Genomic DNA, 71,849 nt, shown 5'->3' with positions numbered 1-71,849 from the left:
GATTGATGACAGTACCGCAAAGGACTAATCGTGTGTGTTAAGATTTCAGATAACACATGTCAAAGGCACAAGACGACTCGCCCCCTCTTTCCATGGAACAGAAGCACGGTGTACTCTACGATTTTCCTTCTTTGAGTCATAGGAACGCCGTACTATTAAGAGGGGACCCGGAGTGGAGAGGTTTGGGTGGAATCAATTTTGCATGCACACACTTTATCTCCTTTCCCTTTACCTGCACTTTCGAGTGGCTCCCGCCTCTGTTTTTATCTCATCTAAGCAAAAGGTCTCTCAGCGGTAGTACCGCTGGCCTAGCGGTAGTACCGCTCGGCCTAGCGGTGGTACCGCTAGAACTGGCGGTGGTACCGCTGGAACTGGCGGTAGTACCGCTAGCCCTAGCGGTAGTACCGCTGTGCTGGCGGTAGTACCGCCCCTGGTCAGCGGTAGTACCGCTCCAGGAGCATAGTACCGCCTTCCTAGCGGCTGTACTTCGTCGGACCTTTTTGTGAAGACTTTCTTGCCGGTGGTTGGCCCGGTAGTGCTTCTCCATTACCATGGGCCCAGCGGTAGTACCGCTGCAGCCAGCGGTAATACCGCTGGAGTGCTAGCGGTAGTATCGCTAAAGCCAGCGGTAGTACCGCTAGGCTCGGGCTGTGAGTGGGAAAACGGTTGGATTCCCCCCACTATATAAGGGGTTCTTCTTGCTGTAGAACCCTACCTTTGACCCTCCCAAGCTCCACTGTTGCTCCCTAAGCTCAAAAGTGCCCGATCTCTCTCCCTAGCCAATCAAACTTGTTGATTCTTTAGGGATTGGTTGAGAAGGCCTAGATCTACACTTCCACCAAGAGAAAAGTTGATTCCCCCACCAATCCCTTGCGGATCTTGTTACTCTTGGGTGTTTGAGCACCCTAGACGGTTGAGGTCACCTCGGAGCCACATTCCATTGTGGTGAAGCTTCGTGGTCTTGTTGGGAGCCTCCAAGCTTTGTGTGGAGTTTGCCCCAACCTTGTTTGTAAAGGTTCGGTCGCCGCCTTCAAGGGAACCTATAGTGGAATCACGGTACCTTGCATCGTGTGAGGGCGTGAGGAGAATACGGTGGCCCTAGTGGCTTATTGGGGAGCATTGTGCCTCCACACCGCTCCAACGGAGACGTACTTCCTGTCAAAGGGAAGGAACTTCGGTAACACATCCTCGTCTTCATTGGTTCCACTTGTGGTTATTTCTAACCTTTACTTCGTGTATGCTTATGTTGTTGTCTATCTCTTACTTGTCTTAGTTGTTCTTGTTGTTAGCATCATATAGGTTCACCTCATTGTTGCTATTTTAGTGAACCCGTATGTTGCTTACCCTAACTTGTTAAGATTAATTAAAAAGTGGTCGTTGCCTATTCACCCCCCTCTAGTCAACCATATCGATCCTTTCAATTGGTATCAGAGCCACATCTCTTCATTAAGGGTTTAACCACCCAAAGAGTATGGAAGATGATGAGGGAGTCCCCGTGCACAAACCGAGGGCATGGACTTGACTTCGATCACAAGGGACGACTTGAATACGGCTATGGCCGCACTCAAGACGTCCATGACGAACGAGGTCAAGACCATGCTTAAAGAGTTAATTGAGGGAATTAAAAACTCTCCGGAAGCAGCATTGGTGGTTAAACCCACCAGCACAGATTCGGAGGCCAATTCCGTTAGGGAAACGGCTAAAGGTATGCATCCTTCCCATCCTCTCGAAAATGATGGGAATGGGACGTATGCATCTGTTCCACCACCCTTAGTCTATGGAGGACCGGTTCCCACACCGCGTCTTAATCATGTTGGTCCTCCTCCTAAGCTTGTAAAAGGTGATTTTGCTAACTGGGTATTTTCTATTAAGTCTCATTTGAATCACAACTCAACAAATTTGTGGAGAATCATCGAGCAAGGATATTATCTCCATGATCCAAACAAGCTCACTCCAAGAGAAGAAGCGGACAATCATTATAATCACTTTGCTTTGTTTATTCTCCAGTCCGCAGTGCCACCTGAAGATCTTCCTCACATGCGTCCCTTCACTTTGGCCAAGGACTGTTGGGAGCACATTATGGTGTTGTACAAGGGAAACTCAAGCATTCAACGGTCCAACTATGAAGTGGTACTTGATAAGGCCGATGAGTTTGTGATGAAGGAAGACGAGGACCCTCGTGATCTCTATCGGAGGGTGACTGCTATTGCTGTGGCACTCAAGGACCAGGGGAGCAAGGATGTGGATGATACATGGGTCAAGCGCAAGTTTCTCAAAGCCATCATGCCTTTCAATAAAGCCATGTCATCTGTCATTCGTCAGCGACCAGACTTCCACTCCTTGTCTTCCAGTGAGGTGTTGGATGAATTCATTGCAATGTCAATCATGAACGAGACAACTGACAATGCACTTGCTCATGTTCGCTCAAAGACAGCTTCACCCAACCTTGCGTTAAAGGAAAAAAGCAACTTTTGAAGAAGAAGAAGAGGATGAGGAAGAGGAGAGCTGCCCTGAAGACACAAAGTATGCTTATCATGAGCACATGGCTCTTGCGTCAAGGCAATTCTGGGGCAACAAGAGGAACTCAAGACCCACCTTCACCAAGAACAACTCAAGTGGGTTCAAACCCAAGCAACGAGTGAGGACATGCTATAACTGTGGTAACGTGAGTCACTTCGTGGCCGAATGTCCCTATGAGAAAAGGGAAGACAACGGGGGCAAGCTCATTCGCAAAGACAAAACCAAGTCATTCCCAATCAAGAACAACTTTGTGAAGAAACCCCACCCAAAGGGCATGGTGGTCCTTGAAGAGTACCCTTCCGATGATGATGATGATGATGATATGGTGGCAACGACAACTGTTGCTATTGCCACCCCCTCTCCCAAGAAGGTGTCTCTCTTCAATGCCCCCAACGAGAACCACATCGCCAAGTGCCTCATGGCAAAAGGTATCAATCAAGTAACCCCCATCATAAAGACCAACATCGCTACTGCTCCTTCATTGTTAAATTGTGTTGATGATAGTGATATTGGGGAACTTAATGAGCATGATCTTGACAAATTTCTGTGCACTATTAAGGGAGAATCCAAGAAGCACTTTGTTGCTCTCTTGGAACAACTGGGTGAGGCCAATGACCTCATCGAGTCTCATGAGGAGACCATCTCCGAGCTTCAGGGACATAGTCGTGACTATGCCGATGAAATTGCTGAATTATCTATTGCTCTAGAAAAGGAGCGCACTCTTCGTTTGGCTCTTGAGGAGTCATACAACGATGACTGCGCTAAAATGCAAAAGAAACTAGATCATGATACTGTTCTTACTCGTATGCTTAAGTCTGAAAAGTATGCTCTTGGGGTTGGCCATGACAGACTCAAAGTGGAGTTTGACACACTTGACAAGGCTCACAAGGTCTTGAAAGGTGTTCATTTCTCTCTGAAAGAGTCTCATGATCAACTCCAAGCAAAGCTTACCAAGGAGATCTCTACTTGTCCTCCCTTTGTGTTAATTGATAATGCGTGTACAACTAATCCTTGTTGTGAGCATGTACATCTTGTGGAGGAAAATGCCAAGTTAAAGGAGAAACTTGAGAAGGGCCTTGTGGCATGCATACAAGGTGAGCAGAGCCTGAACGACCTCTTGAGCAATCAAAAGGGTGTTGTAGGAAAGGAGGGACTTGGACTTACCTCCAGTCAAAAGGGAAAAGGAGGAACAGGAACAAACGATCCCCTACCCTCATGGACATCTTTGTCAAAGAGGGCGAAGGGACTCAGGAGGTGAACAGGAACAAGGTGGACGATGGTAACGTCAAGAAGGGCAAAACCATTCCTACTAACACAGCCGGCAAACTCAATCCTTCCTATGTCTTATGTCGTGCTGGTGATGGGCATGTTTATGCCAGATTTGTTGGTTCTTACTATGAGTCCATTGAATGGGCTATCTGGGTTCCTAAGACCCTTGTCTCTAACATCAAAGGACCCATTAAAAAATGGGTACCTAAAACCAAGCCTTGATCTATTGCAGGAGTTTGCTTCCGGTGGGGTGTCATGGTTGCTCGATAGTGGAGCAACAAATCATATGACCGGAAGCAAGGACTTAGTGGTGGATGTACATCCTTCTCCATCTATGCCCACCCATGTCCAATTCGCCGATGCATCCTCGTCAAAGGTATTGGGATTTGGTAAGGTGGTCATCTCTCAAGAGTTATCTATTGAGAAGGTCATGCTTGTTGAGTCTCTTGCCTACAATTTACTTTCGGTTCGTCAACTTGCAATTATGGTTTTTTCCACTTTCTTTAATCTTGATATTGTGGTCCTCCTGTGGAGCAAGACTCTTAAAGTAGCCTATGTTGGATATGTCGAAAATGGTCTTTATGTGGTGAACTTCTCAAAGCGACCCACTAAGACTGCGGCGTGTTTAATGGCTAAAGTTGATGTGGGCTCGCTTTGGCATCGCCGACTAGCTCATGTCAATATGAGATCTTTGCAAAGTCTTCTCAAAGGGGACCATATTCATGGACTAACAAATGTGAGTTTTGCTAGAGATCGTGCTTGCAGTGCCTGCATTGAAGGAAAGATTCATGAAACTGCTCATCGTCCAACGATGGTGATGTGTCCCATGATGTTCAAGCACTTACCAAAGGTTCCGAACTTGCTCAAGATCAAGATCAAGTGCAACCACAAGATCCAGACCAAATAGAAGCACAAGATCAAGATCAAGAGCAACCACAAGTACAAGGACAAACAAGTGAACCTGCTCAAGTCGAAAGTCAAGATGATCAGGATACTCTCTCGCAATTCCCTTTTGCAGCCAAGGGAGGTTCAAGACGCAAGGGCAAGCAAAGTAAACAAGTCGATGCTCCCCAGTTATCCAATGAAGAACTCTTGGAGCATCGAGCAGCCAAGATTGCGAACAAGCTGAGAGTCAAGTCACATCTTATGAAGAATGTACTTGGCAGTTTAAAAAAAGGGAGTATCCACCCGTCAACAGATTTGAAATTATTGTGAGCATCACGCGTTTGTTTCATATTGTGAACCTCAACAGGTACAGGAAGCACTCGATGATGAGGATTGGCTTATGGCCATGCATGAAGAACTCAAAAACTTCGAGCGTAATCAAGTTTGGGATTTAGTGCCAAGACCAAAGGAGGAACATAATGTCATCGGGACCAAATGGATTTTCAAAAACAAGCAAGATGCCAATGGGATTGTGATTCGAAACAAGGCAAGATTGGTGGCTCAAGGCTACTCCCAAGTCAAGGGTATCGACTACGGTGAAACCTTTGCCCCTGTTGCTTGTCTAGAATCTATTCGCATGCTGCTTGCATTTGCTTCTCATCATAATTTCAAATTACAGCAAATGGATGTGAAAAGTGCCTTTATTAATGGTCCTTTAAATGAGTTGGTCTATGTCAAACAACCCCCGGGATTCGAACATCCCAAGCTCCCCAATCATGTGTACAAACTTAATAAGGCACTCTATGGCCTTAAACAAGCCCCACGTGCGTGGTATGAGTATCTTACTGAGTTGTTACAAGATCGTGGGTTTGAAATTGGGAAGATAGATCCCACTCTTTTTACTAAGAGGGTTAAAGGGGATTTGTTCATATGCCAACTATATGTTGATGATATCATTTTTGGTTCTCCTAACATTTCCTTCAATGAAGAATTTGCTGCACTAATGACCGAGAAATTTGAGATGTCCATGATGGGAGAGTTGAAGTTCTTCCTCGGATTCGAGATTAAACAAGGCCTAGAAGGGACCTTTATCAAACAAGCCAAGTACACTCAAGACATGCTCAAAAGGTTCGAGCTCGAATATGTCAAACCGGTCAAGTTCCCCATGCCAACAAGATGCAAGCTTGATAGTGATCCCAATGGTAAAGCAGTGGATCAAAAGGTATATGGCTCCATGATTGGATCCCTCCTTTACCTTTGTGCATCTAGACCAGATATTATGTTGAGTGTAGGGATATGTGCACGGTTTCAATCCGCACCAAAAGAAAGTCATTACATGGCTGTTAAGTGAATCTTTCGATATTTGGCTCATACCCCAAACTTTGGTCTATGGTATCCCAAAGGAGAAAACTTCAACCTAGTGGGCTATTCTGACTCAGATTGGGCAGGAGATTGTGTGGAGAGGAAGTCAACTTCTGGAGGATGCCAATTCCTTGGTCGCTCACTGGTAAGTTGGTCTTCAAAGAAGCAGAATTGTGTCTCACTATCATCCACTGAAGCTGAGTATGTGGCAGCTGCAAGCTGTTGTGCACAATTGCTATGGATGAGGCAAACTTTGAAGGATTACGGTGTCACTTGTGACAAAGTGCCTCTTCTGTGTGACAATCAAAGTGCTATCAAGATTTTCCTCAACCCGGTGCAACATATCAAGACCAAGCATATTGATATTCGCCATCACTTCATTCGTAAACATATCAAACTTGGTGATATTGAGGTTCACTTCATCCACACTGAAGAGCAACTTGTAGACATTTTCACTAAACCCCTAGATGAAGCAAGGTTCCAGGAGTTAAGGCATGAGCTAAATATCATTGATTCAAGTAATGTGGATTGAAGCTAGGCACTTTGCACCTCACTATGCATTCGATCTTGTTCTAGATGTAGGCATGGACATAGTAGTGTTGTTCTCTCAATGAACTTTTTCCTCCCCCCATTATGCATAAATTGATCAAGTCTTTCACTTTAGCCATTACCAAATGGCACTTGTGCTTCAAAGACGAGCGTTGGTCATGAACCCAAGGATAATTCTTCGCGGTGTCATACCTTTGTCTCAAACATAGGTGGCCTCGGCCACCGCCCCCACCTTTCTCTCATATGGAAGAAATGATACAAAATGACGAGTCAGTATATCTTGCTGGTGCTATCTTCTTATTACACTGACTTGTCGTTTGCCCACGTCTTTATCATGCAATCATATGTCTCGTTGTGTAATTTTTAGCGGTACTACCGCCAGGACCCCAGCGGTACTATCGGTACTACCGCCAGGGGGGCGGTACTACCGCCAGGACCCCAGCGGTACTACCGCTACAGGCAGCGGTACTACCGCCAGGGGTAGCGGTACTACCGCCAGGACCCCAGCGGTACTACCGCTACAGGCAGCGGTACTACCAACAGGGGTAGCGGTACTACCGCTAGGACAACAGCGGTACTACCGCTGGCCCGTACCCCTTGGACTATATAAAGGAGGGGGAGCCCGTTTTTCCTGCCCTCTTTCTTCTTCCTTGTGGCTCTTCCTTCCCCAACCCCGAATTCCCCCTATTTGGATATCTATCTGTGGAGCCCCTTCTCTCCGTTGAGTTGGAGGGTTTCCTCCACTCCTCCTTCCTCCACCAAGTGCCATGGACTCCGGTAAAGCTCCTCCCTTTATTCTCTTGATTGATATTTTCTTGTTCTAGGGGTAGGAGCATTGGTGATTTGGATCCATGACTATGGTTTTGTGCTTCGTTCTTGGATGAAACGAAGGAGATATTCTAGGGGAGTGTAGGTCCTATGATTCATTGCGTTTATATTGACATGTTCAAGGTTCTTCCTGCTTTAGATCAAGCACTTTTTCTCTTATTTTGGATTAGATCTAAAACTTGGATCCTCTTGACTAGGTATGTCTTTATCTAGATGATTCTTGAGATCCTCATGTGTTTAGGGCTATGGTGGTTTTTGTAGTGATTCTATGCAGTACCCATGGCCCTCGTAAATCCAATCTAGCCGTTCCTATGGGTCTTTTCTATTCAGATCTAGAAGTCAACCCCCTAGCGGTACTACCGCCAGGGGTAGCGGTACTACCGCTAGGACCCCAGCGGTACTACCGCCAGGTGTAGTGGTACTACCGCCAGGAGGATATATTTCTTCTTTTCCATTTTCTTGGCAATGTGAGTTTACTTTTATGCCTCTTTTTGTTCATTACCTTGACTCCTCCTGTCGCTCTTTTTCGGTGTATGTCTTGTGTGTCACAGGTGGTGCTCGCCGCTCGAATCCCCCACGGGACACCCAGCCGAAGCAGTATCGCACTCCAGATGCTCCAAAGGGCTCCGCTACTTCCGGTCTGCATCCCGAAAAGAAGTCTTTCAAGAAAACAGCTCACAAGGGCAAGGGGATCAACGTTCGCACTATGCCTCTTAAGGAGTTTCTGCAGTTCTGCACTCGCAATCACTATCTAGAAGAGAAGGCTCAGATCAAGGATGTCGAGCATGTTTGGTCACGGGATCACTCCAGGATCTATCGCGACATCATCAATCACTTCAAGAAGATGTTTTTTCCAGTTCAGTGGATTGACTTGGCTCATCCTCAGCGGAACCCGGATTACTTTAGTGAGGCTCTCTCTTTGATTGACAAGCTTGGCATTAAGGAGATCATCACCTTCAAGCGCGACTTTGATCCAGATGTTGTGGCCCAATTCTATGTCACTATTCACTTCTCACCTGATGAAGAGCGCACCATGACTTGGATGACTGGTACTCAGAAGATGACAGGTTCCTGGTCAAAATTCATGAAGTTTCTCAAGGTCGACTTTCAGGGAGCTGACAATCCTCTTGGGTTGCGTCCTCATGCTCCATATTCATCTACTGTCACCCCCAAGGACAGGCTGCAACAACTTTATGTGAAGAAAGGTGTGCTCCCCAAGCATCTGGATATCATGCATCGAATCTTCCGCAACACTCTCTTTCCTCGCATTGGCAACTTTGACGAGGTGCATGGTTATCTAGCTGAGATGCTTCTGCTTTGTGAGGAGGCTAGGACTAAGGAATATGCCCCTCTCGATATTTCTGACGTGATGTTCAATGAGCTCTGGAACTGCATCATGAACCGCAAGGTTCCCATCTACGGGCCCTACTTGTTTGCCTATATTCGACAGAGGTGGCACGAAGTCTATTTGATTGACGAGTTCCACCTTCAGGCTGATTACTTTGTGCATGATTCTATCAGGCTCCGCATCAAGGACAAATGGGTCAACCCATCCACTTCGTCTCAGCACATGGACACTGACACAGAGACTGCTAGTGACAGAGGCCCCGCTTCTCAGTCCCACTCTTCTGCTATGTCATCTTGGGCAGTGAAACTGAAGGATAAAATGAAGGCTCTCTTCTGTATGTAGGCCAAGGGACAGTATCGGTCTCATGCGGCCCAGAAGGAGAACCGTCAGAGGCACAAGCGTGTCCTGAGGACACCTGATGTTGATATCTCCAGCGGCTCAGAGGACGACATCACTCCAGAGTCTGACTGGATGAGGGCTCAAGGTTATCAGTGGTCTGATGCAGAGGAGGGGCGTTTGAGGAGGACAATGAGGAGGAGCAGGACGATCCGGATGCCACGGACGAGTCTGGGGTTGATGAGGATGAGGAGTGACCACCTGTGTCATTAGGTGTGCCCCTTTTTGGTGTCTTGTGCCAAAGGGGAGAGAGTCTAGGAGCTGGATTTGAGATTTGAGCTTTGCTTATCTTATCGTGTTTTTCAACTTGGTTTGCTTTTATTTGCTATCTTTGCTTTGTGTGATCTGAGACTTGAACTAGTGTGAGATTTATTTCTATCATATGTTGTGATTCATATGCTCCTTAATTTTCTATACCACTATCTTTATGTTCACATGCTATTCACTGTGCAAATCCGGTATTGTCATCAATCCACCAAAAAGGGGGAGATTGTTATGGCATATTTTATGCCTAAGTAATTTTGGTGATTGATGACAGTACCGCAAAGGACTAATCGTGTGTGTTAAGATTTCAGATAACACATGTCAACGGCACAAGACGACTCGCCCCCTCTTTCCATGGAACAGAAGCACGGTGTACTCTACGATTCTCCTTCTTTGAGTCATAGGAACGTTGTACTATTAAGACGGGACCCATAGTGGAAAGGTTTGGGTGGAATCAATTTTGCACGCACAAACTTTATATCCTTTCCCTTTACCTGCACTTTGGAGTGGTTCCCGCCTCTGTTTTTATCTCATCTAAGCAAAAGGTCTCTCAGCGGTAGTACCGTTGTGCCTAGCGGTAGTACCGCTAGGCCTAGCGGTGGTACCGCTGGAACTGGCGGTAGTACCGCTCGCCCTAGCGGTAGTACCGCTAGTGCTGGCGGTAGTACCGCTAGTGCTGGCGGTAGTACCGTTGTGCTGGCGGTAGTACCGTCCCTAGTCAGCGGTAGTACCGCTCAGGAGCTTAGTACCGCCTTCCTAGCGGCTGTACTTCGTCGGACCTTTTTGCGAAGACTTTCTTGGTGGTGGTTGGCCCGGTAGTGCTTCTGCACTACCATGGGCCCAGCGATAGTACCGCTGGAGTGTCAGCGGTAGTACCGCTGCAGCCAGCGGTAGTACCGCTAGGCTCGGGCTATGAGTGAGAAAACGGTTGGATTTCCCCCCCACTATATAAGGGATTCTTCTTGTTGTAGAACCCTACCTTTGACCCTCCCAAGCTCCATTGTTGCTCCCTAAGCTCAAAAGTGCCCGATCTCTCTCCCTAGCCAATCAAACTTGTTGATTCTTTAGGGATTGGTTGAGAAGGCCTAGATCTACACTTCCACCAAGAGAAAAGTTGATTCCCCCATCAATCCCTTGCGGATCTTGTTACTCTTGGGTGTCTGAGCACCCTAGACGGTTGAGGTCACCTCGGAGCCACATTCCATTATGGTGAAGCTTCGTGGTCTTGTTGGGAGCCTCCAAGCTTTGTGTGGAGTTTGCCCAAACCTTGTTTGCAAAGGTTCGGTCGCCGCCTTCAAGGGCACCTATAGTGGAATCACGGTACCTTGCATCGTGTGAGGGCGTGAGGAGAATACGGTGGCCCTAGTGGCTTATTGGGGAGCATCGTGCCTCCACACCGCTCCAACGGAGACGTACTTCCTGTCAAAGGGAAGGAACTTCGGTAACACATCCTCGTCTTCATTGGTTCCACTTGTGGTTATTTCTAACCTTTACTTCGTGTATGCTTATGTTGTTGTCTATCTCTTACTTGTCTTAGTTGTTCTTATTGTTAGCATCATATAGGTTCACCTCATTGTTGCTATTTTAGTGAACCCGTATGTTGCTTACCCTAACTTGTTAAGATTAATTAAAAAGTGGTCGTTGCCTATTCACCCCCTCCCCCCTCTAGTCAACCATATCGATCCTTTTAAAAAGGTCCCTGTAAACAAACACCCCCTAATTATCTGCAAAACTATTTTGAGTATTGATGGCGTATACCGCTACCCCACCTGGTTTTTATCCCCTGTAATAAAGAAACGGATGGCTAGGATTCTTTGGGGTGAAGATCAAACACCCAATTATGAGAAGGCTAATGCACCCCACTCCCTTGCGATCAACAACACAAGACCAAAACCACCATTACACTGAGCCACTGCTCCGGCTTTCGCTCATGGGCAAACAACTCATGCATACATCTGCGACTGCGAGATCATTCAGGACATGCAACCAAATTACCTGTAGAACCTTTTTAAGTAGGGTTTGTATCGTTGCCCCCACCTGTTTTTATCCCCTACATTAAAGAATTAAAGAGAAGGGTCCCCCCCCCCCCCCGCCCCACATCACACACAATATTGATGAATATTAGGAGGACTGCATATTGCTTGAAGCGACGAGACATGACTTTAGTTCTCTTTTGCGGATTTGCTAGATCTCATCTAGCTGAGTTTTAGTTATGTGTCACTCATCTTTAAAACCACTGAATGTAATACTATAAGATGCGTGTGCGTTGATATGGGTTGTAGTACTACTTTGTATTTGTTCTTGTTTCTTAGATGAATGAGACCAAATTATATTTCATCTAGATAAGTTTTATGCACTCCTTTTCTTTTGTGGTATGCATATGGCGACAACAAATCAATGTCTACGACTAATTACACCTCAAATTCAAAGTCAACACAGTCACTCTCCAGGGCAACTTATTTGTGCACGACACGCACCAATTCTCTTAGCATTATCTTTCCGAACAAACCCAAAAAACATGCCGCGTATCTTTGTTCCCGTGTATACATCTCGCTGTTTCAAGATCGACCAGAGATATGTGCACAGGGAAGCTGACACTAGTAAATAATACAGTACGCAACTAACAATAATTTGGACAGCATGTATTCGGGTTAGAATCTCGAATAAATCACCGCGCACCGTATTCCCTCATGCAAACATATATGCTTGATTGATCGATCCACTTATCACGTACACGATACGTCTCTCTCTCCCCCGCCTCACGTACGTACGTAGGCCCCCAGCAGGAGATGATAGGTGGCTAGCGGTGCACTTTTGATGCTACCATGTACTCCCTCTGTTTCTAAATATAAATCTTTTAAGCGATTTCACTAAGGATCTACATACGAAGCAAAATGATTGAATCTATACTCTAAAGTATGTCTATATACATCCGTATGTAGTTCACTAGTGAAATCTCTACAAAGACTTATATTTAGGAACGGAGGGAGTATGAGACCACTAGCATGTATGAGTATGAGTGGTACTCTTTCCGGTCCTTTTTAGTCTGCATATTAGCTTTGTCCGAAGTCAAAGCATCTCTACTTTGATCAAATTTATAGAAACATGAATCAACATTCGTAATGTCAAATTAATATTGTTAGATTCATTACGAAAGGTAGTTTCATGACAATGTATATTTGGTATTGTAGATGTTGATATTTTTAAATATATATTTGGTCAAACTTTATAAAGTTTGACTTGATCCAAATCTAATATGCGGAGTAAAAGCGACCGGAGGGAGTATCATGCTAGCATTTCACCCTCCATTCTCTTTCAACGCTTTACAAGTAGTTATGGATCGTGTTTTTTTTTCCGGGTGGATGAACAAATGTATCGTCATCTAGCTTGCTAGTTGCGCAAGTGCTTAGTATTCCGAGTTTTTTATTGCATCCATCGATCGAGAATATATCAATTTTACATGTACGCATGCTCCGTAAATTTCTGTTTACTCTGCATATTGGTTTTGATCCAAATCAAACTTTATAATGTTTGATCAAATTTACAAAAAATAATATAACCTTTTACAATAAAAATATATATACGACGTAACTAATATATTCAATTACGATTCCGTGGTACTGATTTAGTATTGTGGATGTCAATAATGTATTTAATAAACATAATCAAAATTTACAAAGTTTGAGGTGAGACAAAGGTGTTACGCAATCCCGGGTCCGCTAACATCAGCGTTTTCGACCCACCTGCGTTCACCGGGCCCAACCGGAGAGTAACACCAACTTATGAGAGGCCTTGGGCCTTCTCCCCCCAAAAGACTAGCCCTGTTAGGAGGGAACACCCTCACCCTTATAAGTCGTGTTATGTCTCCTCCCACAACCGATGTGGGACTAAACCCAACAATCTCCCCCTCACACTCGGTCACCCATGGGCCCGCTAACACCAGCGTTCCAGCCCACCTACCATGACCGACCACCCTTGAGTTCACCAAGATTTATTTTGGGCACCTGGGCTCTGATACCACTTGTTACGCAATTCCGGGTCCGCTAACACCAGCGTTTCCGACCCACCCGCGTTCACCGGGCCCAACCGGAGAGCAACACCAACTTATGAGAGGCCTTGGGCCCTCTCCCCCCAAAAGACTAGCCCTGTTAGGAGGGGACACCCTCACCCTTATAAGTCGTGTTATGTCTCCTCCCACAACCGATGTGGGACTAAACCCAACAAAAGGTAATACGCAGAGGAAATAAAAATTGACGGAGTATATAACAAATGGCAAGTGGTATAGAGTTAAGTGCTCTCTCCCTATAGTGCATGAATATTCTTCAAAAGTCAAAGTTTACCATCCTGAAAAACTTTGTAAACTTTGATCAAGTTTGTTAAAAAAGAATCAACACTTTCGATATTGAATTATTGAGTTTACACCACTAGATTCAAAATGAAATGTATTTTCAGATGGTCAAAGGTTACAAGTTTAACGTTTCAAATTATTGTGTTGAACGATGTGAACAACTGGACACTAACCCCGTGTTTAGATAGTTAGTAGGACAATGGTACCCCCAGTCCATCAAAGTTTAAATCTCGATGCTCCCGCTTATCATGTCTGTCTGTCGGAAATACTCATAGGCAGGGACGAAGCTATGTTGTGGCCAACAAAGGCCATGGCCCACCTAATATTTTGCAATTTACACGGGTATAACCCTATATGCATGCTTATTAGCTTACGAATGACTTTAGTTACTACTGATAGCTCGTCCTGAAATTATGTTCTAGCTTCGCTAGTGCTTATAGGGATAAAATATGCTTGTATGTGTTTATAGATATAAATGTATGTGCATATATATGAACACTTCTATTTATACTGTGATAGAAAAAACCCATAAAAATATCATAAAAGAACCTTCCCCTAGCGGCAGCTAGGGTTTTACTCCTTACGGTGATTCCCTCATCATAAGTCCACCCACGTCCGGCGATCTGCGCCCAAACCCCGTGACCCATCTAGGTATTGCGCTCTCCCTACGCCACGGCGCTTCCCCGCTGGTCCTGGTGTAGGTTTTCCCCCAAAGTCGTCCCCGTGGCGGCAACTTCCGATGTGTTCTCATCTACGAACCTTGGTAACCAGGGTAGGGCAGATGATGATCTCGGTGACTTCTTCGAGAAGCTGGACCTTCACGAGGAGGAGTTCGATGTTGTGGTGGTAGAAGAGGAGGCACCTGAGTTAATAGAGGAGATCCCATGGTTAGCCCTAGCTAGGATTCAGACAATGAAGAACTTTAGTCAGGCAACTTTTTTCAAGGACATGAGGGCTGCATGGAACACAGCTAAACCCGTGTGCTTTCGACCCATTGGAGCCAACCTGTTCGTTGTTCAAGCTCACTGCCTTGGCGATTGGGATCGTATCATGTCCCAAGGCCCATGGTTGTTCCGTAACATGGCAGTGGTGCTAGCTTCCTACGATGGCTACTCGGAGGCTGACGATGTACCAATGGTGCACATGCCTATTTGGTTACAGATTCACAAGCTGTCGGATGGCTATTGCAGGGAAGATATCAAATGAATTGGGGAGTGTTGAAAGGTGAAATTGTGATGGCGGCGCAACAATTTTTTTGCGACAGGGTTGATGCCTGAGGGTGTTAATGACACTTATATTGTGTTAATACCCAAGGTTCAGCATCCCTCCTCCTTGAAGGACTTCCGCCCTATCTCGCTATGTAATGTGATCTACAAGATAGTTTCAAAGTGCATGGTAAATCGACCTCGACCACTTCTTACAGAGCTCATATCTGAAAATCAAAGTGCGTTCATCCCGGGTAAACTCATCTCAAATAATTCCATCATTGCCTTCGAGTGTATACATCACATACAAACCAGCGCTAGAGGCAATATTTTTTGTGCTTACAAGTTGGATCTATCCAAAGCCTATGATCGGGTTGATTGGGTTTTCTTGGAGCGTGCGTTGTTGAAGTGGGGATTCACTAGAGAGTGGGTCGCCCTGGTCATGGAGTCTGTGCGCTCGGTAAAGTTCGTCGTGAAGTTTAACGGAAAATCTGTGGAACAGTTTTCACCATCTCGCGGTGTGTGTCAAGGGGACCCTGTGACAGCCCGATGCCGACGTTTCAGAAGATTCCCTTTCCTTTCCGTTTTCGTCGTGTGTCTGTTTTATTTTGTCGCATCATCATCGCATCATTCGCATCATCTGCATTGCATCGGCATCTCCGTTGCCGCCAGTTTTCAAAACTTGCATCCGTTGTTAGTTGCCGGTTCTCGTCGTTGTCCGTTCTGAGCCCGACCGTACTCGCACGCGCCCGCGGCATCGTTCGAAACCCTGTTTTAAAGGTGTGCGTAAAACTTTCTCTGACCGGGTTGAGATTTGACGTGCGGTCTTATTTTAATATATCTAGGCCGCCTGTCGAATTTCGTTGCGATCAGAGACCGTCTGGTACCCGAACGGTCGACCGTAGCGGCACCGTATTCGGTCTACCGTCGGCCGTTTGTCGGTGTTTTAAAATTGTTGCCGCGCCGCCCGTTTCCTCTCTCATCTCCGGATATCCCCTCTACACGGCCACGTACCCATTCCCGCGTGCGGAATCGTTCGATTCCGATCGTACGGTTGGATCCGGGATGAAAAACTGCTAACCCTAGCCCCCCCATTGTTATAAATAGACCCCTCCTCCTAATTTTGGGCAGCCAACCCCCTTGCCTCGAAATCCGTGCAACCCTAGACGCCTCCCACCTACAAGCTCTCTCCTCCCTCCAGCCGCCGGGCCCGCCAGGCCCGCGGCAGGCCTGCCCCGGCCCAGAGCCGCCGCCTGCCCGAGGGGAGCTCGCCCGTGCGCCCTGCCTCGCCCGCGCGCCACCCATGCTCCTGCCAGCTCCGCGCCTCCTGGAGCGACGCCGCCGGCGACCCCCGGCCGCCAAGGGCCGGTCTAGGAAGATCCGTCACGTCCTTCTTCTCCCCATGCTCATGCCTCCCCCTCTCATGGCTTCCTCTGTGTTCCGTGCATGCCGCCATGGAAGTCATCGCCCTTGCCGCCTCCGGGCTCGCCGCCGCCGGGAATGGGCCCGTCAAGGCCGGATCCACTGACCCCCCCTCCTCAGATCCGGCCGTCCTCGAGCCCCCTCGTCGTTGGTCAACCGTGCTGCCGCCATGGCTGCCTCCTGCGCCTGCTCGTGCGGGAGGAGCCAGGGGCGAGCAGCTCGCCTGCCAGCCGCTTGGGCCGCCCCGCTCGCAAAGCGCCTGGCCCAGGTCGGCCTCCTCCAGGCCAGCCTGAGCCGGCCCAGCTCCCCTCGCCCCAGACCGCCTCCTCTCCTGGGCCTTGGCCCACTAGGGGAGCCTCTTCCCCCGCTGCCCTATCTAGCGACGGAGGCGCATAATTCTATCCCGCGCCACCCCGTGTGTAGCCCATTAGAAACAGATTAGGCACGTGTAGGTTTTATTATTTATCGGCGATTTATTATTTTCAGAAAATTACATGTTTTTAAAACACCCGTAGATTTTAAACCGAGCGTCGGATCACGATGATTTAAATATGAATCTTGTATAGTTTTCCATGTAGAATATTATTTTACAACTTGCATATATATTTGAAGTAGTTGGACTTGACGTACGATTAGATTTGCGTGCTATCCTAATAGGGGATTGTCCCGTATTTATTTTTGCGCGTGTCCGGTTTGTTCATATCTCGTAGGTAAAATGTCCATGTTTTAGGAACCTATTTTTCATGTATTTTACAGCGGTCGTTGGTATTTTCGCGTGTAGGATTGCCGCTAGTTTATTTTCCCGTGTATAGGTTATTTTCTCGCATTTACGTGTGGTATTAATTTTGTTGTGCAACCCCATATATTTTATATGTTTTCGGGATAGAAAAATCTCATGGATTTTTCTGTGCAATTAGTTTTAGCTTTTGAGCAAATTAGTTCGCGCGATATTTAGCCGTGATGCCCTTTTGTTTAATTCGTAGGATTTATTTCGTGCTTGGTTTGAAGGAGTTGTCAACTAGGGAGTCGTTCTTTGTGTACCTAATCGGGATAGAACTAAATAATTAACGTGGAGTTTCGTCAATACGCAACTCGTTGCATATTGATCTTCACTTAATGTGTAGTGTCTGTTTGTGTGAATTGTCATGCCATGACTTGCGTGTATTCAGCTGCTCATGCATCATATGTGTTGTGCATCGTGTGGTGAATCTCGTGTGCTGATTCTTGTTTCCGGTTTGCCTCGTCTCGATAGAGTTCCGCAAGCGTGTCGTATTGTGAGGACCCGTTCGACTACATCGGTTCGTCTGCTTCACGGAGTCATTCTTCTTCCAAGCAGGATCTCAGGCAAGATGACCATTTCCCCAGATACCATTACTATCATTGCCATGCTAGTTTTATCGCTTCTATCTTTTATGTCTCGTAGCCTACCACATGTTAAATATCAGCCTCTCTACAATGCCATGATAACCTTCAACCTGTTCGACCTAGCAAACCACTGATTGGCTATGTTACCGCTTGCTTAACCCTGTGTAGCGTTGCTAGTTGCAGGTGCAGTTGCTTCCATGTGATTACATGGGTTCCTTGTCATATCACCATATTAATTGCTATTTAATTTAATTCACCTATATACTTGGTAAAAGGTGGAAGGCTCGGTCTTTCTAGCCTGGTGTTTTGTTCCACCTTTGCCCCCTTAGTTTCGACTACCGGTGTTATGTTCCATAAATGAGCGCTCCTAACACGATCGGGGTTGTTATGGGGACCCCCTTGATAATTCGTTTTAGATTAAGGCTGGTCTGGCAAGGCCCAACTTTGGTACTACATTTGCCTAAACACCTAATAAAATTGCGTAGGGACTTTCCAGACCCCGAGGATAATTTAATCAACCCCCGGGCCAGTGCTCCTCATGAGTGTTGGTCCCACCTGAGCGATGTCCGGCGCCCCTATGGTCACCCGGAGGTTTAGCGATCCCGACGTCTAGCTCATCTGTCGTTTCCTGAGAACGAGGTACGCGACTCCTATCGGGATCGTCGACCCGTCGGGCGGCCTTGCTGGATTAGTTTTACCTTGGACGAGATATCTTGTGCATCGGGATTCCGGTGATGCTTTGGGTAATCTCAGAGTTGAGGTTTTCCATTAAGGAATCCGACGAGATCGCGAGCTTCGTGATTGAGGATTTCTATGCGGCTTGTGGTAATTTGTGATGGACTAGTTGGAGCACCCCTGCAGGGTTAAATCTTTTCAGAAAGTCGTGCCCGCGGTTATGTGGCAACGTGGAAGATTTGTTTAACACTGGTTCTAGATAACTTGAAGTTAACTTAATTAAAATATGCCAACTGTGTGTAACCGTGACTATCTCTTTCGTGAGTTCTTTCTCCGATGGAGGACACGGTGGGGTTATGTCTGACGTAGGTAGGTGTTTAGGATCATTCATTTGATCATCAGTAGTCACGTCCGCTATGCGTAGATCTTCCCCCTCTTATTTCTTGTACTCGTAAGCTAGCCACCAAATATATGTTTAGCCGTTGCTGCAACCTCACCACTTAACCATGCCTCACCCATTAAGCTTTGCTAGTCTTGATACCTTTGTAAATGAGATTGATGAATCCCGTGTGGCTCACAGATTACTACAACACCAGTTGCAGGTACAGGTAAAGGTTATTTGACGCGAGCGCGTTGATTTTTCATTTGGAGTTGCTTCTTCTTCTTCTTCATCATCGATCTAGGATGGGTTCCAGGCTGGCAGCCTGGGATAGCAAGGATGGACGTCGTTCTTCTTTTGTCGTTTGTTTTTGTCCGTAGTCGGACCCTGCTCTTACCCTTGATGTTTATGTAATGTACTGATGTGACTCTGATGTAGCTTGTGGCGAGTGTAAGCCAATTCAATATATATATCTCATCTTTTCAGTACATGTACTTGTAACGATATCCATTCTTGCGACACGACGAGATGCGCTTCTATCCCTGACGAGGCCTTCGTGCCAAATCGAGGATAGGGTCGCATCTCGGGCGTGACAGACCCATTATCACCTTTCCTGTTCCTTTTTGTCGCTGATGCATTATCTGCTCTTTTACATGGTGTTGTCCAAGAAAGAGTTCTTGAGGCTGTAAAAATATGCAGGGGTGCTCCGGCTATCTCACACTTATTATTTGCGGATGATTCCCTTCTCTTTTTTCGGGCTCCCTCGGATCAAGCGATGATTGTCAGGGATGTTTTGAACACCTATGCTTCAGCTCCAGGTCAACTTATAAATCCATCAAAGTGTTCCATCTTGTTTGCTGACAGCTACCCTCCTTTGGTAGTTGAAGAAGTGAAAGGTATTCTGCAAGTTACTCTACAGGATTTCGAGCCCAAGTACCTAGGCCTCCATGTACCGGAAGGCCGTATGCATAGGGGTCGGTTCGAGTCTTTACAATCTAGATTGAGTAAGAGGTTAATTGACTGGAGCGAAAGGTATTCCTCACAAGCTAGCAAAGAAGTGTTAATCATGTCTGTTGCACAAGCCATCCCAGTTTACGTCATGAGTATATTTAAACTTCCTTACTCTGTGTGTGATGATCTAACAAAAATGATGCGACAATATTGGTGGGGTGGAGAATGGTAGACGGAAAATGGCATGGACTGCATGGGACAAGCTAATCCTACCCAAGTCTAAAGGAGGTCTCAGTTTTCGGGATATGAGGGCTTATAACCAGACGTCGCTAGCTAAGCAAGCTTGGCGACTCTTGACGACACCGGATTCTCTGTGTGCTAGACTCCTTCGAGCTAAATATTTCCCTAACAGCAGCTTGGTTGATACAGTGTTCTCCGGGAACTCTTCGGCGGTGTGGAAAGGAATTGAGTATGGCCTAGAACTAGTGAAGAAAGGCATGTTATGGCGGTGTTGGCAATGGTGCAGATATTCGTGTTTGGAGGGATCCATGGATTCCACGGGGTCCGCCGTACACACCCATTACTCCCAAGAGGAACTGTCGCCTCAACAGAGTAAGTGATTTCTTAGATGACCGCGGTAATTGGAAGGTAGAGTTGGTACAACAACACTTTTGGCAGCCGGATGTGGACTCCATTCTCAAGATCAGAACGTCTATAAGGCAACGGGAGGACTTCATTTCTTGGCCATGGGAGAAATCAAACATGTTTACAGTAAAGAGCGTTTATCATGTGGCGATGGCGGACCACTATGATCAGTTTTGTCCAGGTTCGTCCATCAATCATCCATCGGGAGATAGACCCTCTGGCGCTTAGTGTGGAATAATGCGGTTCCACCAAAACTCAAGAATTTTGCTTGGCAAGTGACCTCTGGCACCCTGCCGACGGATGCTGGAAAGAGGAGAAGGCATATTGGTCTAAATGGGTACTGTGGGCTTTGTGACCGAGAGCAGGAATCATCATTTCATGCGCTAATATCTTGCCCAAGTGATGCTTATCTTTGGGACTTGATGCAGAATCATTGGCCTCTTCCAAACAGATCGATGATCAAGTGGACAGGCACTGAATGGATGTTTCATCTCCTTGTAGAATCACATGAGTCTATCAGGAGTAGAATTATCATGGTCTTATGGAGAATATGGCACATTTCGAATGAGCTGGTACATGGTAAATCAATACCACCACCGGAGATATCCTGGCCTTTCCTTCTCAGCTACCATAATACTTTCCATCGGATTTCACGGGGAGTGGACGAGATAATCAAGGGCAAGTCGTCGGTGTTCTCTGAAGGCTTGGCTGTGCGAGAGACCTGCATAAACCCCCACCCCCTCGGATAGGAACGGTGGTGCTGTCAGTGGATGGATCCTTTAATGCTACAGATGGCTCGCGGCTGGTTCGGGTATGATCTTGAGGAACGCAACCGGTGGTGTAATCTTTGCTGCTTACCGCAAGTTATTCCACTGCAACGATGCCCTTGAAGCGGAGCTACATGCTATTATAGAAGGAATAAAACTGACAGTTGAGCATTCCAACTCCACGATCATGGTACAATCAGATTGTGATGCTGCCCTTAAAGCTATATCAGATGCATCCTTGGATAGATCAGCCTACGGACATATGATCCAGGAGATTAAATTTATCTTAAGTGATAGGGTTTTTGTTCCTGTAAAAGTTTCTCGTGATCAAAACAGGGTTGCAGATTGCTTAGCGAACTTTGAACGGCGTGGAGATAGCACAGCATGTTGGCTGGGGCAAGCTCCTCCGTGTGTCAGTGATTTAGTCGCTGAGGATTGTAACTCTGTTATCTTGGAATAAAATCTGTACGACTTCGTAAAAAAAAAACATAAACGCACGCACGCACGCACATACGCCGACCGGCCGGGCTGGGTCGAACCGAAAGCATGGGATGTGCGTCCATTTGGGCCTCCTCGACGGCATGGACTTGGGCACTCAGCTTTCGGCCACACGTACTGTTGCACGCACGTGAATGGCTGAATGCATGCGCACTGGCACGTATGCGCTATGTGTATTGTATGTCCATGTCAGCCGCCTCTCCTCGCCTCCCGTGGAAGCAAAGCAAACCAAGTTCTCGCCTCTCTGCATGCGCGCACAGATTCGAACGCCAAAAGCGCGCGAACAAGATCCCCTCTCCCCTCTCCCCCTGAACCTAACCGTCGCTTCAACCTCCCACTAGCTAGCTCGCCAGAGCTCCGTGACTTGTCCAACACCTGGCCACACACCGTAACCAGCTCGTCTCTCCCACCTCGCCCCCCCGGCTCCCTATAAAACTCGCCACCCCCGCCACACCCAGCCTCTCACACTATAGCTCTCGCTCCACCGGGCACAAGATCACAAGGTCACGACTCACGAGTCAGTTTCGACAGAAGCAGGTCGATCGCCGGCGGAGACTGAGAGGAGGAAGAAGGTCGATCGAGGATGATCGGGTGGGGGGACGTGTACAAGGTGGTGGCGGCGACGGCGCCGCTCTACTTCGCGCTGTTCCTCGGCTACGGCTCGGTGCGGTGGTGGCGCATCTTCACGCGGGAGCAGTGCGACGCCGTGAACCGCCTCGTCGCCTTCTTCGCGCTGCCCTTCTTCACCTTCGAGTTCACGCTGCACACCGACCCGTTCCAGGTCAACTACCGCGCCGTCGCCGCCGACGTCATCTCCAAGGCCGTCATCGTCGCCGTCATCGCCGTCTGGGCCAGGTTCCTCGGCCGGAACGGCGGCGGCAAGGGCGCCGCCGGCTGGTCCATCACTGGCTTCTCCCTCTCCACACTCACCAACTCGCTCGTCGTCGGCGTGCCCATGGCCCGCGCCATGTACGGCGAGTGGGCGCAGCAGCTCGTCGTCCAGCTCTCCGTCTTCCAGGCCATCGTCTGGCTCACGCTCCTCCTCTTCGTGCTCGAGGTCAGGAAGGCCGCCATCGGCATGTACGTCGACGTCGGCAAGACCAGCGTTGTCCATGACGCGCCGCTGCCCGAGTCGCCCGTCAAGGCCGACGTCGAGGCTGCGGCCGGCAACGGCGCCGTGGCCGTGCTGGTGGTCGGCGGCGGCGCCCAGGAGGTGGCGGTGAGCGTCGGCGGCAAGCCGTCGGTGTGGAGGCTAGTGAAGACGGTGGCGCACAAGCTGGCGCGTAACCCCAACACCTACGCCAGCTTCGTCGGCATCACCTGGGCCTGTGTCGCCAACAGGTATAGTAGTGCTACGTGCATTCCGACGTGTCGCTCACCACCTTGCAACACTGCATGCGTATGCATGCTGCTCAATCAACTTGTTACTGCTAGCTCCACAAGCCCACCTTTAAAGTATTTTTCTGCTATGCAAATGCATGCATGGTAGATAAGCAAATGCAAGCAACAACGATTTTGCTGCACATTTTGTGTGCCATGTTACAAGTTTCATCAAGTACCCTGCAAAAAAGAAAGAGTTTCAATAAGTATGTGCTCTCTAAAATAAAAATTTATTTTGCAGGCTACACATCGAGCTGCCGAGTGTCCTGGAGAACTCGGTGCTCATCATGTCCAAGTCAGGCACAGGGATGGCCATGTTCAGCATGGGTGAGTCATCAATCCATTAGTTATGAATACGATGCAAACATGCGCACATTCTATCCAGGTTTACATACGTACACTGGTGGTGCATAGTGGTTAATCTTAATCGAAGAGGGTATCGTATAGTTATCTCCTACATAGCTTTGCATCGCTACTTGTTTCAATCCGTATCTAATACCCCACCTAGTATTTAGTAATACATATTCTATTTGATAATTAATATTCATAATTGCCTATAGGAAATACAAAGAATCAAATATATAGCAAAAGCAATAGAATATTTACAGAGGAATCCATATCCACCAAAAGGCACAGGTTCTGCTTCCACGTTGCATGCATGCTGTGCTGTCTGTGGTCGACAGCAACTTGAAAAACAACAGTGAAAGGCAACAAATATTACTAGAGAAACTTGGAGGATCATTCTAGAGTTGTTCTGTTTTGTTAACTCATGTAAATATAGCTAACTTTCTGGAGCGTACATCCTTTTGTTTTGTGCATGCAGGGCTATTCATGGCGCAGCAGGAGAGGATCCTGGCGTGCGGGCCGAGCTATGCGGCCCTGGGCCTGGCCCTCAAGTTCGGGCTCGGCCCGGTCGCCATGGCCATCGGCTCCATCGCCGTCGGCCTCCGCGGGGACGTCCTCCGCGTCGCCATCATACAGGCACGTACCCCTCCCAAATGGCGTCCAACAAAATTTCACTGATTTCAGTTCTGCTTCTTCTTTCCTTGTTAAGAAAAACTGAGAAATTCTTTTTTGTAGTTACCGCTAAATAACGTCTGATCTAAACACATGATTCGTGTAACTACAAAAAGAAAAGATATTACACGAACCGTAACTTAATGTAAGACTTTTTCTTACACTATCATAGGCTCAAAAAATGTCTTATGGTATTAAGTTACAGAGGGAGTATAAGTTTTTGAACGGTCGGCTATCAATGTCTAGTCAGTCCCTTTTTACTGACATGCTTATAAAATTAAAGATCAAATTGGGTTTACGAAACCGTTGCAAGGCCAAAATGCTATGCTGATGTCAATCCACCCACCATCTGCCTTCCTAGGCATGCATGCAAGCAAACTAATGTAGTAGAATTTTACCATTTTACCGCAAAGTCTCGGAAGTTCACTTTTGATCAGAAAAGAAAATGTTTTCGGTCCTTACTGCGCTTTAAACAAAAGGTTCCACAAAGTCATCAACCATAATTGCATTTCACCGACATTAGATTGCATCCAGGGCGAAAATATTATCACACGAAACCACCCAAAAGTTTTGTTTACTTGATGAAATAAAAGCATGGCTAGATTGGCTATAATTGTCTCACGACCACACACACAGATGCCCAATCTCAACGCGAGATCCAGGCCTTTGTTTGTCAGCACCACTAACCTCGCCACTTCGGGCTTTTGAGGCCTATGCTGCCTGCAGAGCCACAAACATGGAGCCTAATGCTTAAAAGCTAAGCATGCACCACAGGAGCAATAACAGACTCATTATAGTTTAATCACATCGTTACGTGGCACGGGACACGTACGCATTCCAAACGGTATAATTCTTGAATGGTTGCAGTTAGCAGAATTATCATCTTGGCCATTTTGATTGATCTTGTTTTTTTTAGAATGATTGATCTTGTTTAAGAACATTATAAAGCATGCACAACAAAGGTCAAACATTGAAAAACATAGTGTGGACTGATGAACCATATCTAAGAACAATGAACACAGACCGGCAATTGTCGATTGTTGTCCGGAGACACTCAACATCACTTTAGATTTAGGGTAGTCTCTTATCCGTGGGGTGGATTAGCCTTCAACGGGGCGGTGGCACAGCTTCTCTTTTCCGTTCCAAGAAGAGTGCATGTCCCTATTGTCTATTGCTGTGCCACATTTTGACCCCTGCCGAGGACGAGAGAGGAGATCATTGAAATCAGTCGGGTATCACAAGTGTGCTTAAATGAAAGAAAATGAAGCCTTTCAGAGAAAGTGCATAGCACCTGTATTTGGCATGTTCTACAGCCTGCCCCATATGATTCTAGTCATCCCCTGTACAAAAGGCCATGTCCAAAACAGCAAGTCATTAGCGCCATTCATTAGATGCTTGTCATAAAATCGCATAAGCATGAATCAGACTGAACTATTGGTTACACACTAGCATCCATATAGTAATATGGAAAGTTCAGCAGCATAATCAATGCTAAGGGTTTTATAAATCAGTAGTTGCTATTGTGGAGTCAGCACTTAGACTATGCACCAGGGTAGTCCTACTCCTCATCATGTCAGCTAATGCGCATTAGGCTGGAAATGATTAACCTCATATAGAAAAAAAAAAGATTTTGATGTGAACCATGGTTAAATGATACTCCCTCCGTCTCAAAATAAGTGTCTCAACTTTATACTAACTTTAGTGCAAAGTTGTACTAAGCTTGAGACACTTATTTTGAAACGAAGGGAGTAATATGGCATCTTTGATGCCTGACTGATGTCCATGTCATCCTTTCATAAAGCCCCATGTTCGCACTTCCAACCCTATATATGACAATATAAAAGATGCCAGTTTTGCTTTGGTGAAACAAGCGCTACTGATTGTTTAATGTAAAGACTGCTTCAACTTAACAAACTGGAGGTAACAGGGAGAATGTTAATCTGGAGGCTGTGCTTGGAACAGATTGAACTCAATCCTGGTCTCCAAGAATTTGTGGTCTAAAATAGGGGGGAAATTGGCCTTCACCCAGATAGTGGAAAAGTTATCATCTGAGTGATGGTAGGGTTATGTAGGTCTGATCTCATATACCAAGAACATGTTTCTCTATATCTCAACCTTGCCAAAAGAGTGTGCATGAGGTTTTACATATTGTTGTTACCAAATACCAAATAAAAAATTGGTATCTCTTTATAAAACTTTCGAAATTTAAATCTTGAAATATATTGGAGTTTTATTAAAAAAACAATGGAGGTAATTCATTATAATAATGTCGACATTTCCCTGTTCCTATAGCCTGACTAAGCTTTGTTTGAACATTCTGCAGGCTGCACTACCTCAATCAATCACGTCGTTCATATTTGCAAAAGAATACGGGCTGCATGCCGACGTCCTTAGTACTGCGTAAGTCTTTTGAACTAACTATAAACTGCAATAAGATGAAGGCTTATGCAGACAGCAATTTCTTAGTCTTACACCAGTTTGTCGCTCAATTTTGCAGGGTAATTTTTGGGATGCTTGTCTCCCTGCCATTGCTAGTAGGACTTTATATAGTCTTAGAGCTAATTAGGTAGACGCGGAGCCTTGGATTCATCAGGAAAACAGAATTTTTCCCTGAAGCGGCCCAAACATAAACGCTGACAAGAAATGTTATGACATATCGCATAACTACATTCCTCATCCCATAAAACTCCAGTGGGAGTTATCTGAGCGCTATGGAATACTTTTAACACACCGTGTAACAACAAGGCTTACTTATTCTGTTACTCAAGAGAATGTATTATAAGAATACTGGATTCTGAGTCTGACTTCTCTGAGCCAGTCAGTTTTGCAGTGGTGTAAACAGTTAAAAACGACATTTATGGTGGACAATGTCGAAAAATTCAACTGCGAAAGGAAGTAAATAAAGTTTTGACAGTATTACCTCAGTATACGTTTTATTATATTCCCTAGCTCTTCACCACGATCATCCTGAGCATGGTGCCCTGCCTGCATGATAAGTCATGAAACCAAATAATCGAAATTAATAACATGTGAAGTGAAGAAAAAATATCTAGACATCCAAAAGTTGCGCAAGAAACCATTTAAGTACTTTGAACATAATGTTTTAAAAACAAAATTGGGAGAAGGGTACAGAAACAAACCATTGGCAGCTGCACAATGCTGTGTTTTAGGCCATCACAAAAATCTTCCACCCCATCATAAGTGAGCCAACGATCTCTCAAGCCCCAACATATTGTTGTCTTCGTATTCCATGAATCACTCGATAATATGCTCCTCATGGACTCAATGTAAGCCTTATTAAAACAACCAATTTAGAACATTTACATTAACAAAGCGAGAGCAAGGTGATAAATTGGCTGTCTGCATCGATGGGCAGGGTCACGCTCTTTTTGGAACAAAAGCAACACTATAGATGAGTGTACTACCTTAAGATCCTTTCCCATAGCTCTTGTTATTGCGTTCAGTGCAAAACCAGATGCACCTGAGACAAGGTATGGCCTTCTATATACAGTAGCATCTTCCTCCTTCATCATGTATGGGCCACTACTAGTCAAGGCCTTATCACTAGCTCTAAGAGGATCCTGAAAGATTTCAGACAGTTGCTTTTAACCAAAATGGTTATATAACATAAGACTAGGCAAAGTTGGGACAATAGCTGCTAACCTGAGAAAATACTTCGCCCAACAAGAAGTTGCTGAAACATGCAAGGGTGGATGGAAGTTTTGCATGTTTGTCAGTTATCTATAATATGAGATATCCCGTGATCAGCCTATAACTCTTGAAATATAATGAAGCCTTTAACTCATAAATTAGATGCAGCCTGCAACTCTTTGTGCATAATGAAGCTTTAGAGGGAAAACTTGCTTATCTCACCAAAATGCCTGTGCAAAATACGCGATAAAAAAACTTACCGGTGGATTAACTAGTATAAGGTGGTTCAACTTGTCCTGATGGTCTTTAGCATATTTGACTACGATTGGAGCAAAGTACCCCTGCAATATTTTACATTCTTGCATTAAAAAACACACAATGATACATTAACCAACACCCATATGATGAGAAGCACCTGAACAACAATGGAGAGCTTATCAGGAGCAACAGCATCGATTAACGATTCCAGGGCTGAAGTATATTCTGGAACATAGTAGTTCACATTACTATGCAGTTCAACATGATTGTTTGGAAGAAAAGGAATAATATGTAGATCACATTACCGTCCAGAGTATAGTCAAAACCATATTTAGGTTGAGGCTTGTCTGAGAATCCAAAACCTGCAGATACAAAGTTCTTTGTTCTAGAGTTACAGATAAATATCTAACTGTTCTAACTTATGGGGACTGAGCAGCAACACTAAACAGAAACATAACCAGTTATTTACTAGTCCGTAAACCGCTCACAGGATTTTACAAAAGGGGACAAAGTTTTGTGGGTGGTGGTAAGCTAGTTAAATCTGTCCCTTCTTTCTTGATTTCTGACGTCAGAGGCTGATAACTTTTACCAGTGATGGCTTTCTATGTTGGTCTGTATACTCTTTGAGACTAATGACCAGTATTTTTTCAGAATGTGTTTTGCCAACATATAGTGACATGGATTTTCTCTGCCAACTTATTCGATTATTCTACATTTATCAAGCACCAAAAGATGTGAATAACTCACCAAGCCAGTCAAAAGCAATGGAACGATACTTGTCTGATAGTACAGGTAGCACATTTCGGTAAGAGTATGCCTGTAACCCAAAAAAGCCTTAGCTCAGCCATTGTCGGTGTAATGCAAAGATATTGGAAGCCATCTAAAAACTCACCTGAGAAGGAAACCCATGAATTAGAAGGACCGTAGGATTAGAAGAGCTCCCCGCTTCCACACAAAACCAACTGCAACACAATAAAGAAATACACAGGAAAACTATGATCTTCTTTGCTATATTAACATACTTGTCCTATAGCAGACAACATATGGTTCAATTCAACTCACTTAAAAACATCACCCGAAGATTGTGATCCTGAACCCATGGTGAGCCCAAAAAAGGGATCCTTTGCCTTTTCCTTGTTCCCATATAATGCATGAGCTTTTACCTGCAACAATTTGGATAATTCATCAAAAACTAACTAGCATATAATGCAGCTAATTGGCACCACACCACAAAAAAATTCCTTATCGGCACAAGTGTACACTCATTGCCATGCTTGGTCAGACAATTGATAAGTCAAAACTCAAATGTTTCGGCAACATTGGCACAACATGAAGTAAGCAGATGAAAGGCACAAACATTCAAACATTTTCTCAAACAAAATAAAGGAAGCTACCTATCAGCACAAGTGTACACTCGTTGCCATGTTTGGTCAGATAACTGATACAATGGCCCAACACGAAGAGCAGATGAAAGGCACAAACATTCAAACATTTGCTCAAACTAAATAAAGAAAACTACCTATTAGCACAAGTGCACACTCATTAGCATTGCTAGCTCAAATTACAATGATCCAATAATTGATAAGTCAAAATTTCATGACACAGCACTGAATTAGCAGTAAAAAGGTGTAAACATCCAAACATTTGCTCAAAACTAAAAAGATTGTGAGTATCCATCAGCGCAAAACAACAGATCGGAACAGAGTGAATGAGTGATCGCATCATACCATTCTCCCCTGAGCGAACCACTCGTCCGCCTTGCTCGGGCCTTCCGCTTCCGCATACTTCCCTGCATCAGTCCCCACGTTAGCAAACATCAGAGCAGAAGCAGAGAGGAACCCAGCCAAACTTTTGCACGCTGTGATTCCGCAAGCACACACACAGAGATCCTCACTCACCCCCGCTGAACGAGAAGCCGTCTCCGATGTCGTCGTCAACGTACAAATCCTGCAAGAAACATTAAATCAGACCCCGACCAGAGAAAATAGCCCGAAATGCGGGTGCGGGTGCGTCCGGGACAGACCTGGTCGTCAGGGCGAGCGGCCCGGCGCCAGGAGGGGAGGGGCTTCCGGGGGCGGAGGAGGAGTCCGCGGGGGAGGGTGGCGTGGAAGCGTGGGGCGGCGAGCGGCGGCGCCATGGGAGGCTGGCGGGTGCCATGGGGGATCGGGTTCCGTTCGGGTTTTGGAGGGAGACGAAGACAGCGGCGGGGCCTCGGCAGGAGGGGATAGGATTTGGTTGGTTCGTGCCCACTAGCTTTTCCCGCCACAGTTCTAACGGCGTGATCCGAAAACATGAACTTTTGTGGGTCCGGCTTGTCAGTGTACGGAACAGACATTTTTCCTTCTATATATCTCTGTTTTTCTCAACACGACTGTTGTGTTCTCCTCTCTCCTCTCTCACTCTTTCTCCTCCTCCCCCGTTGAGAGTTCGCCTCATCTCCCCGGCTCCCCTCTCTCTCTCCTTCGCCAACATTGTCGCTCAGGGTGGGGATGAGAGTGGGCTTGGGCTCAGGCGCGGAGGTAGCACTATGGCGTTGGGCTCAGTTGACCCCAATGGATTTATGTAAAGTATGTAGTGAATTGATGATAATCAAAGTATAATTATGGTTGAACCCATCTAATATATGAAGATGACCCCATTGACAAATTTAGCTAGCTTCGCCCCCCGCTTGGGTTGCTTTCCATGTATAGTAAGGTTAGGGTTATTGTCTTTGTGGTGTTCGGTTGTGCCATCGTCTAGTGCACTACCTTCGTCATGGAGGGTAGGGGAAGGCATCCGATTCGATGGATCCCGCGTAAATAAGCATGACGAGGCACCATAACGAGTTGTTGCGGGCTTCATTCTGTTTCTCCTTGTCATCATGGTGGAGGACGGGGTCTTAGTGTGTGTGGGGGGATCTCACCTTGGCTTGCTTCGTTGGTGTGTTACCTCATTAGATCTAAGCTCCTGGCTGTTGGGGAACGTCGCATGGGAAACAAAAATTTTCCTACGCGCACGAAGACCTATCATGGTGATGTCCATCTACGAGAGGGGATGAGTGATCTACGTACCCTTGTAGATCGTACAGCAGAAGCGTTAGAGAACGCGGTTGATGTAGTGGAACGTCCTCACGTCCCTCGATCCGCCCCGCGAACAATCCCGCGATCAGTCCCACGATCTAGTACCGAACGGACGGCACCTCCGCGTTCAGCACACGTACAGCTCGACGATGATCTCGGCCTTCTTGATCCAGCAAGAGAGACGGAGAGGTAGAAGAGTTCTCCGGCAGCGTGACGGCGCTCCGGAGGTTGGTGATGATCTTGTCTCAGCAGGGCTCCGCCCGAGCTCCGCAGAAACGCGATCTAGAGGAAAAACTATGGAGGTATGTGGTCGGGCAGCCGTGAGAAAGTCGTCTCAAATCAGCCCTAATTGCTCCATATATATAGGAGGAGGGAGGGGGACCTTGCCTTGGGGTCCAAGGGACCCTCAAGGGGTCGGCCGAGCCAAGGGGGGGAGGACTCCCCCCCCCCAAACCGAGTTGGACTTGGTTTGGTGGGAGGAGTCCCCCTCCCTTCCCACTTCCTCCCTCTTTTTTTTTCTTTTCCTTTGATTCTTTATTCTTGGCGCATAGGCCCCCTTGGGGTTGTCCCACCAGCCCACTAAGGGTTGGTGTGTCTCCCCAAAGCCTATGGGCTTCCCCGGGGTGGGTTGCCCCCCCGGTGAACTCCCGGAACCCATTCGTCATTCCCGGTACATTCCCGGTAACTCCGAAAACCTTCCGGTAATCAAATGAGGTCATCCTATATATCAATCTTCGTTTCCGGACCATTCCGGAAACCCTCGTGACGTCCGTGATCTCATCCGGGACTCCGAACAACATTCGGTAACCAACCATATAACTCAAATACGCATAAAACAACGTCGAACCTTAAGTGTGCAGACCCTGCGGGTTCGAGAACTATGTAGACATGACCCGAGAGACTCCTCGGTCAATATCCAATAGCGGGACCTGGATGCCCATATTGGATCCTACATATTCTACGAAGATCTTACCGTTTGAACCTCAGTGCCAAGGATTCGTATAATCCCGTATGTCATTCCCTTTGTCCTTCGGTATGTTACTTGCCCGAGATTCGATCGTCAGTATCCGCATACCTATTTCAATCTCGTTTACCGGCAAGTCTCTTTACTCGTTCCGTAATACAAGATCCCGCAACTTACATTAAGTTACATTGCTTGCAAGGCTTGTGTGTGATGTTGTATTACCGAGTGGGCCCCGAGATACCTCTCCGTCACACGGAGTGACAAATCCCAGTCTTGATCCATACTAACTCAACGAACACCTTTGGAGATACCTGTAGAGCATCTTTATAGTCACCCAGTTACGTTGCGACGTTTGATACACACAAAGCATTCCTCCGATGTCCGTGAGTTATATGATCTCATGGTCATAGGAACAAATACTTGACACGCAGAAAACAGTAGCAACAAAATGACACGATCAACATGCTACGTCTATTAGTTTGGGTCTAGTCCATCACATGATTCTCCTAATGATGTGATCCCGTTATCAAGTGACAACACTTGCCTATGGCCAGGAAACCTTGACCATCTTTGATCAACGAGCTAGTCAACTAGAGGCTTACTAGGGATAGTGTTTTGTCTATGTATCCACACAAGTATTGTGTTTCCAATCAATACAATTATAGCATGGATAATAAACGATTATCATGAACTAAGAAATATAATAATAACTAATTTATTATTGCCTCTAGGGCATATTTCCAACAGTCTCCCACTTGCACTAGAGTCAATAATCTAGTTCACATCACCATGTGATTCCAACGAATCCAACACCCATATAGTTATGGGGTCTGATCACGTCTTGCTCGTGAGAGAGGTTTTAGTCAACGGTTCTGAAACTTTCAGATCCGTGCGTTCTTTACAAATCTTTATGTCATCTTATAGATGCTGCTACTACGTGCTATTCGGAAATGCTCCAAATATATATACTCTACTTATACGAATCTGTTTCACTACTCATAGTTATTCGGATTAGTGTCAAAGCTTGCATCGACGTAACCCTTTACGACGAGCTCTTTAACCACCTCCATAATTGAGAAAAATTCCTTAGTCCATTAGTTACTAAGGATAAATTTTGACCGCTGCTAGTGATTCAATCATGGATCACTCTCTGTACCTCTCAACATACTTTGAGTCAAGGCACACATCAGGTGCGGTACACAGCATGGCATACTTTAGATTCTACGGCTAAGGCATAGAAGACGACCTTCGTCTATTCTCTTTATTCTGCCGGGGTCGGGTTTTGAGTCTTACTCAAATTCACACCTCACAACGCAACCAAGAACTCCTTCTTTGCTGATCTATTTTGAACTCCTTCAAAAACTTGTCAAGGCATGCATCTTGTTGAAACTTCCATTAAGCGCTTTCGATCTATCTGCATAGATCTTTGATGCTCAACGTTCAAGTAGCTCAATCCAGGTATTCCTTTGAAAAATCCTTTCAAACAACCTTGTATGTTTTACAGAAATTCTACATTACTTCTGATCCACAATATGTCAACCACATATACTTATCAGAAATTCTATAGTGCTCCCACTTACTTCTTTGGAAATACAAGTTTCTCATAAACCTTGTACAAACCCAAAATCTTTGATCATCTCATCAAAGTGTATATTCCAACTCCGAGATGCTTGCACCAGTCCATTGAAGGATCACTGGAGCTTGCATACTTGCTAGTATCTTTAGGATCGACAAAACCTTCTGGTTGTATCACATACAATGTTTGCTCAAGGAAACCGTCGAGAAAACAATGTTTTGACATCCTACGTGCAATATTTCATAAATAATGCATCAACAACTAACATAATTCTAACAGACCTTTAGCATCGCTACGAGTGAGAAAGTCTCATCATAGTCAACTGTTTGATCTTGTCGAAAACATCTTTGCGACAAGTCGAGCTTTTCTTAACAGTGACTTATCACCATTATCGTCTATCTTCTTTTAAAGATCCATCTCTACTCAATAGTCTTATGACCATCAAGTAGTTCTTTCAAAGTATACACTTTGTTTTCATACATGGATCCTCTCTCGGATTTCATGGCTTCCAGCCATTTGTCGGAATCTGGGCCCACCATCGCTTTCTCCATAACTCGTAGGTTCACTGTTGCTCAACAACGTGACCTCCAAGACAGGGTTACCGTACCACTCTGTAGTAGTATGCGACCTTGTCAACCTACGAGGCTTGTAGTAACTTGATCCGATGCTTGATGATCACCATCATCAGCTTCCACTTCAATTGGTGTAGGCGCCACAGGAACAACTTCATGCGCCCTGCTACACACTGGTTGAAGTGATGGTTCAATAACCTCATCAAGTTCTACTACCCTCCCACTCAATTCTTTCGAGAGAAACCTTTCCTCGAGAAAGGATCCGTTTCTAGAAACAAACACTTTGCTTTTGGATCTGAGATAGGAGATGTACCCAACTGTTTTGGATATCCTATGAAGATGCATTTATCCGCTTTGGGTTCGAGCTTATCAGACTGAAACTTTTTCACATAAGTGTCAAAACCCCAAACTTTCAAGAAACGACAGTTTAGATTTCTCTAAACCTCAGTCTATATTGTGTCATCTCAACGGAAATACGTGGTGCCCTATTTAAAGTGAATGCGGTTGTCTCTAATGCTTAACCCATAAACGATAGTGGTAATTCGATAAGAGACATCATAGCATGCACCATACCAAATAGTGTGTGGCTATGACGTTCAAACACATCATCACACTATGATGTTCTAGGTGGCATGAACCGCGAAACAATTTCCACATTGTCTTAACTGCGTACCAAAACTCGTAACTCAGATATTCATTTCTATGATCATATCGTAGACAGTTTATCCTCTTGTTACGACGAACTTCACTCCAAAACAGAATTGAACTTTTCAATATTTCAGACTTGTGATTCATTAAGTAAATACTCCTGTATCTACTCAAGTCGTCAGTGAAGTGAGAACATAATGATATCCACTGCACTCATTGGACTGCATACATCAAAATGTATCACTTCCAACAAGTTACTATCTTGTTTCATCTCAATGAAAACAAGGCCTTGCTCATGTGGTATGATTTGCATGTCACTAGTGATTCGAAATCAGGTGAGTACAAAGATCCATCAGCATGGAGCCTCTTCATGCAATTTATACTAACATGACTCAAGCGGCAGTGCCACAAGTAAGTGGTACTATCATCATTAACTCGTATCTTTTGGCACCAATATCATGAACATGTGTAACACTACGATCGAGATTCAATAAACCATTGAAGGTGATTATTCAAGAAAATAGAGTAACCATTATTCTCTTTAAATGAATAATCGTATTGCAATAAACACGATACAATCATGTTCATGCTTAACGCAAGCACCAAATAACAATTATTTAGGTTTAACACCAATCCCGATGGTAGAGGGAGCGTGCGACGTTTGATCATATCAACCTTGGAAACACTTCCAACACGTATCGTCACCTCGCCTTTAGCTAGTCTCCGTTTATGCCGTAGCTTTCATTTCGTGTTACTAATCACTTAGCAACCGAACCGGTATCCAATACCCTTATGCTACTAGGAGTACTACTAAAGTACACATCAACATCATGTATATCAAATATACTTCTTTCGACTTTTGCCAGCCCACTTATCTACCAAGTATCTAGAGTTGCTCCGCCTTAGTGACTGTTCCCCTCATTACAGAAGCACTTAGTCTCGGGTTTGGGTTTAATCTTGGGTCTCTTCATTAGCGCAGCAACTGTTTTACTGTTTCACGAAGTATCCCTTCTAGCCCTCGTCTTTCTTGAAACTTAGTGGTTTTACTAACCATCAACTATTGATGCTCCTTCTTGATTTCTACTTTCGCAGTGTCAAACATTGCGAATCGCTCAAGGATCATTGTATGTATCCTTGATATGTTATAGTTCATCACGAAGCTCTCACATCTTGGTGGCAGTGACTTTGGAGAACTATCACTATCTCATCTGGAAGATTAACTCCCACTTGATTCAAGCGATTGTCATACTTAGACAATCTGAGCACATGCTCAACGATTGAGCCTTTCTCCTTTACTTTGTGGACAAAGAATCTTGTCGGAGGTCTCGTACCTCTTAACAAGGGCACAAGCATGAAATCACAATTTCATCTCTTTAGAACATCACTTATGTTCCGTGACGTTTTACAATGTTTTCGGCGCCTTGCTTCTAAGCCATTAAGTATTTTTGTACTGAACTATCGTGTAGTCATCAGAAACGTGTATGTCGGATGTTCACAGCATCCACAGACGACGCTCGAGGTGCAGCACATCGAGTGGTGCATTAAGGACATAAGCCTTCTATGCAGCAACGAGGACAATCCTCGGTTTCACAGACTCAGTCTGCAAAGTTTGCTACTATCAACTTTCAACTAAATTTTCTCTAGGAACATATAAAACAGTAGAGCTATAGCGCAAGGTACATCGTAATTCGCAAAGACCATTAGACTATGTTCATGACAATTAGTTCAATTAATCATATTACTTAAGAACTCCCACTCAAAAAGTACATCTCTCTAGTCATTTGAGTGGTTCATGATCCACTTACACTATCCCAAGTCCGATCATCACGTGAGTTGAGTATAGTTTCAGTGGTAAGCATCCCTATGCTAATCATATCAACTATATGATTCATGATCGACCTTTCGGTCTCATGTGTTCTGAGGCCATGTCTGCACATGCTAGGCTCGTCAAGCTTAACCCGAGTGTTCCGCGTGCGCAGCTGTTTTGCACTCGTTGTATGTGAACGTTGAGTCTATCACACCCGATCATCACGTGGTGTCTCGAAACGACGAACTGTAGCAACGGTGCACAGTCGGGGAGAACACAATTTCGTCTTGAAATTTTAGTGAGAGATCACCTCATAATGCTACCGTCGTTCTAAGCAAAATAAGGTGCATAAAAGGATTAACATCACATGCAATTCATAAGTGACATGATATGGCCATCATCACGTGCTTCTTGATCTCCATCACCAAAGCACCGGCACGATCTTCTTGTCACCGGCGCCACACCATGATCATCCATCAACGTGTTGCCATCGGGGTTGTCGTGCTACTTATGCTATTACTACTAAAGCTACATCCTAGCAAAATAGTAAACGCATCTGCAAGCACAAACGTTAGTATAAAGACAACCCTATGGCTCCTGCCGGTTGCCGTACCATCGACGTGCAAGTCGATATTTCTATTACAACATGATCATCTCATACATCCAATATATCACATCACATTGTTGGCCATATCACATCACAAGCATACCCTGCAAAAACAAGTTATACGTCCTCTAATTTTGTTGTTGCATGTTTTACGTGGTGACCAAGGGTATCTAGTAGGATCGCATCTTACTTACGCAAACACCACAACGGAGATATATGAGTTGCTATTTAACCTCATCCAAGGACCTCCTCGGTCAAATTCGATTCAACTAAAGTTGGAGAAACCGTCACTTGCCAGTCATCTTTGAGCAAAGGGGGTTACTCGTAAAGATGAAACCAGTCTCTCGTAAGCGTACGAGTAATGTCGGTCCAAGCCGCTTCAATCCAACAATACCGCGGAATCAAGAAAAGACTAAGGAGGGCAGCAAAACGCACATCACCGCCCACAAAAACTTTTGTGTTCTACTCGAGAAGACATCTACGCATGAACCTAGCTCATGATGCCACTGTTGGGGAACGTCGCATGGGAAACAAAAATTTTCCTACGCGCACGAAGACCTATCATGGTGATGTCCATCTACGAGAGGGGATGAGTGATCTACGTACCCTTGTAGATCGTACAGCAGAAGCGTTAGAGAACGCGGTTGATGTAGTGGAACGTCCTCACGTCCCTCGATCCGCCCCGCGAACAATCCCGCGATCAGTCCCACGATCTAGTACCGAACGGACGGCACCTCCGCGTTCAGCACACGTACAGCTCGACGATGATCTCGGCCTTCTTGATCCAGCAAGAGAGACGGAGAGGTAGAAGAGTTCTCCGGCAGCGTGACGGCGCTCCGGAGGTTGGTGATGATCTTGTCTCAGCAGGGCTCCGCCCGAGCTCCGCAGAAACGCGATCTAGAGGAAAAACTATGGAGGTATGTGGTCGGGCAGCCGTGAGAAAGTCGTCTCAAATCAGCCCTAATTGCTCCATATATATAGGAGGAGGGAGGGGGACCTTGCCTTGGGGTCCAAGGGACCCTCAAGGGGTCGGCCGAGCCAAGGGGGGGAGGACTCCCCCCCCCCAAACCGAGTTGGACTTGGTTTGGTGGGAGGAGTCCCCCTCCCTTCCCACTTCCTCCCTCTTTTTTTTTCTTTTCCTTTGATTCTTTATTCTTGGCGCATAGGCCCCCTTGGGGCTGTCCCACCAGCCCACTAAGGGCTGGTGTGTCTCCCCAAAGCCTATGGGCTTCCCCGGGGTGGGTTGCCCCCCCGGTGAACTCCCGAACCCATTCGTCATTCCCGGTACATTCCCGGTAACTCCGAAAACCTTCCGGTAATCAAATGAGGTCATCCTATATATCAATCTTCGTTTCCGGACCATTCCGGAAACCCTCGTGACGTCCGTGATCTCATCCGGGACTCCGAACAACATTCGGTAACCAACCATATAACTCAAATACGCATAAAACAACGTCGAACCTTAAGTGTGCAGACCCTGCGGGTTCGAGAACTATGTAGACATGACCCGAGAGACTCCTCGGTCAATATCCAATAGCGGGACCTGGATGCCCATATTGGATCCTACATATTCTACGAAGATCTTATCGTTTGAACCTCAGTGCCAAGGATTCGTATAATCCCGTATGTCATTCCCTTTGTCCTTCGGTATGTTACTTGCCCGAGATTCGATCGTCAGTATCCGCATACCTATTTCAATCTCGTTTACTGGCAAGTCTCTTTACTCGTTCCGTAATACAAGATCCCGCAACTTACATTAAGTTACATTGCTTGCAAGGCTTGTGTGTGATGTTGTATTACCGAGTGGGCCCCGAGATACCTCTCCGTCACACGGAGTGACAAATCTCAGTCTTGATCCATACTAACTCAACGAACACCTTCGGAGATACCTGTAGAGCATCTTTATAGTCACCCAGTTACGTTGCGACGTTTGATACACACAAAGCATTCCTCCGGTGTCCGTGAGTTATATGATCTCATGGTCATAGGAACAAATACTTGACACGCAGAAAACAGTAGCAACAAAATGACACGATCAACATGCTACGTCTATTAGTTTGGGTCTAGTCCATCACATGATTCTTCTAATGATGTGATCCCGTTATCAAGTGACAACACTTGCCTATGGCCAGGAAACCTTGACCATCTTTGATCAACGAGCTAGTCAACTAGAGGCTTACTAGGGACAGTGTTTTGTCTATGTATCCACACAAGTATTGTGTTTCCAATCAATACAATTATAGCATGGATAATAAACGATTATCATGAACTAAGAAATATAATAATAACTAATTTATTATTGCCTCTAGGGCATATTTCCAACACTGGCGAGGATAGATTTGTTCCTTGATCTAGGAAAGGAGCTTCTCACTGTTAGCCACAGTGTACAACTTTGAGCAGGAGAGAAGATGTGACTGAGACGTGGAAATGCTGCACGTGGGGGATCGTGAGCATCAATGATGGTGATTTCAGTGGATCTATGATGCCCGTTGGTTAACATTCCTCACGGCCTCCATGCCGAAGGAAGATTGTGTTGCTTCTCTATGGAGCCCATGATGCACAACGGTGGAGGTCTCGCTGGACCAAGTGATCTCGTCCTCGGAGCATACGATATTTCTTCTACTTGGGATAAATTCCAGGCCTAATTGTTGCTTTGCATGTTTTGGAATGGTCTCTTTGCATGTTTGATGGGCTCGTTTGTAATTTTTATTTCTTAGTGCCCTCAAATAAGTTGTACTACTCCAGCAATTCATTAAATGCAATACTAGGTGAAAGAGCATGGTGCACTCATGTTTGATTTTGGTAATTGATGACAATCTTTATGGACTAATGACTGCCTTGAGTTGTATTTGAAGGGTTTGTCCATATGCATTGCTTGAAGATCATTTTTTGGTTTCAAGGTTATTAAAGAAGATTATGTGTTGACCAAGGCATTATTCATGGAGTTATCCAAAGATTGGTCATAGACAAGGTTGATCAAGACTAAACACTGTCCATTACCCTTTATGCACTAACCCATGATCTATGTGAGGTTTTTATGTATCTTTCCATGGGATTGCGTTAAAAGGAATATCTCATACAACTCATGGAGGATGACATCAACTGGTGATTGTCATCAAGGTTGTGGTGTACAAGTTCAAGTGAAGCATCACGAAGAGATCACATGCTTGAAGCTTGCCGTCCATTATGATGATAATTAACATGTGAAGATGCGCCTAAGAAATACTCACCCATAGTGGAGTGTAGACAACAATCTACTAATCTTCATCAAGGCAGCGCAATTAAGAAAGGTGGTCCAACTTGAAAAAATCAAGATCGTCATCATCTAGCTCAAATGAACTATGCGCACGAGAAAGGCTTGTCCTTGATAGATTTTCTATTTTACCGGTCTCATGGTGTTAGTTGGGAGACCTGGTTATAGGATCGATTATCGTATTATTAAGGACGGCTCTCGAGTGAGTAGCTAGATCATATTGTTCGTAGAGAGCTCAAACCATTGCATTCTTGGCATTATCATATTTCTTGGTTATTTTTTGGCTTTTAGCCATGTGAGTTTTGGAGCATATGGTCTTACAAGCTCAAGTTCGTTGAAAATGGATTTCATATGCATCATATTTGCGCTTTCGGTGTTGGAGATGTTGCTGTGAAGGTTATCTTCCTTATTTTATTGGCATTTATTCTCTGTTGTTGGATAGTACTTGTCATGATCTATCTAACAAGATTGAGTTTGCTATTTCCGGAGTCCGTTTGCAAAAGTTATTCCAGTTTTGGTCTTACTCGTTTCATCTGTTTTGCTTGGGTCATTTTGCTGCACCCAAGCGTTAGTACTGCTATGTCCCATGGTACTACAACTTATGCGATACTTTCGTTGTGGACTACTCATGCTACTTCCACTTAATTTTTGCCTTATGTAGGCCCGCCCTTAACTCACGATAGTAGCACGGTAGTATCGCCTGCGCGGTACTACGTACTGCACTCTAGTAGCGCAACTACTAACGCTTATTTTGAGGCTACTGGTGCCCTCGGTTTACTTATCTCGTACTAGGACGTGTTGAAAATATGCCCTAGAGTCAATAGTAAAATTGTTATTATTATATTTCCTTGTTCAAGATAATCGTTTATTATCCATGCTAGAATTGTATTGAATAGAAACTCAGATACATGTGTGGATACATAGACAACACACTGTCCCTAGTAAGCCTCTAATAGACTAGCTCGTTGATCAAATATGGTTAAGGTTTCCTAGCCAGAGACAAGGGTTGTCACTTGATAACGGGATCACATCATTAGGAGAATGATGTGATGGACAAGACCCAAACTATGAACGTAGAATGTGACCGTGTCATTTTATTGCTACTGTTTTCCTGCATGTGAAGTATATGTTTCTATGACCATGAGATCATGTAACTCACTGACACCGGAAGAATACCTTGTGTGTATCCAACGTCGCAACGTAACTGATGACTATAAAGGTGCTCTACAGGTATCTCCAAAGGTGTTTGTTGAGTTAGCATGGATCAAGACCGGGATTTGTCACTCCGTATGACAAAGAGGTATCTCGGGGCCCACTCGGTAATACAACATCACAACAAGCCTTGCAAGCAATGTGACTAAAGAGTTAGCCACGGGATTTTGTATTACGGAACGAGTAAAGAGACTTGTCGGTAACTAGATGATGGGGAACGTTGCATGGGAAACAAAAAAATTCCTACGCACACGAAAACCTATCATGGTGATGTCCATCTACGAGTGGAGATTAGATCTACGTACCCTTGTAGATCGCACAGCGGGAAGCGTTAAGAAACGCGGTTGATGTAGTAGAACGTCTTCACGTCCCTCGAACCATCCCACGAACTGTCCCGCGATCCGTTCCACGATCCGTTCCGATCTAGCGCCGAACGGACGACACCTCCGAGTTCAGCACACGTACAACTCGATGACGATCTCGGCCTTCTTGATCCAGCAAGAGATACGGAGGAGTAGATGAGTTCTCCGGTAGCGTGACGGTGCGCCGGTGTTGGTGATGATCTATTCCTGCAGGGCTCCGCCCGAGCTCCGCAGAAATCTAACCTAGAGGAAGAACTATGAGGTGTAGGTTTGAGTTGCACGTGGCAAAGTTGTGTCTCAAAAACCCTAAAACCACTAGTATATATAGGAGGAGGGGAGGGCCTAGCCTTGGGGCTCAAAGCCCTCAAGGGTGTGCCGGCCAAGGGGGAGAAGTCAGACTCCAACCCCAATTCGGTTTGGTGGGGAAGGAGTCCACTCCTTCCTTCCCACCTCCCTCTCCTTTTTTCTTCTTCTTTCCTTTGGTATTTTTGCTTGTGGCGCCATAACCTTCATTGGGCTGGCTCCACCAGCCCACTAAGGACTTGGTACGCCACCCTAGGGCCTTGGGATCACTCCCGGGTGGGTGGGCCCCTCCCGGTAAACACCCGAAACCCATTCGTCACTCCCGGTACACTACTGGAAATGCCTGAAACTTTCCTGTGGCCAAATGAAACCATCCTATATATCAATCTTCGTTTCCGGACCATTCCGAAAACCCTCGTGACGTCCGTGATCTCATCCGGGACTCCAAACAACATTTGGTAACCACACATATAACTCAACTATACTAAAACATCACTGAACCTTAAGTGTGCAGACCCTGTGGGTTCGAGAACTATGTAGACATGACCCGAGACACTCCTAGGTCAATATCCAATAGCGGGACCTGGATGCCCATATTGGATCCTACATATTCTCCGAAGATATTATCGGTTGAACCTCAGTGTCAAGGATTCATATAATCCCGTATGTCATTTCCTTTATCCTTCGGTATGTTACTTGCCCGAGATTCGATCGTCGGTATCCGCATACCTATTTCAATCTCGTTACCGGCAAGTCTCTTTACTCGTTCCGTAATACAAGATCCCGTGACTTACACTTAGTCATATTGCTTGCAAGGCTTGTGTGTGATGTTGTATTATCGAGTGGATCCCGAGATACCACTCCGTCACACGGAGTGACAAATCCCAGTCTTGATCCATACTAACTCAACGGACACCTTCGGAGATATCTGTAGAGTACCTTTATATTCACCCATTTATGTTGTGACGTTTGATACACACAAGGTATTCCTTCGGTGCTAGTGAGTTATATGATCTCATGGTCATAGGAATAAATACTTGACACGCAGAAAACAATAGCAATAAAATGACACGATCAATATGCTGCGTACATAGTTTGGGTCTAGTCCATCACATGATTCTCCTAATGATGTGATCCCGTTATCAAGCGACAACACTTGTCTATGGTCAGGAAACCTTGACCATCTTTGATCAACAAGCTAGTCAACTAGAGGCTTACTAGAGACAGTGTTTTGTCTATGTATCCACACATGTATCTATGTTTCCAATCAATACAATTATAGCATGGATAATAAACGATTATCACGAACAAAGCAATATAATAATAACTAATTTATTATTGCCTCTAGGGCATATTTCCAATAGTCTCCCACTTGCATTAGAGTCAATAATCTAGTTCACATCACTATGTGATTTTAACGAATCCAACACCATATGGTTCTGGGGTTTGATCACGTCGTGTTTGTGAGAGAGGTTTTAGTCAACGGTTCTGAACCTTTCAGATTCATGTGAACTTTACAAATCTTTATGTCATCTTATAAATGTTGCTACTACGTGCTATTCGGAAATATTCCAAATATCTACTCTACTATACGAATCCGTTTTACTACTGAGAGTTATTCGGATTAGTGTCAAAGATTGCATTTATTTGAAATCATGATTTATTTTATTTCATGATAATTTATTTGAAATCGTGATCTATTTTATAATATGTGAGCATTTTTTGAACTCATGAACATTTTCTGAATTTCCGAATATTTTTTAAATGTACAAATAGTTTACCATTTTCTACTTTTTTGAAAGTAGCAACTTTTTAATTTTTTGTTCTTTTGAAATCTGAAATCAATTTAGAGAAGAAAAAATAAAAACAGAAATAAAAAGGTAAAAAAGTACAAAACAGGGGTGCCCTGACCTGCACATGGGCCGGCCCATGCATAAGAGAGGAAAAAACAAGAGAAGAGGGGGTGAGAACCAGGGATCGAACCCTGGTCTCTGCTGTGGAGGGTTGGTCTTTCAATATTTCAATCCCTGTGAACATAACACGACGCGGTGATTTTTGAAACGTGAAATATGAATCATTTTTTTACTTACGGGTGGCATTTATGAGTAATTTTCATCAATTTTAAGATAATTGTAATGACATACGACCAGAAGCAATATTTGCTTTATTAGTATTATTAATTATTATTACGTAGAGACGTGGAGACGTAGAGAGTAGGGATAAAAAAGGGGAATTTGAGGATATGGCCCATCTTTGTTTGCACTTCTAGGATTTGCCCTTGTTTACAATGGCATTGATCTTTTGCCACACCTTTGACAGAAGCTTAATAATTTGCCTCTGACAAGATGGCCCACTGTAAAATGTCTAAACTGCACCTGCCCTGCTCAATCCACTCGACCGAGCATATCTCTGAGCGAGCATATCTCTGGATTGGAAGACCTGAGGCGGAGATGCAGCTTCCGCCGTCGCTGTAGCTCCGACAGAGGTGACCGCGGCTCTGCCCCTCCGGCCTTGTTGCTCGTGCGACTTGGAAAATCTGGACCTCTCCAAGCACGGCGCTGGAGGCGAGCACGGATGAGGCGACGTCGATCTTAGCGTGCGCGATAGTCGGGCTCGACCTACAACCACCGGTCTGCTCATGGAGCACTTGCTTGCGGTGAGGAGCAGAAGCAGGACGGACGGCGACGTCTCGAGGCGGATGGCCAACAGATGTGTGCCTGGGCGTGCTTGTGTGCGTGAATGCCATGTGTGTGTTATGTGTGTGCGTGATCTAGCACCTGGGCTCGCAATGTGTGCATGTGTGCTCTAGCACCTGGGCGTGAGTGTGTGCTCTGTGCGTGTTCTGCGCATGCGTGCTCTAGCAGCCGGACGCCAGGTTGTTGTTGCTGCTACTGCTGCATGCGCGGAGAAGAACGCTATTGTCTGAGCTCGCTCCCCTCGCTAAGTTCGCCATGGACAACCATCATCGTCCCCGGGCACGGACCATGGACGGCACCATCCGCGTGCCACATCCGGCATGACCCTTCTCCTTTTATGGGGAGCTCGCTAGAGATGGTTGACGAGGCCGCAGCGGCCAAGCGCCCGAGGATCTTGCGCATGAACCAATCCAGGACCTGGGCCTCGATCACAAGGAAGAAGGGCATTTGGGTCATCTAATTTTTAGTGAAATGTCAAACCAGGTAGAAAGGGCAAATCAACAAAGTTTTAGCAAACTTGTGGCAGATAATCAATTACAAGAAAAAAGAGGGCAAATCCTAGAAGTGCAAACAAAGGTGGGGCAAATCATCAAATTCCCCGATAAAAAATGGGGCAAAAGCTAGTTTCACAATTGGACAGATCAGAACAAATCCTGATAAACCTGACATGTTAAATACTCAAAACTTCATTAATTCACCTTTTTACTGAAAATTATGATAATTACATCGTCTTTGAACCTACTCATCTTATTGCCCGGGGAGAAAGAGATCTGTACATGACATGTTATCTGAAGCTCTCTAGACCTGTATATAAATTTTGTTGTATCTTCTATGTCATCTACGCAAACGCAACGGCCATGGCCGGCGACGAGCCGTCGCCGGTCAAGGTCGGTCATCCCTTGGGCGTCGCCGTCGGCGGCTGCGGATAAGGGTCCGTCTTGTATCTTCTATGTCATCTACGCAAACGCAACGGCCATGGCCGGCGACGAGCCGTCGCCGGTCAAGGTCGGTCATCCCTTGGGCGTCGCCGTCGGCGGCTGCGGATAAGGGTCCGTCCAGCACATGTCCTCCGCCACCGCCTGCTGCCACCTCTTGTTGAATATCTGCAGCTCCTTATACGATCGCAGCCGAACTGCGTACCTGTCCGCCGACGTCGCCGACGACGCCTTTGCCTTCGGCGGCGTCCCCTTTCCGCCACCGTCGCCGAGCGTGGGGATGCCGCGGTGGAGCACGTACTCGCTGTCGACGATGCCGACGTTGGTGCTCCGGTCGCCCTGCGCGCAGTACCCGAGCTTGAAGTCGAGCCCCCAGGCAAAGACGAGGTCGTTCTGGATCATCCGCCACGCGCACCGCCACGCCGCCCGCGAGAACACCGGCACCATCATCTCCACCCACCCCGTGCACGGCGGCCCCGTGCTGTTGCCGTAGCACCTCCCGCCCCCCGCCGTCTTGTAGAACCGACGGTGCACCGTCCCTCCCCGCCGCGCGCGGGCCGTGAGCCGGTGGTGGATCTGCGACCGGTGGTCCAGCGCCGGCTGCGAGATCTCCAGCCCCTCCTTCCTGACGATGTGGAGGTACCTCATGGGGTCGAAGCCGTCCACCTCGATGTCCTCGTCCCAGAGGAAGATGTAGTCGTACTCGGCGACGAGGTCCGGGTGCAGGAACCGCTTGCCGAACCACCACTTGGTCTGGTCCACCGCCGCCACGTGCACCGCGCGCCGCGACCACGGCAGGTCGCTCCACCCGTCCACCGCACCGTCGTAGTGGAACAGCATCACCGCGAAGTTCGCCGCCGGGAACTGCATGGCCATGATCACGGTGAGCAGTTCAGCATCGAGAATTAGGCTGATCGGAAAAAAACTGAATGATCACCCATGGCGCGCACCTTGGAGACGAGCTTGTCGACGACGGCCTTCTGCTTGATGCCGACGGGGATCGCCAGGAGGCTCTTCGCCGGCCGGCCGGCGGCGACCCCCTTCCGCCCAGGGTTGCCGCCCAGCGACTCGAACTCGAAGTTGGATTTGTCCTGCACGATGCCCCTCGGCAGCGCCTCGCTGCCCGGAGGCCTGCACTGGTTCTGCAAGCAACGGTTGTTCAGCAACTGTTCTGATTTCTCAAACTGAAATCAATGTGTCTCTGACTGACTGACTGACCTCGCAGATGTCAGGGGCTTCTTCCACCGGCGCCGCCCCCTGCTCCACCGGCGGTGTCGCTTGTTCCACCGATGGCGTCTCGGCCACGTCGCCGGCGACGTGCAGATCGCTCGCCGGAGGCACGGGCCTGAACGACGACTCCTCGTTAGCGGCCAGCTCTCGTGGCTGCACCTGCAGTATCGACAGGTTCTGCAGGGAAACAACCGAGCATGTCAGGCGTGACATCTCTGCAGCGTCGACACTTCATTCGTGTGACGCGAACTGTGATCACCATCAACATATTATGTTCAGTTAATCCACAGTACAGCAAACACCACGCACCTCCTTGTGATGGAGCGTGACGATGGCGCCGGCGACGAACACCAGGGCGAGGAAGACGAGCGCCGCCGGCGGCACCACGCCGGAGAACCGCTTCGAGTCGCCGGGTGCCGGACCCTGCGTCGACGAGCCGTCAAAACCAAGAGCGAGAGAGCGCATCATCATACATGTGCCAGGATTGCAGATAGGATGAATCGGATTAACCAAGCCAGCCTTGATCATGAAGCAAAGATAAGAGAGGTCTTTCCGGAGGAGAGGGAAACCCAAGCGAAGATGGTTAAGCTATGCCAAGGCTCGCCCTGAAATCTACTGCAAGGGTGGCCCCGAAGCAAAGAAACCTTCACCAGGGTTAAGAACTCTGCAACAGCAGCAAACAACAACCTCTGTGGCACTCAAAGAAAGAAAGCTAAAAAAATGGCAGCAAAACGTGCGCGGGGAGATCAAATTTTCAGACGGAATTTTGCTGTTCCAGTCGAGCTAACAAGGCCACAGCTTATGAAATTGTATTACTTTATATTACTGTCAAAAACGCTCTTATATTATACATGACGGAGGGAATAGATATTGATGCACATGTACCATGGTTGTTCAAATGGAGCCAAGCAAAGTAATCCCTGTCTGAACTCTGATTCACAGACTCGAGTCTGCAAAACAGAGCACCTGCCGCCATAGCTACAGAATTTTTGTAAAAATGGAAAGCGCGTCGACGGAGAATTGCCGGAGCGCAGGGCAGGCGACGGCGACGGGAATTCCTTGCGAGAAAGGCGATCCAATCCCAACAGAGGTTTTTCCTTGAGTTTCAAATAAAAAATCCACTCTTTGAAGGCAATTCAAGAAAAACACCAATAGAAAATAAATCTCCGGGAATCATCTCCATCACCAACATCCAGTTCCACGCGCGGCCTCTGGCAAGGGAATTCGGCGCCGGGAACCCCACGAGCTCGGAGGGATTGGATTTTCTGAACTGCCGTCCGCGCCATGACTGAACCGAACGACTCGGCAAAAAGACGGCGGAGAGCGGCGCGAATCCAGGGGGGAAGCGTTACGCATCTCTTCCCAGGAAAAAAGAAACACACCGAAACGTAACGGAACTCCGTCCACGCCGCCACGAATGGATAGAGCTCCAACTCCGGCGGGGGATTGTGGGCGGAGAAAAAACAGAGGAGATCAAGAACGGCCTGGCTTACCATGGCGAGGACGAAGAGGCGATCTTCTCACGAGTCCGTCGAGGGTCTACGCCAGCCGCCGGCGACCATTGACGGGGCCGAGTTCGTGATCGGAGGCGTGGGAGGAGCGGCCGGAATCGGCGACGCGAGGAAGGACTGAAGAAGCCGGAACTGGAGACGAAGGGGAGGAGTTGGGACTTGGGAGGGAGATGGAAGAGAATATTAATGGTAATGGAGGGATACTTTTAATGCTTTAGCCCCTCGATGAATCATAGCTTCCGGTTCCGTTTCTGGGCGGTATTGTGTCCTTGCGAATACACCCCTGATATTTTACTTATTTACGCATCAGTCTCTATAAAGGGTTTAAGGATTCTTGTGATCGTGGTTCTTTATTTATTTTTTTGGTAAGAAAAGAGAAACAGTGTGTTGTCAAGTTATTATGGTATTCCATTGCAAAAAAAGAAGAAGTTATGTAACACCTCATCGTTAAGTTAAGCGTGGCATCGCGACGTGTGCACGACATTGCGTATATATTCCTCTAGTAGATTATTAAAAGAGATCAACTTGAATATAGTTTGCAAGCTATTACTCTAAACATCAGTCAACTCATCAATCATTGCTAAGATGGCTGGTTTAGCATGTTCTTGAACATGAAGCATATTTGAACGCCTACATGAAAGATACACATCGCCTTCATGGTTATGTATGTTACGTCAATGTAACTGAACACATAAGCCCGGTTGTAATGGGGAGTATCATATACTAGTATAATGCATATGATATTAGTGTATGATACTACACCCGTAATGCATAGTATCATGTGGTAGTATCATAGAACAGTTCATTTATTGTCATGCATGACACATAGTAGCACAACATTTAATATGATACGGTATCATAATATGATACTCAACCCTCTCTTTCTTCATTTAATTTCATGACACCTCATCAAATATGCCTAGTTGTCATGCATAATACTACTTATGATACTCCCATTACGACCAACCTAATACAATTGTGTCTAGGTTTTTTTTTCCAAGAAGGTAAAGGTTCTAGAGTTTATGGGTGTTTTAAAACCAGAAGAAAAAGTGAGAACTTTTTATTTGAGGATCCAGCAAAACAAACTCGCTCCAAACTAAAACGTGGTCAAAATATATAATTAGATATATATAAATGCAGAAAGGTGCGTGTCAAAAATGGTGAAAGCCAAGGGTTTATGCCGGAAGATGCTGGAATAATATTTATGGAAGTCAAGATCGATGACTATACGTCACAAGATGGACTTGCCTTTTCGGTTTCCTCCCACCAGCTAAGCTGAAAGAAATGTGCTCATTTATTTTTGTGAGGAATTTACTCTACTGCTTCAAAGGAGTACAAGCAGAAAATAATCAGAATTCGTCGAATTCTTGGAGAAAAAAATGATTTTATTACGTATTAATTTCTACTAATAGAGCGAGAGATACGTACACGGTGACTGAACGGTATTCGGCAGGCTGATAAAATTCACTCGCTAGGAGACGATCTGCGAAATGAATGAACAGGAGAAGCTGCCGTGTCACTGGGGTGTCTGATAAGTGGGCCCAGATGAGGTTTGTTTGAGCCGGTTCGTGTGGACCCCACGAGGGGCTTTCAAGACGTGGGGGCCGTTCTCCATTTCGCACGCTGCGCACAAAAACCTACATGCCTTGTTTGATACTAGTGTTTTTGAGGAGATTGGTGGGAATAATCCTTCAAGGGATTGGGTGAAACACCAACCTTCACCCAATCCCTTCAAATCCCCATTTATCTCCAATACACTAGGTAGGGGTAGTGTATTGGGTATTGAGAAAAATGCACTATAATTTGGAGATTTGAGGGGAAATGTGGGGATGAAACATGTCAAATACACTAAAACCAAATGGTGTTATGAGATGTGTGGGGATTGAGAGGTTTGACCGGGATAATCCCCACAAATTCCCTAAAATACACTACTACCAAACAAGTCCTCACTCTATATATACTCCCTTTATAAAACTAATATAAAAGCGTTTGATTACTACTTTAACGGAAAGAGTATTTCCTAACGTGCTCGGGATCTTCTATGGCCTGAGATTTTGTACCCAATGGAAAGATGGGTTCAAAACAAGCTGAGATCCAGCGTTTCTTGAGTCGAGTTTGCTGTACAGTACTGCATGCAGGATACACCCTCAATGCCACGGTACGAACATGCTATTAGTGAACATTAAACAACCAATTGCTGTCATGCTATGCTGACACTTTCATGAGAAGATTGTCATCGTTTAATCCAAATAGCGTACGTGTTAATACTCAAACTTAGATAGGTCATTTTGTCAAAAATGGGTGCTTCTATGTGTGTGTGTGTTTCATGTGCAGACCACCAAACTCACATGCACACACACTCCCGAAACTCACATTTTGATCAACGCATTTCTCCGTGTTTTACGATTCTCCCTCCTGTGGCGGAGGAACCCCTGCCCGCCGCCGTAGGCTTCCCCCACCTCGCTCCTCATCCTCCGCCGCTGCCGGAGGACGTCGTCGGGCAAAGCCTGCATGGTGCCGCCGACGGCGGGGCCTGCTCTCTCTCCCTCTCGATTCGGATGGGGCGGAAAGGGACGCCAGATCCAGTAAAGGCTCGCGCGGCGGCTGGGTGCGCGCCCGCCGTTGGCTGCAAGATCGGGGCGTCTCGGGCGCGAGGAGTGCTGCTGGCGGTGGTCCAGGCGGATGCAGCGGCTCAAGGAGGCAGGCGGTGGGTCGAGGGGGCTTCCTCCCATGGTCGTGGCTGGAGGATGGAGGGGGTAGCCGCTCCGTGGAGATGGTGGATGGTGGTGTCTCTCTGGTGGGGAGGGATGGCGGACGGTGGTATGTATCTCTCGTCGGTGAGGCTTGAGGCGCCTTGTGTAGTGGGGTGGTCCTTCGGGTGCGCAGTGGTTGGAGTTCTCCTCCCCGGTGGATGGTGGTGGTGTGTTGTGGCAGGGCGCAGCCTCCTCGACTAGCGCGGCTATGATACGTCTTCAACGTATCTATAATTTATAAAGTATTCATGCCATGTTCATCACAATTCTATATGGTTTTGGTATGATTTGATTAGACCTAACCTGGACTGGCGCTGTTTTCAGGAGAACTACTGTGGTGTTGCTTTTTGTGCAGAAATAAAAGTTCTCCAAATGCAATGAAACATTTTGACAATTTTTTATATAAGGAAAGAGCCCCGGGAAGCTTCGAGGAAGGACCAGAAGATGCTCAGGGTGCCCACACAACACCCCCCCTTGGGCGTGGGCTGATGTTGTGTGGGCCCCCTGAGGCTCCCCTTCGCGTGAAACCAATGCCAAAAAAATACATATATATATAAACCTCTGATGGCTAACCTAGAACTTGGACTCCGCCGCCGCACGCCGCTATATCCTCCGAAAACCAATCTGGACCCTGTTCTGGCACCCTGCCGGAGGGGGGAATCATCACGGGAGGGCATCTTCATCATCCCGGCGACCACCATGACAAGGAGGGAGTAGTCCACCCTCGAGGCTAGGGGTATGTACTAGTAGCTATGTGTTTGATCTCTCTCTCTCTTTGTGATCTTGAGATGTCACGATCTTGATGTATCGTGGGCTTTGTTTATATAGATGGATCATATGATGTTTCTCCCCTCTCTACCTTTGTTGTGATGAATTGAATCTTTTCCCTTTGAAGTTTTGTCTTGTCGGATTGAATATTCAGATTTGAGAACACATGATATATGTTCTGCGTATGAATACTCGAGGTGACAATGGGGTATCATATTGATCCACTTGATGTATGTTTTGGCACTCAACTTGTGAATTCCCGTGGTTACATTGGGGTAATCTATGCATAGGGGTTGATGCACGTTTTCATTATCTTTTCTCCGATAGAAACTTTGGGGTCTCCTTGTAGTTTTTGTGTGGATTGAATATTATGATTATGAAGTTGTTTGATGCATGTCGTAGGATCAACTCACGGATACTTGTGGTGACACTGGAGTATCTAGGTGACATTAGAGTTGGTTGATGTGTGTCATATGGTGCTATTTTAGTACGAACTCTAGGGCTCTTTGTGACACTTATAGGAATAGCTCAATAGATCGATCAGAAAGAAAAGCTTTGAGGTGGTTTCGTACCCTACAAACAATTTCTATCTTATGTTCTCCGCTAATAGGAATTTGGGAGTGATTCTTTATTGCACTTTGAGGGATAATCATATATCCAGTTATGTTAGCATTGTTGAGAGATTGCACTAGTGAAAGTATGTATCCTAGGCCTCATTTTCTATCATTGCAATACCGTTTGTGCTCCGTTTTATTATTTACTACCTTGCTGTTTTTTATTGTTCGCACTACAAAAACTCATATCTACGATCCATACTACACTTTTATCATCATCTCTTCGCCGAACAAGTGCACCGATACAATTTGCCATTGTATTCGGTGTGTTGGGGACACAAGAGATTTCTTGTATTTTATTGCAGGGTTGCTTGAGAGAGACTATCTTCATCCTACGCCTCCCACGGATTGATAAACCTTAGGTCATCCACTTCAGGGAAAATTGCTATTGTCCTACAGAACTCTGCACTTGGAGGCCCAACACGTGTCTACAAGAACAAGTTGTGTAGTAGACATCAGGCTACGGTTCATTTGTTGTGTGGCTGCTCAGCCCCGCGGCCGGTTTGGATCCGGAGTGCGGCGCGACTGCTGCTGGCTCTAGTGCTTGCCGTCGAGAGATTACGACGGTGGAGTGCGTCCAACCCATGAGTCGCCAAATCTGCGTCACTGCTGGTTTGGTCCTACCCAACCAACATCATGGCATTAGGGTGGCTCATGCTCGATGACATGGTGGCAGCTCGTCTCAGGGCATGGATGTGTGTGGAAGACGACATGTGGATGGTGACGGTGGTTTAGTCATGCGGTTGATGGTGGGGCCAGCTGGTTTGGTTTGTGGGGTGAAGGACGATGCCAGGCGAAAGTCTTTCTATGACCGTGGTTGGAGCCGGCAGAAACGACGTCTACGGGAGTTGTTGCCTTCTTGATGGTGATGTGCTCCTCTCCCTTACCATCTCCTGCTTCGAGGGAAACCTTAGATCTGTGCTCTCTCAGATCGGATGATGGCGGTGCATTGTTTCCTTCCCCTCTTGTGGGCATTAATTTTGGAGCAGGGACTAGCCGGGGGCGCCACGGGAGGGAGAATCGTAAACACACACAGAAATGCGTTAACCGAAGGTAGGAGTCATAGGGAGTGCAACTCAGATGGTTAGGTTTCTTCTTTCCTCTGGTGCTCGCATTTTTTTCTTCAGGTTTTGAGTGATGTTTGTTTAGTGGGTGACTTCGTAAATTTAAATATGCACTGGCTCGGTCTCTTAAAGATGCTCATATGAATTATGTAAGCATTCATATTTGTATTTTATTTCTAGAAAAAACATTAATAAAGTCACTATAAGACACCATGTTGTGGATACAATGTTCAACACGCGACACCTTAAATTTAAGATTCATCTCCCATAGTTTGAGTGCATAAGAGCATCTACAACCGGATGTCTCAAACGACCTATCATACGCCCGCGAACATACCCGGTCAGTGATCGAATAGAAAAGCGAAAGAAAAAATATTCAATCGGACCCCTCATATCATCCCTATACGTTCGGATTGTTTGCGAGCCCTCATATCCATCTTAAATATAAGGAGGATATGAGGACTTGCGGACGCATTCGGGCACGTCCGGTCAATCCGTCACGTAGGACGCGACCCCATCCCAGACCATATTTTCCTTTTCTTTATTAATTTTTTGCTTTCCCTCTCTTCCTCTCCACCAATCACGTGTAAATGACCGGACATATGAGAAAAAAAATGTGGTTGCGCGGACGAACAAATAAAATACACGTTCGGTTATTGATCGGACGCGTCCGTGGACATTTGAAGAGTCATATTCGCTATTTTCACGTATAGATGCTCTAACCCCGTGATGAAATGCTTAGAGAAGTTTCACCATGATACACCCTCGAGAGTCCAGACAAAAGTAGTATGAAAAATAGTACTCCCTCCGTCACGGTTTAGAAGGCACGTTTTAAAAATCTCTAAGACCAAGATAGTCATCGATTGGTTGTGAGATGTAGCAGGTGTAAATGCTAATGCGCCTAATCAACTGAGAAAATACTAGTACTAATGTGTGAGCAGCAAATTGGGAGGACGCATGCATGAGTAGTACTAGTACTAATTAATATGAGTAATTGATTTCGCGTCTTAAACCTTGTCTATTTTGGAAACGCACGCAAGTTTAACTTTGCCTTTTAAACCGTGACGGAGGGAGTAAGTCTTCGGGTATAAAAATAGGAGAGAAATGACACCATTATAATCATGCGCCGGAGAATTCTTGGTTGCAATGATGGTGCCTAACCTTTTTTTCCAGGTTAAAGATAGTGCCTAATCACCACAATGGATAATAGAAATGCTCGATTAGAAAGGTATACATCCACCATCCGTAAAGATGTGATGCTTCCAAGTTGAAGCTAGAAGAGCATAAAGAAAAGGAAAAATGCATATATTACATTGGACCAGACCAGAAAGGAGAAAGCTATCTCCACCACTCAGATGAAGTAGTCACTAAAAGATAAGTGCATGCGTATCAATAGAAAAAAGATACTCCCTCAATAGTGACAGAAATCATTTTGTAACATTTTACAGAGCCGGTAGAAAATACCGGCACAGAAACATGCCCTCCACTGCATCCACCGACCCATCCGTTTTCGTTTCGACGACAAACACAAACAACAGACGCATAGCTCCTCATCGGTCAGCTATCATCTACCGTCCCGTATTTATTTTTATTGTTTCTTTACAAAGTACACTTTGGCATAGTCGCTTCTAGAGAATGAAGACAATGTCTCTATCTATCAAGAAACAATGAAAGGCGCCTAAATTTTGCTGATGTGTCCCTACAAACAAACATTTTCGGTAGGAAAATAATGGATGGATGGATGCAGGGAAGCTGTTGCAACAAAATATGCCCGTGGCAGCAGTCCCTGAACATGCTCTGAATCACCAACAAATATAGGCCGTACTATTTATATAAAAAAGCTGGTGCAAATATGGTGCGGCAAGTCTCTTTCCTTGTGAGAAAATATTCTCGTGATGCATGGCGAAGTTTGTTAGGAGGTTGTTAAGCGAAAGTACACGTTGGAACTTTGGCCTTCCAAGGATACAGAATCGTGTCATGTTGTCCACCCTCGTACCTGATAATCTCGTCGTCTTGGAGTAGTACGCGTACATGCATGGTGACGGAGTGACAGTCCAACCAACAGATGGCACAGAAGAAAACTCTCCAGCAAATCTGTTTTAGAATTTTGTGTCATACAAAACAATACGCTTTGGAATTGCCATAAAACCGTTAGAGCATCTGTAGCAGACCCCATGTTATGCGGAACTGTAAACACGTCTATATGGGCTCGATATCGCCGCGTCAGAGAAAAAAACGTATCCAGAATTGTAAATTTTAAAAAATAGGTTTCGCGCCACAAATTACATAACGCAAAAGCTCGCCGGAGCATAGATCATTCATACATAGAGGTGTATTATTCGTACAGAACATACAATAGGTACATAAAAACTCACCGGAGTTACTCTAACCTAAAACTAGACAAAATGAAGCTCACCGAAGCTCGTAAGGTGCGGTAGCTGACCAGCGGCGGCGCTCAATCGGAGTCGGAATAGGAGGTGAGGTCGACAAAGATCCGTTCCTACTCAGCGGCCTCGCGGCGCCACTCCTCCTCCTTATCGCCGAACGCAAAGGCCGAAGCGAGTCTCTGCTCGTAGAGCACGGTGTCGATCTCCTCCTCCCTCCGGTGGCGTTGCCACCCCGGAGGAGCTGAATGTGCCGGAGAAGAGGCGCCCGCGCGTGCGGTCGTACTCCTCCGTCTCGCGGCTCAGGAGTGACGGCGGGGGCGTCAGCCCATTTCGTGTGTATTGCAAGGCGGCGCACTTCCGCGCCCGTCGGGCCTAACGCAACACGCCCGCTCGGGGTCGCTGTTGTTGGGTAACGTAGCATAAATTCAAAATTTTCCTACGCATATTCAGATCTTCCTATGGAGAGACCAGCAACGAGAGAGGGGTAAGATCATCTTCATACCTTTGAAGATCGCTAAGCGGAAGCGTTGCTAGAACGCGGTTGATGGAGTCGTACTCGCAGCGATTCCGATCTAGTGCCGAACTACGGCACCTCCGCGTTCAACACACGTGCAGCCCGGTGACGTCTCCCGCACCTTGATCCAGCAAGGAGGAGGGAGAGGTTGGGGAAGAACTCCAGCAGCACGACATCGTGGTGTCGATGGAGAGACGAGGTCTCCCGGCAGGGCTTCGCCAAGCACCGGCACAGAGGAGGAGGAAGAAGGGCAGGGCTGCGCCGAGAGAGAGGCAAAAGTCTGATCTCCAATGGACAAAAGTGCCCACTATATATAGGGGAGGGAGGGGATGCGCCCCCTAGAGGGTTTCCCTCTCCTCGGGGGGGGGGGGGGGGGGGGGGCAGCCCTAGATGGGGCTGGTGCGGCGGCCAAGGGGGGAGGAGGGGTGTGGCGCACCCCTGGTGGGCCTTAGGCCCACCTGGCTTAGGGTTTGCCCCCCCTTTCTCTCCCCCACGCATTGGGCTCAGTGGGGAGGCACACCAGCCCACCTAGGGGCTGGTTCCCTTCCCCACTTGGCCCACCTTACCTCCCGGGGTCGTTGCCCCCCTTCGGTGGACCCCCGGGGCCACCTCCGGTGGTCCCGGTACGTTACCGATGATGCCCGAAACACTTCCGGTGTCCGAAACCATCCTTCATATATATCAATCTTTACCTCCGGACCATTCCGGAGCTCCTCGTGACGTCCGGGATCTCATCCGGGACTCCGAACAACTTTCGGTAACCTCGTATAACAATTCCAAATAACCCTAGCGTCACCGAACCTTAAGTGTGTAGACCCTACGGGTTCGGGAGACAGGCAGACATGACTGAGACACCTCTCCGGCCAATAACCATAAGCGGGGTCTGGATACCCATGGTGGCTCCCACTTGCTCCACGATGATCTCATCGGATGAACCACAATGTCAAGGATTCAATTAATCTCGTATACGATTCCCTTTGTCTGTCGGTATAGAACTTGCCCGCGATTCAATCGTCGGTATACCTATACCTTGTTCAATCTCGTTACCGGTAAGTCTCTTTACTCGTTCCGTAGCACGTCATCGTGTGACTAACTCCTTAGTCACATTGAGCTCATGATGATGTTCTACCGAGTGGGCCCAGAGATACCTCTCCGTCACACGGAGTGACAAATCCCGATCTCGATTCGTACCAACCCAACAGACACTTTCGGAGGTACCCGTAGTGCACCTTTATAGTCACCCAATTACGTTGTGACGTTTGATACACCCAAAGCACTCCTACGGTATCCGGGAGTTGCACAATCTCACGGTCGAAGGAAAAGATACTTGACATTAGAAAAGCTTTAGCATACGAACAATACGATCTAGTGCTATGCTTAGGATTGGGTCTTGTCCATCACATCATTCTCCCAATGATGTGATCCCGTTATCAATGACTTCTAATGCCCATGATCAGGAAACCATGATCATCTATTGACTAACGAGCTAGCCAACTAGAGGCTTGCTAGGGACACATTGTGATCTATTTATTCACACATGTATTATTGTTTCCTGTTAATACAATTATAGCATGAACAATAGACGATTATCATGAACAAGGAAATATGATAATGACCATTTTATTATTGCCTCTAGGGCATATTTCCAATAGTCTCCCACTTGCACTAGAGTCAATAATCTAGTTACATTGTGATGTATCGAACACCCATAGCATTATGGTGTTGATCATGTTTTGCTCGTGGAAGAGGTTTAGTCAACAGGTGTGCAATATTCAGATCCGTGTGTACTTTACAAATATCTATCACTCCACTCTGGACATGGTCCTGGATGGAGTTGTAGCGGCGTTTGATGTGCTTCGTCTTCCGGTGAAACCTGGGCTCCTTGGCTATGGCAATGGCCCGAGTGTTATCACAGAAGAGTGTCATTGGACCCGACGCGCTTGGAACCACTCCAAGGTCGGTGATGAGCTCCTTCATCCAAATTCCTTCATGAGCTGCTTCTGAAGCAGCTATGTACTCCGCTTCACATGTAGATGCTGCCACGACTTCTTGCTTGCTGCTGCACCAGCTCACTGCCCCACCATTCAACACATATACGTATCTGGTCTGTGACTTAGAGTCATCCGGATCTGTGTCGAAGCTAGCGTCGACGTAACCCTTTACGACGAGCTCTTCGTCACCTCCATAAACGAGAAACATTTCCTTAGTCCTTTTCAGGTACTTAAGGATATTCTTGACCGCTGTCCAGTGTTCCATACTGGGATCACTTTGCTACCTCCCTACCAAGCTTATGGCAAGGTTTATATCAGGTCTGGTACACAACATGGCATACATTAGAGAGCCCACGGCTGATGCGTAGGGGACAGAACTCATCTTCTCTCTATCTGTTGTCATGGTCGGCGACTGAGTCTTACTCAATCTCACACCTTGCAAAACTGGCAAGAACCCTTTCTTTTAGTTTTCCATATTGAACTTCTTCAATATCTTGTCAAGGTATGTACTTTGCGAAAGACCTATGAGGCGTCTTGATCTATCTCTATAGATCTTGATGCCTAATATGTATGCAGCTTCTCCAAGGTCCTTCATTGAAAAACTTTTGTTCAAATAGGACTTTATGCTCTCCAACATCTCTATATTATTCCCCATCAATAATATGACATCCACATACAGTATGAGGAAAGCTACAGAGCTCCCACTCACTTTCTTGTACAGACAGGCTTCTCCGTAAACCTGTATGAACCCAAACGCTTTAATCACCTCATTAAAGCAAATGTTCCAACTCCGAGATGCTTGCACCAGCCCATAGATGGAGCGCTGGAGCTTGCACACTTTGTTAGCACCCTTAGGGTCGACAAAACCTTCTGGTTGCATCATATACAACTCTTCCTTAAGGTTCCCGTTCAGGAACGCTGTTTTGACGTCCATTTGCCAAATTTCATAATCATAAAAGGCGGCAATTGCTAACATGATTCGGACTGATTTCAACTTCGCTACGGGAGAGAAAGTCTCTTCGTAGTCAACTCCTTGAATTTGTCGAACTTTGTAAACGGTTACATTACCGTTTGCATCCATCTTCTTCTTGAAGATCCATTTATTTTCTATTGCTCGCCGGTCATCGGGCAAGTCCACCAAAGTACATACTTTGTTCTCATACATGGATCCTATCTCGGATTTTATAGCCTCAAGCCATTTGTTGGAATCCGGGCCCGCCATCGCTTCTTCATAGTTCGGAGGTTCACCGTTGTCTAACAACATGATTTCCATCACAGGGTTGCCGTACCACTCTGGTGCGGAGCGTGCCCTTGTGGACCTTCGCGGTTCAGTAGTAACTTGCTCCGAAGCTTCATGATCATCATCATTAACTTCCTCTTCGGTTGGTGTAGGCGTCACAGGAACAACTTCCCGCGCTGCGCTACTATCCTGTTCGAGAGGGGGTGTAATTACCTCATCAAGTTCTATCTTCCTCCCACTTACTTCTTTCGAGAGAAACTATTTCTCTAGAAAGGATCCGTTCTTGGCAACAAAGGTTTTACCTTCGGATCTAAGATAGAAGGTATACCCAATAGTTTCCTTAGGGTATCCTATGAACACGCATTTCTCCGCTTTGGGTTCGAGCTTTTCTGGTTGAAGTTTCTTCACATAAGCATCGCAGCCCCAAACTTTAAGAAACGACAACTTAGGTTTCTTGCCAAACCATAGTTCATACGGTGTCGTCTCAACAGATTTAGACGGTGCCCTATTTAAAGTGAATGCTGCAGTTTCTAATGCGTATCCCCAAAATGATAGCGGTAGGTCGGTAAGAGACATCATAGATCGTACCATATCTAATAAAGTGTGATTACGATGTTCAGACACTCCGTTGCATTGCGGTGTGCCAGGCGGCGTTAGTTGTGAAACGATTCCACACTTCCTTAGGTGTGTGCCAAACTTGTGACTCAAATATTCCCCTCCACGATCAGATCACAGACATTTAATTTTTCTGTCACGTTGATTCTCAACCTCACTCTGAAATTCCTTGAACTTTTCAAACGTCTAAGATTTGTGCTTCATTAAGTAGATATACCCATACCTACTCAAATCATCGGTGAGAGTGAGAACATAACGATAGCCACCGCGAGCTTCAACGTTCATTGGACCACACACATAAGTATGTATTATTTCCAATAAGTCGGTTGCTCTCTCCATTATTCCTGAGAATGGAGTCTTAGTCATCTTGCCCATGAGGCACGGTTCGCATGTGTCAAATGATTCGAAGTCAAGAGACTCTAAAAGTCCATCAGTATGGAGCTTCTTCATGCGCTTAACGCCGATATGACCAAGGCGGCAGTGCCACAAGTATGTGGGACTATTATTATCAACTTTACATCTTTTGGTACTCACACTATGAATATGCGTAACATCACGATCGAGATTCATCAAGAATAAACCATTCACCAGCGGAGCATGACCATAAAACATATCACTCATATAAATAGAACAACCATTATTCTCTGACTTAAATGAGTAGCCGTCTCGCATTAAGCAAGACCCTGATACAATATTCATGCTCAAAGCTGGTACTAAATAACAATTATTAAGGTTTAAAACTAATCCCGACGGTAGATGTAGAGGTAGCATGCCGACGGCGGTCACATCAACTTTGGAACCATTCCCCACGCGCATCGTCACCTCGTCCTTGGCCAGTCTCCGCTTATTCCGCAGTTCCTGCTTTGAGTTGCAAATGTGAGCAACAGCACCGGTATCAAATACCCACGAGCTACTACGAGCGCTGGTAAGGTACACATCAATAACATGTATATCACATATACCTTTAACGTTGCCGGCCTTCTTGTCCGCTATGTATTTGGGGCAGTTCCGCTTCCAGTGACCTTTTCCCTTGCAATAGAAGCACTCAGTCTCAGGCTTGGGTCCATTCTTTTTCTTCTTCCCGGCATCTGGCTTACTGGGCGCGGCAGCAACTTTGCCGTCTTTCTTGAAGTTCTTCTTACCCTTGCCTTTCTTGAAACTAGTGGTCTTGTTGACCATCAACACTTGATGCTCTTTCTTGATTTCTACTTCTTCAGACTTGAGCATCGAGTACAACTCGGGAATGGTCTTTTCCATCCCTTGCATGTTGTAGTTAAGCACAAAACCTTTGTAGCTTGGTGGGAGAGACTGGAGGATTCTGTCGATTATAGCATCATCCGGAAGTTCGACTCCAAGTGAAGTCAGACGACCGTGTGACCCACACATTTTGAGTATGTGCTCACTGACAGAACTGTTCTCCTCCATCTTACAGCTAAAGAACTTGTTGGAGACTTCATATCTCTCGACACGGGCATGAGCTTGAAAAACTAGCTTCAGCTCCTGGAACATATCATATGCCCCATGTTGCTCAAAACGCCTTTGGAGCCCCGTTTCTAAACTGTATAACATGCCACACCTAACCAGAGAGTAGTCATCACTCCGCATTTGCCAGACGTTCAGAATGTCCTGGGCTGCTGCGGGAGCGGGAGGGTCACCTAGCGGCGCATCAAGGACATAAGCCTTTTTAGCTGCTTCAAGGATGAGCTTCAAGTTGCGAACCCAGTCCGCATAGTTGCTACCATCATCTTTCAGCTTGTTTTTCTCTAGGAATGCGTTGAAATTGAGGTTGACGTTGGCCATCTACAATATTTATAAAGCCAACTTTTAGACTAAGTTCATGACAATTAAGTTCATTTAATCAAATTAAGTATGAACTCCCACTTAAATCGACATCCCTCTAGTCATCTAAGTGTTACATGATCCATGTTGACTAACCCGTGTCCGATCATCACGTGAGACGGACTAGTCACCATGGTGAGCAACTTCATGCTGATCGTATTCAACCATACGACTCATGTTCGACCTTTCGGTCTCTTGTATTTGAGGTCATGTATGTACATGCTAAGCTCGTCGAGTCAACCTAAGTGTTTCGCGTGTGTAAATCTGGCTTACACCCGTTGTATGCGAACGTTAGAATCTATCACACCCGATCATCACGTGGTGCTTCGAGACAACGATCCTTCGCAACGGTGCACACTTAGGGGAATACGTTCTCGAAATTTTAAGAGGGATCATCTTATTATGCTACCGTCGTTCTAAGCAATAAGATGTAAAACATGATAAACATCACAATGCAATCATATAGTGACATGATATGGCCATTATCATCTTTGCTCTTTCGATCTCCATCTTCAGGCATCGCATGATCGTCATCGTCACCGGCGTGACACCATGATCTCCATCATCATGATCTCCATCATCGTGTCTCCGTGAAGTCGTCACGCCAACTACTACTATCACTACTACTATAGCTAACCGTTAGCAATGAAGTAAAAGTAGTAAGCACATGGCGTTGCATCTCATACAATAAATTAAGACAACTCCTATGGCTCCTGCCGGTTGTCATACTCATCGACATGCAGGACGTGAAACCTATTACAATAACATGATCATCTCATACATCATACATGCAACATCATAACTTTGGCCATATCACATCACATGTCAAACCCTACAAAAACAAGTTAGACGTCCTCTAATTGTTGTTGCAAGTTTTACGTGGCTGATTTGGGTTTCTAGCAAGAACGCCTTCTTACCTACGTGACAGCCACAACGATGATATGCCAAAGCTATTTACCCTTCATAAGGACCCTTTTCATCAAATCCAATCCGACTAGAGTAGGAGAGACAGACACCCGCTAGCCACCTTTATGCACGGTGTGCATGTCTGTCGGTGGAACCAGTCTCACGTAAGCGTACGTGTAAAGTCGGTCCGGGCCGCTTCATCCCACAATACCGCCGGAAAAGAATAAGACTAGTAGCGGCAAGCAAATTGACAAATCATCGCCCACAACTTTTGTGTTCTACTCGTGCATAGAATCTACGCATAGAAAACCTGGCTCGGATACCACTGTAGGGTTACGTAGCATAAATTCGAAATTTTCCTACGCATATTCAGATCTTCCTATGGAGAGACCAGCAACGAGAGAGGGGTAAGAGCATCTTCATACCTTTGAAGATCGCTAAGCGGAAGCGTTGCTAGAACGCGGTTGATGGAGTCGTACTCGCAGCGATTCCGATCTAGTGCCGAACTACGGCACCTCCGCGTTCAACACACGTGCAGCCCGGTGACGTCTCCCGCACCTTGATCCAGAAAGGAAGAGGGAGAGGTTGGGGAAGAACTCCAGCAGCACGACGGCGTGGTGTCGGTGGAGAGACGAGGTCTCCCGGCAGGGCTTCGCCAAGCACCGGCAGAGAGGAGGAGAAAGAGGAGCAGGGCTGCGCCGAGGGAGAAGGAAAAGTCTGGTCTCCAATGGCCAAAAGTGCCCACTATATATAGGGGGAGGGGAGAGGGGGTGCCACCCCTAGGGTTCCCACCCTAGGGGGTGCGGCAGCCCCCCAGATGGGAGGTGCGGCGGCCAGAAGGGGGAGGAGGGGGTGGCGCACCAACTCGTGGGCCTTAGGCCCACCTGGCTTAGGGTTTGCCCCCCCTTTTCTCTCCCTTGCGCAATGGGCTGAGTGGGGAGGCGCACCAGCCTACCTAGGGGCTGGTTCCCACCCCCACTTGTCCCACCTTACCTCTCGGGGTCGTTGCCCCCCTTCGGTGGTCCCCCGGGGCCACCTCCGGTGGTCCCGGTACATTACCGGTGACGCCCGAAACACTTCCGGTGTCCAAAACCATCCGTCCTGTATATCAATCTTTACCTCCGGACCATTCCGAAGCTCCTCGTGACGTCCGGGATCTCATCCGGGACTCCGAACAACTTTAGATAACCTCGTATAACAATTCCCTATAACCCCATCGTCACCGAACCTTAAGTGTGTAGACCCTACGGGTTCGGGAGACAGGCAGACATGACCGAGACACCTCTCCGGCCAATAACCATCAGCGGGGTCTGGATACCCATGGTGGCTCCCACTTGCTCCACGATGATCTCATCGGATGAACCACAATGTCAAGGATTCAATTAATCCCGTATACGATTCCCTTTGTCTGTCGGTATAGAACTTGCCCGAGATTCGATCGTCGGTATACCTATACCTTGTTCAATCTCGTTACCGGTAAGTCTCTTTACTCGTTCCGTAGCACGTCATCGTGTGACTAACTCCTTAGTCACATTGAGCTCATGATGATGTTCTACCGAGTGGGCCCAGAGGTACCTCTCCGTCACACGGAGTGAAAAATCCCGATCTCGATTCGTACCAACCCAACAGACACTTTCGGAGGTACCCGTAGTGCACCTTTATAGTCACCCAGTTACGTTGTGACGTTTGATACACCCAAAGCACTCCTACGGTATCCGGGAGTTGCACAATCTCACGGTCGAAGGAAAAGATACTTGACATTAGAAAAGCTTTAGCATACGAACAATACGATCTAGTGCTATGCTTAGGATTGGGTCTTGTCCATCACATCATTCTCCGAATGATGTGATCCCGTTATCAATGACTTCTAATGCCCATGATCAGGAAACCATGATCATCTATTGACTAACGAGCTAGCCAACTAGAGGCTTGCTAGGGACACATTGTGATCTATTTATTCACACATGTATTACTGTTTCCTGTTAATACAATTATAGCATGAACAATAGACGATTATCATGAACAAGGAAATATGATAATAACCATTTTATTATTGCCTCTAGGGCATATTTCCAAGAGATGTTGCCACGACGGTCGGAGTTCCCCATCTAGGACAACGGATTTGAGGCGTGGGCGGCGAAGCTGAGGCACCGTCATCGAGAAATGCGGTGAGGGATTGGGGATTTCACGGCGACAGAGGGATAGGGTGCGCGCCCGTATCGAGCATGCGAACCCACAGCTATACCGTCCGAGGGGGGAGTGTTTCTCGGCGACCACAAACTATTTACGGGCCGGGCTGATTATACGGGGTCTGATCTGGCCGAAAAACGACTCAAACCCGTATACTCCCCGGAATTTTTTACAGTTCGGGCACTTTTAGGGGGTTTGCTAGAGATGCTCTTATGTTTTAGCACTTAAAATTCGTGTCGGTTAGAGCATCTACAGCCGGACCCCTCATACCCCCCCTCAAACAACAGGGCAGGCCCCCCGGTCACTTATTGGCCATGAAATTTCAATCCAGACGGGCCTCTCAAACGCCCGGCTCACCGGTGAAAAGACCTCGATGACGCCTAGAGGGGGGGGGATGAATAGTCTATTTAAAAACTTCTTCGGATTTGGCTTGAAACTAATGCGGAAATAAACTAAGAGTGTACTTGTCAAGCACAAATCCTAAATGCACTAGGCACTGCAACGTGTATCAACAACACGATCTACCAAGATGGACACAATACAGTTACTAACAAGCACAAGTAAGTTACACAAACTTACTTGAGCTATATCACATGACAAGTAGGTGAACAACACAAGATACTAGATCACACTATATCACACGATATATCAAAAGCTGCAAGTATGAACGTGTGGATATAGAAGGTATGCTTGAATGATTAATCTTGTACAAGAAATAGCCAACACAATATAATGAGCACAAACAATATGCAATGTATGTATGCTCAAGTAACACAAGTAAACCACAAGTAAGGAGTTAGGGTTAAGGATAACCAAGGTCACTGAGACGAAGATGTATCCCGATGTTCACTTCCTTGGAGGGAAGCTAGTCACCGTTAGAGAGGTGGATGTTACCACGAAGGCACACCAACGCCACGAAGGCTCACCCTATTCTCCCTTTGAGATAACACCACGAAGGCGTTTCTCAACCACTAGTGGTAAGCCTTTGAGGTGGCTTCCAAACCCTCACAAACTTTTCCGGGGGGTAATCACACGGATTGATTCCTCTCCGAAGAACTCCTACCGCCTAGGAGTCTCCAACCTCCAAGAGTAACAAGATCACGGGGAATGCTCAAAACTTGCTCAAATCTCAAATAGCTTGGGTTGAGAGGAGGAGAGGGAGACGATCTATCTTTTGATTGGAACAACTCTCAAAGGGGCTCACAAATGCTCTTGGGATCTAAGATTTGGTGTGAGCAAATGTGTGTGAGGTAGAAGTGTGTTCTTATGAGGATAAGGCTGTGTTGGGCTACCTTCTCACGAAGTGGGAGGGGGTATTTATAGTGGGGAGAGAAAAACAGCCGTTGGGGACACTTTAACTCACACAGGGTCCGGACGTCCGACAGTTTCCGGAAGTTCGGGCGTCCGCGAGCGGTCGGACGTCTGACAGGGGTCGGTCGTCTGAGGCCTGTAGATATCACTGAAAATACTGTGAATTGAACAGCGACCGGACGTCCGGAGAGGACCGGAAACCGAGTTATTCGACTCAAATTCTTCTGGTGGGAGGTTCCGGATTTCCGAAAGGGGACGGACGTCCGGCCCTCGGACGTCCGGAGGGAGCCGGAAATCCGAGTTATAGAGCTCACGTACTTCTGGTGCAGGGCTCCGGATTTCCGAAGCCTGTCAGTCGTCCGACCCTTGACCGGCCCTCGGACGTCCGGAGGGAGCCGGAAGTCCGAGTTATATGGCTCAAGTTTCTCTCGTGCATAGTTCCGGAATTCCGAAGCTGGTCGGATATCCGGGCCTCGGACGTCCGGAGGGAGCCGGAAGTCCGAGTTATATGGCTCTGATTTCTCTGGTATAGGATTCCGGATTTCCGAAGCAGCCGGTCGTTCGGCCCTCGGGCGTCCGGAGGAAGCCGGATGTCCGAGGCACTGGTTCTGTTTTCAGATAACAGCAGAGCAGTGGAGATGTGGTCTGAGCAGAACAGTGGAGATGTAGATTGAGCAAGTTCATCGCAAAACATGTGATCCCCTCTTAATAGTGCGGGATCCCTAAAGACTCAAGAATCATAAAAGGGGTACTGATGATCCATACTTGAGTGTATACTTTTATTCGCTGATCATCACTCCGCACAACTAACGTCAAAGGAACTGATACCTTTGAGTTAGCCCTTTCACTTGAGCTTGATGTTGTTGTTCCTTCTTGGCTCAAGTTGAAAGCAAGACATGATGAGGTCTTCAAGTAGCTCTCCCATACACAATGTGGAAAGCCTAGCTTATGTATTCATCTTCATTTGTCTACCATGTGAACATCCACAAGAATCAAGCATGTAGTGCTCAGGAATGCTTATCTTGATCTTGTCCTTGTTAGCACATGAGCTTGTCCTTATCAACACATGATCATTAACAATAGTTTCAATGATATATTCGTGTTGATCCACTTGAACTTGCACACCACAATCTTGATGATGATCGCCACTTGACGTCATCCTTCATGGGTTGTATGAGATCTTCCTTTTGACGCAAGCCCATGGAAGCACACCTAACCCCCACATAGGATTCTCACAAAGACCATGGGTTAATACACAAACACGTAATGGACAATGCTTACCATACCATGGGATCACTTGATCCCTCTCGGTACATCTTATACGCTTTGTGTGTTGATCATCTTGATTTAGTCTTTGTCTGAGATCTTAATCAACCTAGTGTCTCTATGACCATTCTTTGGATAATACCTTGAATACCATCTTGGTCATCATATAAACTCCTTGAACCCAACAGATGGACTTCAAGAAGTGCCTATGGACAAATCCTATAAATATAGCTTAAGGCAACCATTAGTCCATAGGAATTGTCATCAATTACCAAAACCACATATGGAGATATATGCTCTAACAACCGGCACCCCCCATATCCAGCCCAAATATGTGCGGACATGGGGGGCCCGGGCGCACTTGGGCACGTTCGCCTGGCCCCCACTCGCCTGCATCGACCTCACACATATCTGTCCTCATTCGATCACCAAACCAAACCCTAGCCACTCCTTTCCACCCCCATCCGCCACCATATCTCGCCTTCTACCTTCTCTAGCATGGAGGGCAGTGGATCTGACTCCGACTAGTCCGGATACATCGATAGGGGGCCGTCCCGACAGATTGGAGGCAATGACAGTCTGCATTGCACTCCGCCGCTCCCGCGAGGACATCGCCTGACCGACGGCAGGATTTGTCCTCCGCGACTTCATAGGATTCGCTAACCAGGCACTCGGTTCCTCCAGTGCGGGATCATCGAGGTCCCGCCGGACTGAAAATCTGTACTTCCCCATCACGAGTCCGACATGTTTCGAGTCTCGCCAGGAACGTGCTACTTGTCGTGGAAAGGAGAGGATAAGGAGTCCTGTCTCGCGGAGGAGATGGCGGAGACGGAGGCGGCTGATGTGGCGGTGCAAGTGGCCGCAGAGGAGGAAGCCATTCGTATGAGAGCCGATTCGGGCGGTCCGTGAAATGGTCGGACTGCCATCGAAGAAGGAGGAGGTGTTGAGCGACGGGGAGGACAGCTCCCGCAATGAGCAGATCCGACTCGATCCATAGTGCGTTTTCGACTTGTACTTGTGCGAGAAGGACAACAAGGGCTCCGGGAAAGGCAAGGGCAGTCGTGGACGATCTCCACCATAGCCAAACATGCCAAATTTTGGTAGTCCGATGGCATGTTAGTAGTGATGGAGTAGTCGGACAATCTTTTTCTTCAAAACATGCTTGCAATAAACCCAACTCTCACATGACCAATCTTTGGATAATCCTTGAATACCACCTTGCTCATCACATAAAATCCTTGAAGCCAACAGATGGACTTCAAGAAATGTCTATGGGAAAATCCTTGAAGTAAAACTCAAAGCAACCATCAGTCCATAGGGATTGTCATCAATTACCAAAACCGCACATGGAGAAATATGCTCTAATAGTAGTTCTTGGCACCGCCGCCAATGCACTCCGGACCCATCGGCAATAATGGCAGGTGGATCCTCGGGCAAGGAGAAGATTGTCATCTCCTTCGGCGACGAGGAGGACGAGCTGCCTCCGCAGCCTCAACAGCCACATTAGCCACCGTATTAGAGGCCTTGCCTCCTCTCGATGGATAATGTGACACACGAAGAATTCATTCTTTAGATCCACCTATTAATGGAGCACTCGCCGATGCATGTCAAGGAGGAGTCGCCATCCCCGCCGTGATACCGCATCAAGCGTGATCCGACATCCTCGCTCCGGTGGGTCAAGGACGAGCCGGCCCCACCCCAGCACAGCCGCGGTGTCCAGATCGGTCGCCGCGTCAAGGATGAGCCATCTTCACCCCCACAGAACCACGACGTCCAGATCGGATGGCAGGACAAGGACGAGTCGGTGTCCCCACCGCGCACCCTATACACCCACATGGACGGACCCTCATCAATGCCTCACCTCCATCGTTGTGCTGTCAGGCCAACTCCAGCGCACGACCCCAAACGGACGTTGGTTTGGCCCGGATTCTGTCCATTTGGGCGGGCAATGGTGTTGTGTCTGAGCCTTTTCTGGGAAGCGGTGGCCGTGCACCCAACGCACAGACGCACCCTTTGGCCGAATCATATTCGCCTCCTTTTTCCAACGACCCTAGTTCACACCGACAACACAGCCATCCTACACGACCTCGCCGGCAACACATCCAGCCTACACGACCTCTAATAGAGTCAAAGTTGTCCTTGTCTTTCGATGAGATGGTGGCTATCATTTTTGGTGGAGTAGACCTTGACGATCCGGCTATGAACGTGTGAAGACGTCGCACCTTAGCAATCGCTAAACCAATTGTTTCCTGACCACGAGGGTCTGTTTCCTGCACGTAAACGAAGAACAAGCAAAAAAACATAAATTGCAATCTGGATATTGCGAATATAAGAGGAAAGCTTTATTGATGAAAGTTAGGTTTTGTGACGTCTTGGTCTGGTCTTAGAACACAAACGAATGACGCGAAGTTGTAGCTATGGTGAACTTGTAATCTAAACAAAACCCAAGTCTAAACGGTGCCCTAAGGGCTGTATATATGAGGGAATCGAGAGGGATTTTCGTGACCCTTGGAGGAGGGGTCCGAAGATGACCTTAAACTCGGTTTCCACACACATACATGCTCTAAAAATAGCCTATATGTGATAGTATTTCGAAATTACATTGGCCTGGCCCAAAAAATAAGGTGACACAACACCTATAATAGCCTATGGATGAGATTTATGAAGTGGCATCTTGTATGGTGGTTCCAAAGTATGAAAACTACCAATGAAAGCTCACTTGTTCTTTATCGCATGTGCACGTTCCCCTTCATGCTTGATATAGCTCCAATGGCCATCCTCCTTGTCCATGCTAGGTCCTTCGTTCACAAGCAAGACAAAAGTATCTAATTTAGGCAGCATCATATGTTCATGAACATTATAAAGATTTGCAAGAAACGAAAGTACATGGTAATTCAATTGGTGTTCGAGCTCTTGTAACTCGTCGAGTAGGTATAGCATGTGTAACAATGTTATCGATGTCCTCACCAACCTCACCGACAACACAGCGAGCGACCGACAACACAACCATCCTCCAAAATGAATAGTTTTGTCGTCGGCAACATAGCCAGCGACCGGTAGCACAGCCAGCCTCCAAAATGAATAGGTTTGTCGCTGGCACATAGCCAGCGGCAGGCACCCATGCCAGCCTCCAAAAAGAACGGCCACGGCCAAACAGACCACCTAGTTCAGGTAATCAGTGATGATGAGTTGATGAATATACTTCTCGCTCCTCGTTGGTTACCCCAAGTGGAAGGTGGATATGTAGTCAGCAACAAGTTTTCCCTTACACTGAGACTGTAAGGTTTATCGAACCAGGAGGACTCTGAGGATCACAAGTAGGTGTCCCCTGTCCTGGCGCAAGCAGAAGATGTGGACCTGCACACACAGAAATAACTTTGCTCCCAACGAGTACAGAGAGGTTGTCAATCTCTTCGGTCTTGTAGTTTGCAAAGGATCAAAACATAAGCGGGAATAGTGATAGTGATTGAAATGGAAAAGTAAATAAAAGCAATAAATGATGGAGGTGTAAGCAATGGTGGTGATATGGACCCGAGTCACATGATGTTCACTAGTGATGTATCTCTCCCAAAAGACGATAAACAACTATGCTTGGGTAAACAAATTACAGCTGGTCAATTGACAGAATTATGAACCCACCACAATGCTAATTGTGCTACTTGAATGTTAGAGGC

The 71,849-nt window shown here is 46.5% G+C and overlaps 3 protein-coding genes across 5 annotated transcripts; 1 reads left to right on the top strand and 2 right to left on the bottom strand.

Annotated features, from left to right (window-relative positions):
* The first annotated feature begins 22,126 nt into the window (after window positions 1-22,126).
* LOC123445224 (probable auxin efflux carrier component 5a) lies at window positions 22,127-26,868 on the top strand. Its single transcript, XM_045122184.1, has 5 exons — window positions 22,127-23,017; window positions 23,298-23,383; window positions 23,880-24,037; window positions 26,397-26,473; window positions 26,571-26,868. The coding sequence occupies exons 1-5, from the start codon at window positions 22,260-22,262 to the stop codon at window positions 26,641-26,643; spliced, it is 1,152 nt and encodes a 383-aa protein (XP_044978119.1). The 5' UTR covers window positions 22,127-22,259; the 3' UTR covers window positions 26,644-26,868.
* Window positions 24,923-30,134, bottom strand: LOC123445225 (cis-3-alkyl-4-alkyloxetan-2-one decarboxylase). Its single transcript, XM_045122185.1, has 15 exons — window positions 30,006-30,134; window positions 29,881-29,929; window positions 29,710-29,771; window positions 29,045-29,145; window positions 28,875-28,944; window positions 28,730-28,799; window positions 28,288-28,344; window positions 28,140-28,207; window positions 27,985-28,065; window positions 27,737-27,814; window positions 27,499-27,654; window positions 27,214-27,366; window positions 26,994-27,058; window positions 25,365-25,413; window positions 24,923-25,266 (listed from the first exon to the last, which is right to left on the bottom strand). The coding sequence occupies exons 1-14, from the start codon at window positions 30,117-30,119 to the stop codon at window positions 25,407-25,409; spliced, it is 1,131 nt and encodes a 376-aa protein (XP_044978120.1). The 5' UTR covers window positions 30,120-30,134; the 3' UTR covers window positions 24,923-25,266; window positions 25,365-25,406.
* Window positions 30,135-45,726: 15,592 nt separating this feature from the next.
* On the bottom strand, window positions 45,727-48,924 carry LOC123445223. Of its 3 annotated transcripts, none has more exons than XM_045122182.1 (6): window positions 48,700-48,924; window positions 47,516-47,629; window positions 47,195-47,383; window positions 46,927-47,118; window positions 46,058-46,840; window positions 45,727-45,939 (listed from the first exon to the last, which is right to left on the bottom strand). In XM_045122182.1, the coding sequence occupies exons 1-6, from the start codon at window positions 48,700-48,702 to the stop codon at window positions 45,934-45,936; spliced, it is 1,287 nt and encodes a 428-aa protein (XP_044978117.1). In that variant the 5' UTR covers window positions 48,703-48,924; the 3' UTR covers window positions 45,727-45,933. The 3 variants fall into 3 exon arrangements, 2 of the variants coding, with proteins under 2 accessions (XP_044978117.1, XP_044978116.1); XR_006631062.1 differs by having other exon boundaries at window positions 45,727-45,874; window positions 45,993-46,840; window positions 48,700-48,923; XM_045122181.1 differs by having other exon boundaries at window positions 45,727-46,840; window positions 48,700-48,922.
* Between the last annotated feature and the right edge of the window lie 22,925 nt (window positions 48,925-71,849).

Source organism: Hordeum vulgare, chromosome 3H, assembly GCF_904849725.1.
Source record: "Hordeum vulgare subsp. vulgare chromosome 3H, MorexV3_pseudomolecules_assembly, whole genome shotgun sequence".
In the NCBI taxonomy this organism is placed as follows: Eukaryota; Viridiplantae; Streptophyta; class Magnoliopsida; order Poales; family Poaceae; genus Hordeum; species Hordeum vulgare.
This window is presented reverse-complemented; position numbering and strand designations above follow the sequence as displayed.

Excerpts from the sequence above, each read along its gene's own strand:
- LOC123445224 (XM_045122184.1), top strand. The coding sequence starts at position 22,260 with ATGATCGGGTGGGGGGACGTGTACAAGGTGGTGGCGGCGACGGCGCCG. Across the intron at positions 23,384-23,879 it reads GATGGCCATGTTCAGCATGG|GGCTATTCATGGCGCAGCAG; the intron begins GTGAGTCATCAA and ends TTGTGCATGCAG. Across the intron at positions 24,038-26,396 it reads TCCGCGTCGCCATCATACAG|GCTGCACTACCTCAATCAAT; the intron begins GCACGTACCCCT and ends AACATTCTGCAG.
- LOC123445225 (XM_045122185.1), bottom strand. The coding sequence starts at position 30,119 with ATGGCGCCGCCGCTCGCCGCCCCACGCTTCCACGCCACCCTCCCCCGC. Across the intron at positions 28,800-28,874 it reads TTCATGGGTTTCCTTCTCAG|GCATACTCTTACCGAAATGT; the intron begins GTGAGTTTTTAG and ends TTTGGGTTACAG. Across the intron at positions 27,367-27,498 it reads CTATGGGAAAGGATCTTAAG|GCTTACATTGAGTCCATGAG; the intron begins GTAGTACACTCA and ends TGTTTTAATAAG.
- LOC123445223 (XM_045122182.1), bottom strand. Across the intron at positions 47,384-47,515 it reads TCACGCTCCATCACAAGGAG|AACCTGTCGATACTGCAGGT; the intron begins GTGCGTGGTGTT and ends GTTTCCCTGCAG. Across the intron at positions 46,841-46,926 it reads TCGACAAGCTCGTCTCCAAG|TTCCCGGCGGCGAACTTCGC; the intron begins GTGCGCGCCATG and ends ATGGCCATGCAG.